Raw genomic sequence first — 72,089 nt, 5'->3', positions numbered from 1 at the left:
TCTGGATTTTTAAAGGCGACACATGCGGAGAGTTTCTATCTTTATATGTTCATGGGACCAATACAAAGAAAAATAAAGCGTGTTGTCGCTGCAATAGCCCGGTCAATTCGTAAAGAGCATATGTCATTTTCCTAGGCACATGGTATGCGTTCAATGAGCAGAAGTGGACAAGAAACACCATTTCTGCCCGCTTTGTTGTTTTATTATGATATGACCTTTTCTGCATCGTTTAGATTTGCTACGACGTTCTGCAGTAGGTTTACTTTAATGGGATTTATAGGTTTTTTGCTATGACACCACAATTGGCAAAATATAAGAACGTCATCCTTTACGGTTTGGAGACATGCGAGCAAACATGACATGACGTGCGACTGATCCACTATCCCAGGATTTCTTTTTTTTTCGCTGTGGCTATAAGCATGTCCTACGTACCCCTACAAATTTTGCACAGGTAGAATGAATGAATCTGGCAGTGCTTTTATATAGTTATTCTAAGTATTTCCGCAGTTTTGCTATGTTTACGTTAAGATACGTCGGATATGAACACACCGTAAATACGAGTTTAACTCACGTCAACTTTGATGCTGTGTGTGCGGCAGTGCAGCGCGCCTGAGTAAGCGGAGATGCTTAGGAGCGGCGTTCTTATCACTTGTACAACCAGATTCTGTTCCCATATCAACGTGCAAGCTTACCTCAAGGCAACGGACAACATGGGCAAGGGCGTAATCCGGCTGGCCAACACATTTACAACGGATTACATCCTGGAGAACACCACCTCGCCGCATAACCAAATCATCGGGGCCCGGAGGCTTGGCTCCACAAACGTAGTGGCGCTCACATTTGAGCACAGCAATCTCCCAAGGTGCGTCTTCTGAAGCCACCCTGGTGCAAAAATACAGGAAAACCAACGCAATTTGTGCTACGTGCGGGAAGCCTGGACACCGTACGGACGTGTGCCCCGCGCCCGTGCCAGAGAACGAACGGTGCGCGCTATGCGGCAAAACTGGAGTGGACGCGTCGCAACCACACGAGTGCCACCCGAGATGTGTGCTCTGTGGCGGCCCGCACGTTGCCGGCTCTCGCGACTGCCCGCGCAGATAACGCCAAATAGCCCCCTCCAAGTCCGCAAACCCACCGGCCGGCCAAACACGCGGACGAAGCCGGACCCCGACTCGCCACCACAACGGACAGAGAGACATCACCAGCGTGGCCGGCAAAGAAACCCACGAGAGATCGACTTCCCGGTCCCGCTCCGGGAATCGGGTGGGCTCCCCATCCAGATCAAGGTCACGGTCCAAGGTACGCCGGTCACGGTCACAGTCCAAGGGGCGCCGGTCACGCTCACGGTCCAGTGGGCGCCGAACAGCTCAGCAGCACACCCGGCAGGGCCAGACTACATCCACGCCACCGGTCCTCAAGTTAACGGGACCTCAGGTGAGCTGGGCATCAGTGGTCGCCTCCCCTCGCACTCAAAATAGCTCTCGCAATACCGAATCGCCGATAATCGCACAGCTTCAAAGCACTATTGAGCAGCAAAATCGAACGCTAGCCCAATTGCAACAGCTAGTCGCACAACAGTAGCAGGAAATTTCCCGCCTTCGACAGGAAATACAAGGAAATAAGTGTCCCCAGACAACCCCTACAGCAGCTACTTCAGCAGACTGCGAGATGTCGCCGGCATCTTCCGAGAACTGCACGAGCTTGCAATGCCGTGTATCACTCAGATGCAATCAATCATAGCCAAACACAACAGGCAAGTAACTCAACTCAACGAAGGCAAGCATTGCAAGGGTGTCAAGCTCCTGTCTGGACGACGTGATATGCCAGCTGCAGCTCTATCCATCAATCCAGACAGCGACGACGCCTCCACTACGCCACATGATGGCTAGTCGCGATCCGCAATTTACAGTAATTCAGTGGAACTGTCGCAGTTTTCGCCGTAAAGCAGCATCACTGCATCAATATATTCAAACGCTAGAATCGATACCAGAAATTATAGCTCTACAAGATGTCGGGCAACAGGCAGCAAAACTATCCTCGTACACGGCTTACGCTAGTGCCGATAGCATATCGGCAGTCACGTTTGTCAATAATCAATATGCAGCTTTACAGCATGACCTCGACCTCAGGGCCGCTGCCTTACAATATGTATTCGTCCAATTTCTGCCACGCAAAAAATGCCATCAATCAATATACGTCCTAAATATATACAGCCGGCCTGCGGACCGACACCATACGTTTACGGAGGTCATTCGCAAGGCCAAATCCATGGCAGCACGGGCTCCTTTGATAGTGGTAGGCGACTTCAACGCCAAACATGCGGATTGGGGCTACGTCATTGAAGACGTTAAAGGGCGGAAATTACATACCCTAATGACGCTCGAAGGGCTCACGCTACTCACTGACGCGGACCATCCCACGCGGCTTGGCAACAGCGTATCGCGAGACACATGCCCGGATCTCACCATGACTCTAATTGCTCCGCAACCAAAATGGCTAAACTCCGAGGAAGCGCTGGGCAGCGATCATTACATCATCCATACCACCATAACATATGGTCGGCATAAAGTCCGCAATAAATCAACACAACTGGTTGACTGGCAAGCCTTTCGCAAAACGGAAAACTTTCCGTTTCACCAGCCGCCCAATTCTTATGACGAATGGGCACGAACCCTTATAAAACAAAAGCAGGAAGTGACCAAGACAATCTCAACTACCCCGGAAACACCAGCAGTTGATCAGCATCTGCTCCATGTCTGGGACGCAAGACATCAACTGACCAGACGATGGAAGCGCCAGAAGCTAAACCGCAAGCTCAGACAGCGCATCGCGGAGGTCACGGCACAGGCAGAGGAATACGCCACGAAACTCGCAAAAGAAAATTGGTTCGCCAAGTGTGACGCACTTACGGGCGCATTACACACTAAATCAGCCTGGCACCTACTCAGGTATCTAATAGACCCGGAACAATCACGTGGAGCCGCCCGTCGAAATCTTCAGCGGGCAATCCATGCTAATGCAGGGGACACAGCTCAACTCTTTCGAGATGTGGAGGACAAATACATCAATACCTCCGTGAGCGCTGACCACATTTCCGCATACAACGGAACCGCAAACCCGGAAATGGACCGTGACTTCACGACTGCAGAGATCAGAGTGGCAATTGACAGGATGCGTCGAGGAACGGCTCCAGGTCCAGACCAAATTACTACCACCCTTATGGCCAACTCAAGTGACGACATGCTCGAGCTCTTTGCCGACCAAATTAATAAGTATTGGCAAGAAGGTATGCTTCAGCGGGAATGGAAATCGGCTGAAGTTGTCTTTATTCCCAAACCCGGAAACTGCATCAATATTGACAACCTTCGTCCCATCTCACTCACCTCCTGTGCAGGGAAGGTCATGGAGAAAGCACTTCAAATCAGGATCACTGAATACATGGAAGCTAACGACCTCTTCCCACATACAATGTTTGGCTTTAGAGCGCATTTATCGGCACAGGATGTTCTATTCCAACTCAAGTACGACATAATCGATCGCCCCAGCGGAGTCACGCAACAGGAGCGCGCCATTCTGGCGATTGACTTTCAGGGAGCCTTTGATAATGTCCGGCACTCAGCCATCCTGAACAACTTGGCTAGAATCGGAATCGGACAGCGTACATACGACTACGTGCGCGACTTCCTGCACAACCGTCACGTGACCATACGAGCTGGCGACACAAAATCTGCCCCCATCACAATGGGGGACTCTGGCACACCGCAAGGGGCAGTAATCTCGCCACTGCTGTTTAATATAGCACTACTGGACCTGCCTAGGGCACTCAACGAGATACCCGGAATCAAGCACGCTCTATACGCAGATGATATCACTATATGGACCAACACCGGCAGCATGGGACAGATGGAAGAAGCACTCCAACGGGCAGCAGAAACTGTAGAGCGCATCGGTCTCGCTTGCGGACTTCGATGCTCCCCTACTAAAGCAGAACTCCTGGTATTTAGGAAGCGTGGCAACCAAATTCAGTTGAATATCCAACTCCATCAAGCCCCGGTCAAGGAAGTGGACACTATCCGCGTCCTGGGAGCATACATTAATTATCAGGGCAACAACAACGCAGCAATTCAAAAGCTCCGCACTACCTGCACCAATATCTCCCGAATGATATCCAGGATTGCCAATCGACACCGTGGCATTAAAGAAGCGGACATACTGCGTCTCGTACAGGCCTTTGTGATCAGTCGTGTCACTTACAGCTTCCCGTACCTGCGCGTTCTCAAAAAGGACGAACTCAAACTGGACCGTCTACTCCGACTTACATATAGGAAAGCCCTCACTCTACCACCATGGGCCGTGAATGACAGGCTCCTTGAAATGGGCATCTACAATACAGCGTCAGAACTCTTCCAAGCTCATTACATGAACCAAGTCATTCGGCTCGCACGCACCAAAGCAGGTCGCAAACACTAGAAGCACTGGGCATCAATCCACCCACTCAGGTCGCCAGCAAGCGATCACTACCACCAGAATGGCAGCAGGATATCATCACTCGCCCGTTGCCACGTAATATGCACCCCGTCCACCATGAAAACAGGAGAACTGCCAGAGCCAAAGCCTACGACAAGTATTCGGATCACGCAGGTGCCTTCTTTGTAGATGCCGCCGGACCCCTGCACAACCGCTCCACGGCAACCGTTGTACACAGGGGACAGGTGGTAGACTGCATCTCGGCCACCGGAATGGACATCACAGCCATGGAAGAGGCCGGTATAGCCTTAGCCATGCGTAATCCAAGAGCCACCTTTGTTCTCACGGATTCTCAGGCGGCGTATCGCAATTTCGCAACAGGTCAAGTCGGCCACCTCGCACACTCAATACTGCAACAGGCTGCGGCCAATAGTCAAGAGGGTCAGTGGAAACAGCTGCTGTGGGTACCAGGGCACACGGGAGTTTGAGGCAATGAGATTGCTCATGCCTCCGCCCGAGAACTTCTACACCGGGGCTCCACCGATTCCTCCACAGCACAACTTCGCGCTGACCAGGACGATCCTCAGCCCCTTCTTTCATATTCTGAGATCATACAACACCTCCGGCTGAGTAGACGCACTTTACCCCCGCCTGATCCCAAATTAGATAAGGCAACGCAGGTAGCATGGAGACGCTTACAAACATTGTCCTTTCCAAATCCTTACGTATTATCAAAGATAGATTCCATGACATACAATCCGCAATGCAAATTCTGTACCCAGACGGCCACGTTATACCACATGGTCTGGGCGTGCCAACAGAATCCGCAAATATCGGCCAAACATAATCCGACGGCAGTCGAGTGGGAGGCGACCCTGTCCAGCTCGGACCCGAACAGCAACAACAACAACAACAGGTCAACCGAGCCCGGACGGCGGCAAAAGCCAATGGTCTTCCGGACTAGGAGGTCCGACCACAAAACGGCTATTAATTTTCAATAATAAATGTTTTATTCTCTCTCTCTTGTACAACCAGGGGCAGATCCAGGTTTTCTCCGAGGGGGGGGGGGGGGAGGGGGGTCAGCTTCTGTCAATGATGATGATGATGATAGTAGCCTTTCTTATTTACCGATATTTACCGTTTTTGCTCACGATAAACCCGCGTTTTATACGGCTAGAGCAACACCTGTAGACTCGGCCTCAGGGGGAGGGGGGGGGGGTTACGACCCCCGAATCCCCCCCCCCCCCCCGTCGGTGCGCCACTGCCCCATAATCAGAACTCGTTTTGGCACGTAAAACCCCAGAAAGAGAAAGAAGACCTGTAGCGAAGCCAGGTATCGGTTTCTCCGAGCTTATAGGAAAAGGGCGTTACCCAATACAGCCATGTGCTTGGCGGCTGTGCCTGATAATACAGGGTGTTCAAAACTAAGCTTTATGGTTTTCTTAAAATTAGGCACACGCGAAGACCACCTGTGCAAATAAGTTATGTGGCTAGGGGGGCACAAAGTGAGATAATAATTATCGCTGTGAGCAGCCCAATTAACTAAAATTGAACAACTATTTTTTTGTTGACTGCAGTAAGTGGGTATGTTTGTATTGAAAACTTAGAGACAGTCGTGTTTATACACAGTATCAGTCGGAAGAATTATTCTAGCGTGTCCGTGCTCCGAGATATCCGACTCCAAATTTCAATTGTCGTACTGCGCAGAATAATCGAGTCGACGCGAGAGCGGTTTATGCTTTGCGTTGCTGTGGAAGGGAGGCATTTTGAACATTTTTAGGGCATTGACATCTTGATGGGTGAAGTGTTGTCATGAGATTTGTACTTCACAACACCAAACTTAAAGCGGCAGCATGAAATATTCGTTAGCATAGCTAAAAAGGTTTCTGCTGTTGATGGTGCCGTTGTTACTCTTGATTTCAATAAAACTTACAATACTTGGAAATCAGCAGTCACTTTATTTGCGTAGCCCAGGCTAGGACCATGCCCGGTCGTCTAGTCATCATTACGCACGCGTACTGCCCTCCGGCTTTTCCGCTCGCGCCATTATCTCGGCATGGCAGCTGCCGCAATCTTTACAGGCTGCGCGGTCGCGTGTTACGACAGCGGTTACGGGTTCTTCGATTTTTTTTTTCATTTCACCAGCCGTGAGGGGAAGGGGGACAGTTATTATCTTTGCCAATTCCTCCGCCCCGTTGTCAGACTAAATGCCGCACGCAACAGCGGTGTCACATCAGGGAGGAGCTTTGCGCCGATCCTCACTCTCTTGCAAGTTGCATGCGTATCATGCGAACGACAATTAAAATTTGGAGTTGGATATCTCGGAGCACAGACGTGCTAGAAGAATTCTTCCAAGTGAAAGTGTGTAGAAACATGACTGCCTTTAACTTTTGAATACAAACATGCACACTTACTGAAGTCAATAAAAAGTTAATTATTCAATTTTAGTTAATTCGGCTGCTAAAAGCGATAATTATCATCTCACTTTGTGTCCCGCTGGCCACATAACTTATTTGCGCAGATGGCCTTCACGTGCCAGCCAGTGTCTAATTTTAAGAAATCCATAAAACTTAACTTTGAACACCCGGTATATCTAAGCCTGTATTGTTTCTTAAAATAAAATTTGGGATGATCTTTTGCAGGTTCGTTATAAATTCGTAAGCACGGGTCCGTCTTTGGAGTTCTGTTGGGACACCTTGATTTCCTTAAGAAGATTCTTTGTTTTCGGCTGATACACCTTCGTTTGATTTGGAGGACTAACTCCCCTATTCTCAAACAGCATTCGACTCGAAGCTCTTCCTCCACTCCACCTTCTCGAGCACAGCGCCTCCTCTAGGCTGATAAAGACGCGACAATTTAAAAGAATTCCCATGAATGATCATGAAGCTCAGTGACCACTTCTTCGGAGGGATGGCGGTGCTATATTTCCTCTTGAGTCGAGGTGTTGCGTTGACTACAGGAACGTTCTTGAATACGGGCGTAACGCTACGTTCCAACGCGGCAACCACTACGCTGGTTGTTTACGATTTGCGAATCACCACGTATGAAGACTCACGACGCCACCTACAAGAATAACGATGTGGCGTAGTAGCCGAGAGCGCGAGCCAGCGTCTTCATGTTTTGTTTCTCACGCGACGTCATCCTTTACACAAGGTGCGCATCTGCTCCCGTTTCTCTAACCACGCGACGCCATCCTAGGCCCGCGCGCTGGCGTTCGCCGCTGACGTCACGCTCCCCCACTTCGCAGCCGTGGCTCGAGACTTCGCCCCGCTCCGCGAGAACGCCCACTCAGATGAACGGATCCGGCGGGTTTGAGCCTCCTATGCTTAATGTACGACAATAAAACTGCGAAGTCACAATGAAAAACTTGTAGCGTACGAACGGTACTGTGCTCGTACTGGATATTGTCAACGTGCAACTGTGATCACAATGAGTGCTACAGCTAAAAAAAGTTGCCTATGCGTAGTTCTTAGTTTAGCTGTTAGTTGTATTTATTTATATATGAACACTTCAGCGAGAGATCTCTTTGATTAAGCAGGTTGGTCGCGGAAGCGATGACAGCGAATGAGGTAACCGTTGACACCCCAAGGGGAAACTAAGTTAATCAGGCGCGCTCGAGCGGACCTCGGCGTGCTTGGCAAAAGGGATGTCCCCTCGTTCATTCGACGCCACCGACGGGGCGAGTAAGGCACGGCCGGCGTCAGGAGGTCCAAGATGTTTATGAGAAAAACTACGGCAACTTCACGACACCACACTCCTACGGAATACAACTAAGCTTGTGAGCGAGCTCGCCTTACTTCTACAGGGCTGATACCAACGGTACACGCGAAAAATATTTCAGCTTACTTAATTAACAAGCACCAGGGTATGACGGTAGAAAGTATCACATGGCTCATACAATCATTCGTAATCAGTAACATCACATACATAGCAGCCTTCCACAATTGGTTTGCCACTGAGAATACAAAAATTAACAACCTCATAAAAAATAGTTGTTCAATTTTAGTTAATTGGGCTGCTCATAGCGATAATTATCATCTCACTTAGCTTAGGGCACCCTGCCGCACATCTTGGCCGAGTGCACAGAACTCAAGACACCCCTCCTCCCCTTCCCGCCAGCACCGCCAATCCCCAACCCCTTGAGCGATGGGAGACCTTGTTATCCAGCCCCGCCCTACCGATTCAGCTCGCACTGACGGAGAGGGGCGAGGAGCGGCTGGGAACATATGGGTCCCGTAACTAGGGAACCACCCCGTCTGGTACCTGTGGGCACCACCAATATATTTTGGGCCTAATAAATGTTTATTCATCATCATCGCAAAAAATAGTTTTGAAGAATGCTGGTGGCCATATATATATATATATATATATATATATATATATATATATAATTGCGACAGGGCCATCGCTCTGTCAGCGAGGGGGCGATGCAGAAATTTGAGGGGGGGGGGGGGGGGTTCAGGACATCCGGACACCCCCCCTGGATCCGCGCCTGTGTACAAATGCCGCATTTGCTTTTACTGGATCGATGCAGCCTTTCACAGAATGAAAGGGAAACAAAAACATTGTTTTCGCTGCCATTTCGATACTTTCGCTACTTTGAGAACTCGTGCGTCTCGTAAATGGGACAATGAGGTCATTACGCTGCGCTGCGCTACGCTTGAGTGATTGAAGAGAAGGCGTCCGGTGTTGCGGGCTTCGTTTGTATACTTAAAGTTTACCAAGCTGTCGAAGTCGAAACAGTGCTGGACAAATTGAAGGAAATATCATTTATGCCGAAGTAGCCAAGCACAACCCTTGCTCGAACAGTTAGCTCCGCTGGCCGATCTACAAGTGGCCTTCATTTTTCGTGTGCGAACAGGCGCGAGTCATCCTTGTAGTACCGTTTACTTTGTAAGTCGCAAGTTGGTCCTTCTTGACGTTTCCGCGGAAGTCTGTGCTTTAAGCATACCGCTATGCAGACCAATTATAATACATTGAAAATCAGCAACGCGTCCATACGGTGGCCTATGAGGGGACGTAAGGTGCATACGTATAGCACCATAGTCGGTCGTGTCCGTCCACACTTGTAGTTTGATGCTGCTTCGTTTTGTTATAGTATTCATAGCTGTTGGTGTGGTGCTATGAAAACATGAAGGGACATCTACGTGCAGTAGCTCATTTCGATATCAATCAGCGAACAGCGGCTGAAGGCTCGTTTTCTTAAGCCGGCGTTTAGAAGTTGCTCTAGGCTTTCGATACACTATGGACGAAAATTTGAAGTAATATATATGTAAAGTGGTCAATAATTGGCCTCAGAAAACTCTGAGTGAGTGAGTGACATAACCTTATTTGAAATCTGGCGATTGGGAGGCCCGGGCCTGGGGACGCCTAGATGGCCACTGGGAGCTGCTGCTCGCGCACGGTTTCCATAGCTCGCTGGAGAGCCCAAAGTTGATTTGGGAGTTCTGAGCTTAGCAGCGCCGTCGACCACCGCGCCCGCAGATTTCCTGGGGAGACGGCCATTTTATCTTGATATATTTTACATCCCCACAACATGTTTTGAAAGGTGTCTCTAGCAGACTTGCATAGCTTGCCTATATCGCTCACGTATGCTCGGGGTAGAAAGTCTTTATTGCGCGGGACTCGTATAGGTTTCTGTTTGTAATCGCCTCCATGCAACGGACTCAGCTCTGTTCAGTTTATTGTGAGGCGGTGGTAATGTTCACCTCCGATTTTGATCGAATTTGGTAATATCGCTAAATTTTGTTAATCTGTCTTTTTCTCTCCAGATCTCCTCCTCCGCGTTCCCCTGAGTGATAGAAGTCCCTTCTTGCTCAGCTCGGCGAGTAAGACCTCGAACTTCGTGGTGTGCTACCTCTCTGGGTATGACTGCGCAAATTCTGGAGTCATATGCACTGCGGACCAGAGCAATTGCCTGCCGTTCTTCTCTGCATGGATAATTTTGCTTCGTTGACTCTGATGATGTGCCACGCCTCAGGAGAGATCGTACTCTTAGCATAGTTTCTAATGACCACCTGAGAATCGCTAATGATGTATTGAGCATTCATGGAGACCAATGCTAGTGCAATGGCTACCTCCTCTGCTGTCTCGGAATGTTTGGTATTAACTGACACGCTTGTAAGGGGTTTTTGGGTGTGATTTACGACTACTGCCACGCAGATATTTCTGTGTGGGTATTCAGCCGCGTCTACGAAGGTTGCTCTGTTGTCTGACCCATAGCTTTGGATCATTTTCTCTGCTCTACTCGTACGTGCGTTTGCCCTTGTCGTAAACTAGATTCATATTCTTGGGTATATTTGGTACTAGGAGTTTGTCACGAATTTATCTCGTTATCGTCCTCTTCCCATATTGATTGTGGTAATGCATTCCTAGCTTGCGTAGCATACGCCGTCATGTATTGGTTTTGGTTAGCAGTTCCGCCTGAGATGTTTGTTGTACTTCTATGAGTTCGTCCAGTTGCTGTGGAGTCCTAACTTTAGGAAGAGATCCGTGCTCGTACTGATGGGAATTCCTGGTGCTAGTTTGTATGCCTTTTATGAGGTTGTTAATTTTGGTCTTCTCAGTGGCAAACCAATTGTGGAAGGCTGCTATGTATGTGATGTTACTGATTACGTATGATTGTATGAGCCATGTGATACTTTCTAACGTCATACCCTGGTGCTTGTTAGTAATTCGTTTGATTGTGTTTGTTACCTTTGTGTCTAACTTCCTTATGCTTTCCTCGTTTGTACTGTTGTTCTCGATTACTGGACCCAGCACCTTCAGCTGGTTGACTATTGGGATATTCCTCCCGGTCTTGGTGTGTCGCTTGATTTCCTCATGAGCCTCGTTTCTGTTGTATCCTTTTGGAGGCCTGCCCCTAAGTGCGGGGCGGTATAAGAGATGTTCGGATTGTCCTGCAGAGCATGTGAGGCCTGTTTATATGAGGTGTTCCTCCACTGTGTTTATTGCGGTCTGGAGTCTTTGTTCTATTGATCCGTCGCTACCATCACAGACCCAGATAGTAATATCGTCCGCGTAAATTGTGTGATTGAGGGACTCTATGTGATTTAGTTTTGCGGGGAGTCCCATCAAGGCGAGTTTAAACAGAGCCTGGCGGCGTGCCGCCCCCCCCCCCCCCGCGTTGTTGATCTCAGGCGACGTGAGTCCTCCGACGGAGCTGACTGTTTTCCTATCTGAGAGGAAGCTCTTGAAGTAGTTATACGTTCGTTGGCCTAGTCCTATTCGTTCTACGTTTTCCAATATGATTGCGTGGTTGGCATTATCAAAAGCCTTTTTAAGATCAAGGCCCAAGATTATGCTTGCAGTGCTTGTAGTTTGATGCTGCTTCATTTTGTTATAGTATTCATTGCTGCCGGTGTGGTTCCATGCAAACATGAGGGGAAATCTACCTGCAGTAGCTCATTTCAATGGCAATCAGCGCAACAGCGGCTGCAGGCTCGTTTTCCTAAGCCGACGTTTAGAACTTGCTCTAGGTTTTCATATGTTATGGATAAAAATTTGAAGTGTTATATACGTAAAGTGGTCAATAATTGGCCTCCGGAAACTCTAAAACCAACAAAGATATTGCGGCACATGCCTAGACAGTTTGCCGTGAGTCGTTAGTATTCCGAGTAGAGATATGGTTCGAAATTCCTGTTCTCAGCGTTTCAATATAACTTCCGGTTTTTACGCTAGGGTACACGAGTGCGTCGCCAGCAAAATACATTTTTTTTTATTTTGTATTTGTTGCGGCGCTATGTCTGACTGGGCATAATCCAGTTTCGCCCCTCACATCGTACAAGGGTAAGATAACGGTAAGCAGTGCGCTGTGATTACTGCCAAACAGCCACATCCCTCGGACCATCGGTTCATGTGTTTGTGTTTTTTTTTTGCGCTGCTCTTAAACGTGGCAGTAAGCACATGCGAATACAGTGCAGTACACTTACTGTAACAGTTTAAGAAACGTACTGAAACACATTATCCGAGGGTCTTGATAAATGTGGCTTTCGAGGGATAGTGAGGACGCACTGCTTGCTGTCATCCTGTCATTGGCGGTCATGATTTAGCCACGTTAGACAAAGGGTCAAAAATAATTTGAAATAAAGCTAACAAAAAGGGTGTGACGTTGTATCGAATCTGGGCATCCAAGCGTAGAAACTCGAAATTCTACCTCAACGCCAGCAGCGAGCGGCACTCAGGCTCTTCGGTACTTGCAATATTGGTTGCATGATTTTAGAGCGAAGCTGTTCATGGCTAGGGCTCTGTGCATTTTTGTTGCGCCTGTGCGAAAAATCGGTTCCCGCGCGAACGTGCTCGAGCCGCTGCTCGCGCGTTCGCGAAATGGTGCTTACTGATAACTAATCTCCTAAACCGGAGTTTAGGAGATTAGTTATCAGTAAGCACCATTTTAAAGCTCAGTAGACTCCCAGGTAGATCAAAAAATGTCGCCGACAGTCTGAAGGCTGAAAATTGCAGGCCGTAAATGGTGGGCCAGACTGACGGCAGAGCCCGACCCGAGCCTGAAGCTCATAGGCCTGGCCAAGGCCCATGCCAAAAGTTGCTTAGGCGGCCCGACCTTGTCTTTCCTCTCACGTGCTTACGCGGACCGCTTTTTGGGCAAGCCTGAGTCATTTTGCACGCAGTGTGGTTATCTGACTTGCCGAGCGTAGCTGTTGGGCGTCATGCTCCCTTCTAGTTGTTAAGCATGAAATGCTTTTCGCTGACGTTGTCGGCGACCATCAAGTGACCTTGAGGCAAAAGCCACAGACGTTATACGGGGTACTCGAACGAGAACGTCCGGGCATCGAGTCAAAATTTAAGAAAATGCGGTCTGTGGCCACCAACCCTTTGTACAGGACCGCATTATATACGCTAGTTACTGCCCAAACAAGTTATAAAAATATTTCTTCCGAGCTCTTCCTAATGTTTGCTCACACGATCACTCAAGCTGTAAAGTATAGTACGCTGAAGGTTTATTTGTCATTTCCAATAGCGATGTTCAAAAGGCAGATACAGGGCACCATACACTTGATTGTCATATTTTGGCGCTGGGACAAGGATATCTGTGCTCTTTTGAACGCCAGCGGTCTGCGAGTTCCGCGGCGCGGGTTTTGAGAGATGGCGCCACGTTGTGTGGCGCTTCATTCAGACGCTTTTCTTATAGCTGGGCAGTGCGCACTGTCTCCCAAGCGTCTTTCGCTGTTATCGAGCCGCCTTCAGCTGGTTTTCTTAGCCTAGCTGGGCAGCGTCCATATGGACCGTTGAACAGTATGACGTGCTGCGGTGCGGTGTGGTGGGGTGTGCCGTAGCCAACATGCACTACACCCGTTTAAGACTGTAGCTAGTATCATCTCATTTCGCGCTTATCCATTTCATGCTTACATCTACTCTAGATTACAGGAGAGCCAGCAATTCTTCAAGTGTCGCACAAAAACGCCCCCGCACATATCCTACATCGCTACATTGCCGATGTTCAATCGAACCACAATTCGCGAGAGCACTGCTTTAAGTACGGCTCACGTCATTCTCGAAGGTCACGCAGGAAACTGCGAATTTGGAAGGTACGGTCAATCCGCAGAAGTAACAGTAGTAAAAACGATATAGAAATTAACCAAAGTGTTGATGTCAACCACGAACAGCAGATGTCCACTGCCGTGACGTCAGTTGTCAGTCGCACTGAACGCCACCCAGCACCGCTTTCACACCGAAGTTAAAGCGCCGATGATGAGCGGAGACAAAAGAGGGTAAGAGTCGAGCGAGCACTGAGCGTGAACGTGAAATTATTGCCACTGTGTTAGTCACAACTTGCAATGCTTCACAAAATGCTCCTCAAAACTACATAATTATTTTTTTCGCCTGGAGATAAGCCTCTCAACAACTCGAGACCAGTTTGCTATGACTCAGAGAATATCGAAATCGTAACCAAGTTAAGACATTTACTTTTTGATTACTTTTCTTTCTTTGTCTTGTTAAACCAAATATTTTGCATTCCGCCTGATTGTGGCAAATCACCGCAATGCGGCGGGTGGCAAATCGCCGCAATGGCCTCAAAGAGCACGACACCTTGCGAATGGTACAAGCCCTCCTGTACAGCCGCATTACATACGGAACTCCTTACCTCAACCTGAAGACAGCCGAGAAACAAAAGCTAAACCTCCTAATACGAAAGGCCACGAAGCTCGCCCTAGGACTGCCAACAACCGCCTCCACTGACCGATTGCTTCGCATGGGAGTTCACAACTCCTGGGAAGAACTTGCGGAAGCGCACCTCATCAACCAGATCGAGAGACTCAAGCTCACAACCACAGGCCAAGCAGCCCTCCAACGCACAGGATACGCAACCAACCTAGAACTTGATGGTGAACGTGACGAAAAGATCATGTCGAAGCTCCGAGATTGCCTACAAGTTCATCAGATCCCTCGGAACATGCATCCATAGCACCATCGAGGCAGACGGCTCGCCAGGGTAAACGCCATCAGACACAAGCACCGTAACGACCCGCAGGCGCGCTACGTGGACGCAGCCAAGTATCCGGGCCGAAACGCTTTCGCCATCAGCGTCACAGACTACAGGGGAACGACACTGGCGTTGGCTACAATTATCGCCAAACACGCGGACACAGCAGAGGAGGCCGCTATAGCACTCGCCACCCATACAAGCGACGATGCCATAGTGGTCTTCACCGACTCTCAAACAGCGGCACGCAACTACATGAAGGGCAGGATCTTCGTCAAAGCGATAAACATACTGAAACGTGGCGACACTCCTGCCCCCTACACCTGCATCATGTGGGTTCCGGGACATGAGGGACTCGAGGGGAATGAAGCGGCACATACCGCGGCGCGCGCAAGCGTCAACCGGGCCTCCCCGCACGAGATTTTCGACATGTCCCACCCACCCAAATCAGCGGAGGAAACGGAAACAATACCGCTAACTTAGCAAGCGCTACTGCAGCACTATCGGCTTGGACGCAGGGTATACCCTCCACCACATCCAAAACTAACGAGAAACGAAGGTACCGACTACAGGCGACTCCAGAGCAATACCTTCACCCACGGAAGCTTACTGCATCATTTCCACCCGACGATATACAGCTACACGAGTCCATACTGCAACGTGCCAGACACCTTGGCACACCTCCTACTGCAATGCAAGCACACCCGAGCACGCATTACAACGACACTACCAATAGCAGCAGACGCAGACCCAACCCGCAGAGACGTGGGGACGTGGGAGGCTGCGATCTGTGATGTAACGACGCAGTGTGTAGTCACGTGAGAGCAAAACATCGCAAAATTTTCAGAATATCCCCTCCTGGCTAGGTCGTCCACTACGCTGCTACATAGGCCCTAAAACAGAGTAGCAGCGTACGACGTTACCGCACGAGCTGGAGCGAGTGTTTAAACTCCCCGAGGTCCTGCTCCCGCGTGGCCAGTTACTGGTCTTATGTGGTGACATGATGCGAACTTATTGTAATTAAAATGCAAAGTTATCTTCCAATCAAAAATGTATACATTGTATTTACGATTATTATCATTTCTTTAAAATGTTTTTCGTGTTGAGACACATGGGTGTAATTTGTCAATCTCTTGCACAGGGATTGCTTTAACCAGTCGTCTTAGATAATTTTCGGCTAGGTTTAGAATCATTATATTGTACAATATTATTTGTATGAATAGTTCATAATTTCTGAATATATTTGTATAATTTCAGCTCTAATGTGAACTTTTTCCCCAGGTTTAGCCCTTTCCAATTTTATGTTCTCAATGAAAAATGTATTTTCATCCCGACTTTTCATATGCATTATCTCACATCCAACAATGAAAAATTATTCTATCTTTCTTCATGTGTTTCGCGTATTTAACCAAATTGTGCCTTAACGTGTGCACTTTGTTCATGCTCTTATGCCCTCGTGTACATCGTCAGTGCAGTGAATTTGCATAGACAGTATTTCTCACAATGCATAATGTTTTCGTTGACATGGGAAATGTAAAGCTATGTTAAAAAAATTTAGGGACAGCTTCAAACTAGTAGCAAGGTCGATCCACATAGGTCGCGAAGCTTCGGGCGAAAAGCGGTTCAGAACCAATTGTCACCGACATCAGCAAGGGTGGTTATGGGAGCAGCGATTGAAGAGTGACTATGTTTGGGGGGAATAAACACTGGGAAAGAAAAAAAAGCGTGTTTAAATTAAAGCGAGACGCAGTTATATTCATTCAACGAAAGTTAAATTCCTAATTCATTTTATATATCCATGGCGAGAAAAGATGCAACTGTATTTTACTACATCATTATCAATAAATACCTTTTTCAGGGCCCACCGTGAGAGCGCCCATCGATAGCGGCGGGCGTTGACGCCGCTATCACTTGCAATGCCATGCAACTCTTGGAGTGTGTGGAAAGGCGCGCTCGTAAAGTTCACCTGTTACAATACGCCCCCCTCACATTTGTTGTGTTGCATGTCGACGTTTGTCTGAATTAGGTAACGCGGGTAGTTTTATTGTTTCTTAACCTGTGCAGTCAAAAATAGTGAGTTGCGACCGTCAGATACTTGTTTACTGTAGTTGTTTTCGTGCAACAGCGCTGGCCGACGGGCTTGGCGTCCGACGAAAGGACGAGCACTCTACACAATCTACGCCCAAAGTGTTCGTCGGCCTCCTAAGAAAGTATGTTCCGTGCAGCGATGCGATTTCGACACCCGTACGGCTGATCTTTTCCGGCATCGCTTTTGTCGAGTTGTCGAGTGCAAACTAACGATGAATCGTGAGCTCCCTTTGCATAAGACAGTTGGTGAGGGCACGGAGAGCTATTAAAGTAATCCTGAAACAGAATTGCAGAAAGAAGCCATGGCTACCGACATGGCCGAAATTATGACAGGTAACTCCACTACGTAACATCTGCATGTGCAAATTTCACTGCCTATTACAGTTTTACGTCGTGTCAGCATTCATCACTTTTTCTTGGCTTCTTCTCAAATGATAAAACAAGGTGATGCCTTGCAGCAGGCCAAGCGTTTGCTTTGCAGGTTGAAGTGGCCACATTCCGACACAGGCGAAAGACGGAACTTCAATTGAAGTGAAAATTCAAGTGAAGTACGCTTGAATTTTAGAGACTGGTAACAAATCGTAGGTTGGTGACGTCAGGGCCTGGAGCCCCTAAGTACGCTGCCTGTACCACGTTCTACTCCATCTAACTGAAGGCTAATCAATCAGCATCCCCACAATGATCTTGGCTAACGTTTCCATAAATTTAGACACACTATAAGAACAGATGTTAAAGGGCACGTCAAAATAGTGCACAGCACCGTACAAGAACCTTATATCGGCTCAGTATTCTAGCTGGCTTCAGATCAAATCGGTTCAAGTCGTCATTCTTGCGACGCTGACGCACTTTGTTCAGAGCAGATTCCGCACATATAGCAAGAAGACAAGGTAGGAGTGGTGGTATCCAAGAGGCGTGACAGACACCGTTCTGTAAACATGCGCATGTGGCCTCACAATACGAAGCCAACGGTGGCTCACAAGCAACAGCGCGTTCAAATTGTGGGCGAATTTCGGATGATGTAATTAATGTTATCAGCGCATATTAATTTTCACTGCTGGACGAACGCCTCTCCCAGCGGTCTCATTACCCCTGATCTACGCTAGCTTGTTCCAAGTTGTGCCTGCCCATTTTCTTATTTCATCTCCCACCTATTATTTTGCCGTCCTCTACAGCGCTTCCTTCATCCTAGCATCCACTCTCTATTTCTAGTATAGTACCAAATATCTGCCCCACAAATTATGTGGCCTGCACCGCTCCAATCTTTTCTCTTTGCCAACTACCGCTACACCGGTTTGTTCTCTGACCCACACCGCTCTCTTCCTGTCTCTTAATGTTATACCTCACATTTCTCGTCCCATCGCCTGTTGGAGGGGTCCTTAACTTGTTTTCAAGCTTTTTTTGTTAACCTCCAGGTTTCTACTGCATATGTTAGCCCTGGTAGAACCCAGTGATTGCACCCTTTTCTATTCAACAACAGCGCTGAGTTACCGTCATGATTTGGCAATGCCGGCCGTATGCGCTTCGAGTCATCTTCATTCTTCTGTAACTTTCCCTCGCATGACCACGGTTCCCTGTGAGTATCTGACCCGGATAAACTTACTCCTACACAAACTCTATAGGCTGACCGCCGATCATGAATTCTTGTTCGCTTGACCAGCTATTCAACATTACCTTCGTCCTCTGCATAATAATCTTTAACTTATTCTCGTACTTTCTTAATTCTGGTCCTCAATCATTGTTGCAATGTATCCTCAGCGTTACTGAACAGCACAACGTCATCGGCAAGCTGAACATGGCTTTGACATTCGACGTTGATCATCGCTCGTAACCCTTTCCAGTCGAACATCTTGAATATCTCTTCTAAGCATGCCGTCAATATCATTGGAGAGATTGGGTCTCCTTGGTGACCGCTTTCTTGATAAGTATTTTTTCCAATTTTCCGCAGATAAATAAAACATGTGAAGCTGTAACTACTTCTGAGACAGAGTCGAAGCGAGTCTAAGGAATTGCGGATACGTGCACTGTGGCTATGCATTTGCACATAAATTGGAAGTTCCACATAAATGAAAAAAAATGTTTGACTTGTCAGCCGTATGCTGCAAGCACCATGGCCTTGATGTCAAGTTCATTCAGTCGTTCAGTACAGTCCATACGAGATACACTGAAACCGCTAATTAAACACAAATGTCGTAGCTGCATCCAAACGCACTCAATTAAGTGATCGAACTGTGCTCCGCCGGGGGAGCACAAAACACATCATAATTCGAGAGACGCAAATGCTACTCTTGATGATACGAAGTGCTTTAGTGACCCCGCTTAGCGTCATGCACGCACCACATTGCTCACTTTGCGGTACCAGGCCACGGTTGCCGGCTTTTTTATGGCGTCGTGTTGACCTTACTCGAGCAAACTTTCGTCTGGGTGCTCTTTTGGCAAAACCAGCTCACGTTGGACTCAGGGTTCATATGTAGGTGGCAGGAACTCTTCTCTGAAGCGCGTCTCGAATTATTTACGCGTTGGAAAAGAGGACTGGATCTTCCAGCAACATCCTGCGCCTTCACGCAAGGCTGCTGGCAAGACTCGAGCCATGACATACACTTCCGAGGCGCTAGTAGCTTTGGCGTATACGAATCCAGCTGATCGACGACTTCAGCGTATCGAGGAAGTCGGACACTGATGCCGGTCGTGTCGTGTGTATTTCAGTAGCTCATCGTGTGGTTGAAGTTGCGGATCAGCTAAAGAACTGCGTGATTGTTCGGCGAGGTGACATAGGTGGTTAGCGACGGACATTTTTGCGGCTTCCTACATCAGGCTCTTCTGCACGCCAGGCAGCTGCTTTACGGCCTGCTTTGCGGCCACATGTTCTCTTGGGATCGACCATGCCGGAAGGAGCAGCATTGAAACAAAAAACCTAGAGATGCTAGAAACGTTTCGAGTGGCAAAACACAAACAGCAACGGCTTTCTGTCTGCCATGCATGGTATACGCATGATATACGAAAACGGATTGGGCGCCAGAATGGGGTCATAGAGGTTGCTGTATCCCGTCTGCAGTGTGAAGCAGGACAGATCGAACACACAAATACCATAACACGCTTTACTCATATCCGATCAGATGCCGCATCGCCAGCCACACAACAACAGAAGCCCTCGGAGGCGTGCAGACCTCCCACTTATATGCGCTTGTGCCAGCTGTACGCATGTACCGACAAAGATACGAATGGACAACCGAGAACGCGTAGCATGCACGAGGTGGCGCCCTACAGCCTGTCATACTGAGTTGCTTATATTGTCATCGAACTCGCCACGTCTGACCCAGTTTTACATATGTGCATTGTAAGTGTACCAATTTATTGTTTTGAAGAGCAAGGTCTTTTTTAGCTACTTCACACGCGTTTGGTGTACGTGGGTTGCTGGGTATCTATCTGATCGCTTGGGCAAACAACGGCCCTTTCGCGCATCCAGAGCGTCGTGGTGAATCCCAAAATGTATCAAATTTTAGGTCTCGATGAGGGAAAAAGCGATAATCAGTCGCGGGGAAAGTTAAATTAACGGTGTAAGCATACTTGCTCCCAATATTGTCAGAAAGTAACTACTTTTCACCATAAGCTGCACTATATCAGGGATTGGCCTAGCTGGCCTCTTGGTAACAATAAAAAGCGCGTTCATATGCCACATCACCTACGTTGCTGCGTACCTCAACTGGTACCGGGCTGAACAAAACAAGCTCGAAACCCTCATACGAGGGGTCCACAAGCAAGCACTTGGCCTCCCGCATTACACGAGTACTGAACTCTTCAACGAACTAGGAGTTCACAACACCCTTGCCGAACTCATTGAAGCACCAGAACGCTCTCAGCTTGAACGGCTCACCCTTACTGAAACGGGACGCTTTATTCTATCTACGCTTGGCTTCACTTACCATCAGCAACAGGGCCCCAAACAATCGATCCCGACTGACATCCGTAGCTGGATCCACACAGACCCTATTCCTAAAAATATGTACCCTGAATATAACAGGGCCCGGCGCCAAGCTCGGGCCGGAGCAATCATAAAAGCCCTTGCTCATGTACCTGGCGTTACACTTGTTGATGCAGCCCAATATTCCCATGGTACACGATTTGTGGCCGTCGCCACACGCGATGGAGTCCTACATCACGCCTCCAGGGTCACTACCCCCACTGCCCAAACGGCTGAAGAAGTGGCCATCGCCCTGGCCATTCTAGATCCTACCTGTCACACCATCGTGTGTGACTCTCGCTCAGCTGTCACTAACTTCAGCAAAGGCCGTATTTCTCCTCAAGCTCTTCGTATCCTCCGCCAGGCACCACACTCTAAAAAAAGCATGATCTTCCTGACATGGATCCCGGCCCACGCGGGCACTGTCCACCCACACCTCCCCAACCTCAACGAGGTCACCCACTCCATTGCGCGAGGACTAGTCAACCGCGCCGGAGACACTGGAGACGAGTGGGACACCAGGGACAATCTGACAACTTATAACGATCTCGTTAAGGCATTTTACCTTAGTCGCCGAACCTTCCCTCCACCTAACCCCAAGTTCAGCCGGGCGCAGGCTACCACCCTGCGTCTGCTACAAACAAATACGTACCCGTCACTCACCCGCCTCCACCTTATATTCCCTGAAGTTTACAATGCCCCCAACTGTCGGTGCTGTGGCACTCACCCGGCTACGCTTCCGCATATGCTGTTGGAGTGCCCAGCATAGTACACACACATTAACACCACGACCCTCTCGTCGAGGTTGCGTGAGGCGGCGGCGAGGCAAGCCCTCGACGTCCCCTCATGGGAGGCTTAGGCCCGACCATCTTAAAGTGCTGGTTCCGCAATAAAAGTTTATTCCTCCTCTTCCTCCAAAGTCGACGCAAAAGAAAATAACGTCGACGTATATGCATGTCAATAAAAAGAGAATGACAGTCGACATGAATAAAGGAAATACAGGGTTCTGAAAATAATGCATGGTTTGATAATGGAATAAAGAAAATAATGCAAATATATTGTGACAGACCGATGAAAAAAACGTTTTCAAGTGATTTCGAAGAAGAGGACGCCCACTGCTGCCCGATTCTTGGCCTATCCCCCTTAGTGGGTGCGGGCCATGACAGAGGTTCGTCATCATCATCATCATCAAGATGGCGCTCTGAACTTCGCGAGCTAACTGTGATCTTTTCAGCCGCTGCAGTGCTTGTAAATACCCTGTAAATATATTTCTTCCTTCTTGTCCCCCGTAACATTTTTGGTTGAGTTTTAGGGCTCAATTGCAAGACGGATTTACGCAGCGGGCGCTCCTTCGCTGCATCTACCATGCCTGCTCAAGGCGAGGATGCTTCGGCTCGTCGCCCCCCCGCCCTGCCCACCGTCAGTCCAAGGTAAATACATCTGGTAGCGAAGCTTCCATAGAAGCCCATACGTTCAAAACATGGTTGCTTACCGGCGGTTCATGGGGCTTAGCGCCATCTGTGTGAGGAGGGAACACTTCCGGCGGAAGAAAAAATAATTTGTCGTGATATCCGTCAAAAACAGAAGTGATGTCATTTTGTTCTCATAGGCGCGAAATTTGTTTTTGGAGGCCTGTCATTAGAGCTGTATATTCAATTGCTCCGCCATTCGACTTCATGGGCGTTCCGAGTTTTCAGCGCGCAAAGCGATGCCGGAAAAGATCAGCCGTACGGGTGCCGAAATCGCATCGCTGCACAGAACATACTTTCTTTGGAGGCCGACGAACGCTTTGGGCGTAGATTGCGTAGAGTGCTCGTCCTTTCGTCGGACGCCAAGCCTGTCGGCCAGCGCTGTTGCACGAAAACAACTAAAGTAAACAAGTATCTGACGGTCGCAACTCACTACTTTTGACTGCACAGGTTAAGAAACAATAAAACTACCCGCGTCACCTAATTCAGACAAACTTCGACATCCAAAACAACACAGCATGTGAGGGGGGCGTATTGTAACACGTGAACTTTACGAGCGCGCCTTTCCACGCACTCCAAGAGTTGCATGGCATTGCAAGTGATAGCGGCGTCAACGCCCGCCGCTATCTATGGGCGCTCTCATGGTGGGCCCTGAAATAAGGTATTTATTTATAATGATCTAGTAAAATACAGTTGTATCTTTTCTCGCCGTGGGTATATAAAATGAATTAGGAATTTTATTTTCGTTGAATGAATCGACCTGCGTCTCGCTTTAATTTAAAAACGCTTTTTTCTTTGCCAGTGTTTATTCCCTCCAAACATAGTCGCGCTTCAATCGCTGCTCCCATAACCACCCTTGCTGATGTCGGTGGCAATTGGTTCTGAACCGCTTTTCGCCCGAAGCTTCGCGACCTATGTGAATCGCCCTTCGTCAGTCTGGCACAACCGCGCGACCCCGGAACTTTTCCGGCACCAACGACACTGATGTTGAAGATTGACTGCAACTGTATGAGCGGGTGAATGCAAGCAACCACTGGGAGCAGACCAACATCACGCGTCTGGTTTCATACCCACGAGGAGGAACTTACCACCTGAGACATTTGTAAACAGAAGCTCAAGGATTAGTTTGGCTAGCCTGTTGGACGTCAGCGTGCCGCCCAAGAAGACCTCGCTTGGCGTGTCCGGACGTGAACTGAGTCCTACCTTACGTACATCTAGGACGTACTCACTCTGTGCCGCAAAATGGATCTGGAATGTCCGAAACTGATTAAGTCGCGCATATCATTAATTGCATAGTAGATGATGCCTTTCACCTCCTTGTGTTTACGAATTCTTCTACTGTACAAGCTAACATTACCAAATGCCGGCAGTTTGAGGAAGCCAAGAGCCGCCGCATTGCCCACCCATGGGCAATGCGTACACATCACCCGGCGTGAAATCAAATCCGCATTTCCTATCCCAACCCCAACCCTTGGCCCCGACAATTGCCAGGCCACCGTGTCCCTGATCCAGACCGCCGTACGCCAAGAATTGACCAACGTTGGCTTGACCAACGTCTGCTCCATTAATCGGCCTGATTACGCTCCGTCCACCTCTGCCATGCGCCACCGAAACCTGAATGCCCCTACGCGGTATCGACTCCCGGCCGAATGGCCCACTCCAGACGACAGGCCATTAGGCTTCACTTGTGGCTGTATCGGCCATATTTCACGTCACTGGTGCTCTTCGTGGAATTCGGCCCCTTGGCCCTTTCTCCCATCCGACCGTCCACCTCATGCTGCTTCTCGGTTCCCACCGCCCATGCAACCAGTAACAGCTGACGACACTTCTCGGCCCACCCGATCTAGCCGCTCTCCTTCGCCACATCGCCGCTTCTCCCGATCGCCTCCATCTCGTCGACCACCGTCCCCCAGCTCCTTCCGGCGCACGCTTTCAGAAAACTAACGGGGGCGGCACCTAGACGTGCGGCTGCTATACCGACCCGACGCCAAAATCCTCTCTGACCCTGCCCACACATCGGAACCTCATCAAAGTGAACGTGGATCGTGTACCTGTTACGGCTCTGATTGACACTGGTGCGCACATATCTGTGATGAATGCTCAGCTTCGCCATCGTCTCAAGAAAATGTCACAGTTTCGCCCTAAGGGCGAAGCAATGAATGCGATAGCAACACAGCAATGTCATACGAAGTAAGGTGAGCGGCTTTGGTAGCAACAACACGCAGAACTGTTGTCGACGCCATCGGCGTTTTGCCCGCGTTAGCTCAAAATGCGTGCGGCGTTGGTGACTGTTGCTGGAGCCTCTGATATAAATAGGCACTTGGTGCCGCAGCTAAACGTCGCCTCCCTTCCCTCCCCCTCCCCCACGGCCTCTCGCACGTCTGAAGAAGGCGCGTTTGCTCTACATATATGGTGATTGTAAAGGAGAAAAGAGACGCCTACTTCTGCAGCCCTTAAGCGAGCACGGCGCAGAACGCGCGTTTGTTCTCCGCCGCGCGTTCACTCCCCGTGAAAGACGCGCCCCTCGCGCCCTTTCACTCGCACATACAGCGTTCGGCGCGCGGCGACGATTTCATCTCCAAATGACGTCATACGGAACCTCACGGCGACGGCGATGGCGACGGCAGAAATCTGCTTTTGAGTGTCCATATAATTGCTATCGCAATAAAAGTACTCACTCCTGCCCCGTCGCCTGTGTTCCGAGTTGCCGACGGGGGAACACCGGCCGTTATTGGCATACCGCTCGTGTCCAGCACGTGTTAGTGTCGCCGGTCATCATACTGCTGCTTTATTCTATGTTCTAGAACACTGCCCTCACGACCTAATCCTGAACTTGACTTTCTCAGCCCATTCCGCCTTGATGGAATCTTCTGCTGGTGTTGTGCAACTCGCTCTATCTGTTGCTATTGATCCTCCGATAGTGCTCCGATCCAGCTATGTTCCGCAGAGCATATTCGCCTCCCTCACTTTGCTGTTACCTACATAGGTGTTTCCTCTGTTCCGCCTACACCAGACGGTAACTACATCGTGTCCCCTAATCCGGATCCGTCGCATAACGTCGCGCTTGCTCACACCGTCATTACCATTACGGACAACACGGCCTGTCTTCCGCTAGTGAACTTCGGACTTCGTGCACAAGTTCTCCCACGCGGCATATCACTTGCGCAAATCACGCCGGCCTGAGACTACCACATTTCGGCTTTAACTTCTGCCAACTCCTCATGTGCAACTTTTACTGCGCCTCCTGCCCCTTCAGACTTGAATGCCTTATTACCCAGAAACGGCAAGATGATGATAAGTGGTTCTTGAGGGAAAGGGAAAGGTTGGCGCTATCTTCTGCAGCCCTTGAGGGAGCACGGCTCAGCGCCAACGGGGAGGGGTAAGTGGGAGCGAAAGAAGGGATAGAGTGGAGTCGACAAGAGCAAGAACGTGTTACTGCTTTCGCTAGCCGCCTTCTTTCACTTGCTGAGCGCAAATGTTCCATCACTGAGCGCGAGTGTCTCGCTCTCGTTTGGGCAGTGGGTAGATTCCGCGCCTGTTTGTACGGCCGGCAATTCACAGTCATCACTGATCACCACACTCTGTGTTGGCTTTCTTCCCTGAAAGATCCTTCTGGGTGCCTTGGCCGGTGGGCTCTGCGCCTTCAAGATTATAACTACTCAGTTGTATACTTGACCGGCCGGTTACACCAAGATGCGGACTGCATGTCGCGCAACTTCTCGACCCACCTGACGTTTCTACGGCCGGCATACCTGTCACCGTTCTCTCTTTAAGTGCTTTTCGCGATATCGGAGCGGAACAACGCCGGGATGACTTCTTAAAGGACCTTATTCAACGGCTGACTTCAACGACTATCAACCCTTCTCTTCGCATGTTTGAACTTCCCGATGGTATATTGTACCGATCTAACATCCGCCCTGACGATGCTGACATACTCTTAGTTATCCCTGCGCAACTGTGCCAGACTGTCCTCGGCCAGCTTCATGATGTGCCGACTGCCGGTAACCTTGGCGTGTCACAGACTTATGACCGCGTTCATCAGCCCTTCTTTGGCCTGGCCTTTACCGTGAACTCTGCCGTTATATCGCTGCGTGTGACCTTTGTCAACGACGTAAAAAGCCGACCACACTCTCTGATGGCTGCCTTCAACCACTTGACGTACCATCAGAACCATTCTTCCGTGTATTGATCCTTTAGGCCCTTTTCCTACGTCTGCTTCGGGAAGTAAGTGGATTGCTGCAGCCACAGACTACGCCACCCGATACGCAATCACACGGGTTTTTCCGACAAGCTGTGCAACCGATGTCGCCGACTTCCTACTAGAAAACGGCATCCTTCACAACGGTGCCCCTCGACAGCTCCTCACCGACCGCGGCCGCTACTTTCTTTCTAAATTTGTTAATGACATTCTACACTCGTGCGCCACTAAACACAAACTTGCTACTGCTTACCATTCAGAAACGAATGGTGTAACCAAGCGTCTCAACCGAACCCTTACTGACATGATGTCCATCGCTGACCATCGCGACTGAGACGTTGCATTACCGTTCGTTACCTTTGCCTATAATTCTTCTCGCCACGATAGCGCAGGCTTGTCTCCATTCTTCCTCTTGTTAGGCCCCAACCCCACGCTACCTTTCGACACCCTTCTGCCTGATAGTCTGAATTTCACATCGGAGTACGCCCGGGAAGTCATACTCAAGGCACAAGAGGCGCGCCATATTGCCCGACGTCGACTTATGTACTCGCAAGAAAATCAGCGGCGCTGACACCCAATCACGATGACACCCGCCATCGTGACGCCCACTGCACACCGGGCGCCCTCGTTCTCCTTTGGTCTTCGTCGCGGCGCGTTGGCCTCTCGGAGAAGTTGCTTTCACGCTACTCTGGCCCTTGCCACTTCTTGCGTCAAGTAACCGACGTCACCTACGAAATCGCCCCTCTTGAGCGATCCCACCTTGGCTCGGCCTCGCTCCGACGTAGAACACGTCGCGCGTCTTAAGCCGTATCATACGACCGCCTCCTAACCAGCACCGGGTCGGTGCTTAAGCCGCCGGAGGTCACGTGACAGACCGATGAAGATGTTTTCAGATGACTTCAAAGAAGACGACGCTCTGAACTTCGCGAGCTAACTATGATCTTGTCAGCGGCTGTAGTTCGTGTAAATACATTGTAAATATAATTCCTACTTCTTTTTCCCCGTAACAATATCGCGCAATTATGCAACATTGCATCATCTTTTATGGCCCAGTTTTACTATTTACACATTTAAAATGTTTGCACCCTTTTGGACTTATATTCTCCCACATGAATAATCGTCATCTGCCTTTCTTGCACCTCCTTTCTTGAAAACTCCACGCTCGCTACTTTCCTGTCGAGAATGCTACGTCGCGCTGATAACGCGCATGCCGCTCGTGACCTGGAAGTAGCGGGATTGCAGCATCAAAGAAAGGAACTGCGGGCAAGATAGATGACGTATAATGTTGTGTCACAATATAATCCCCGAAGGGTGCAAACATTTTAAGATTGTATAAACACATACACCTTGTACGTCGACATTGTCTTCTATCCCGTCGACTGGGGTTGACACGCCCTTCTCGTTTAGGTCTCATAACATCGCCTTCTCTAATTTACCTTCCCCACGTCACACGCCTGCAACGTGCCGATCCTGACCTTCACATATCTCGTATCCGTGACGCGACCGTTCTTAATTTCACGTCAAAAAGCAGAACATTGTCTCTTTGTTTGTGACGGTGGAGCATGGATACCGATAAGCTTACGGCAATCAGAAAGAACTAGGCTTGGTTGGATAAAAACTAAAGAATGAGTGAGCGAGCAGGAGAGCAGCAGGACAGAGCAGGAAGGGTACTGAGTCAGGCTTGGCAGACGGCAGCAGATTAAGCAAATTGCGTGGAATCTCCTCAGGAGGGTATATGAATCATGCGTAAGCATTTCGTAGTAACGACATCGTGTTGAGTGCTCACACTCAGCATTCCTGGTATTCCTTGCACTGCTCAGTAGATGCGTTTCTCTTGGCACCATTACGGTAAATGCGACAGCGCTGTGGAGACACGAACTGCTGTGGATGGTGGTGCAACGTACACTCGGGAGGCAAGCAAACGGCTGCAGGTGGCGGCGCCAGGTGCCCTGATGACGTTCCAATTCGAAGACACGGCTGCTCCACAGTTCTGGCTTACTAAAGATGTGCCTAGTGCGTGCCTGATTGAGTGCGCAACGTGGGTACCTGGACACGAGGGACTACAGGGGAACGAAGCGGCCCACAACGCTGCCCGCGAGCACGTCAGCCGGGCTCCGCTCGCTCCACACGCTCTCCTACCCGCGGCAGAAGAGGCGGAAGCCGCACCCAAAAACTATTCGGCGATATTGCAACACTACAGGATCGACCGCCGCGTGTACTCTCCGCCGCACCCAAACCTCGGCAAAGAAGAAAGCGTGGTTCTCAGACGTCTACAAAGCCACACTAACACTCAAGAAACTGTAATGCACCGCCTCTACCCGACGCTCCACAGCTACATCTGCACAATCTGCAACGTTCCCGACACCCTGGCACACTTGCTGCTGGAATGCCCGTGGGATGAAGACAGCGAAATGCAGCCCGAAATGGACGCTAACTGAGCACCACAAGCAACCGAAGACCACCTATTCGAAACGTGGGAGGCCAAGCTCGCCCTTGGGGGCCTGTAAGACCAACGACAACTCGTCGCCAGGGCCAAGAAGGCAGTCGAAGCCAGAGGGCTCCTGCACTAAGGAACCTTCCCACCTCAGGGTGATACCGGGCCTAGCTCGGGACACTGTTTCAACAATAAACGTTTCTTTCTTTCTCTCTCTTTCTGAGAAATGACATATTAATTGTAAAAACAATATATACATTTTTGATAAAGATAACCATGTATTATAATTCTTATAATTTTGCACCATGTCATCACGTACGACCAGTAAGTGGTCACGCGGGAGCAGGACCTCGGTTAGTTTAAACACTCACTCCAGCTCGCACGGTAACGTCGTACGCTTCTACTCGGTTTTAGGGCCCGTGTAGCAGTGTAGCGGACGACTGAGCGAGGAGGGGAGATTGTGAAAATTTACCTATGTCTTGCTCTCGCGGACTGCGTCATGACGTCACGACACCATGTCTTTTTGGCAAACAAATACGAAATTGACTGTCGAAAAGCTATATATTTATTTAAATTACTAGCATCGCTCTGAAGCTTGCGGCTAATCTTTATATGGTTTAGATGCCTTATAGTTGTATAATGGAAGACGTGAATAATGGCAAATAGCATGCCAATACACCTTTAACTGCCACTTATTCTTAAAATATTCTGGCACAAACTATGTCAGCATGTGTGTCGATGGTAACGCCATTCGTATTGATGCAGTGTGGCTACACAGCCTATTGCCACCGCCGAAACCCGCCTTGTATAAGGCGTGAAGTGCAGCCGGCTCTTTTCTCGCCCTTCTGTGTACATGCTGCGCCGCCTAGCGCAACCGCCACCTAGTCAGTATGCGACACGTGTATTTATGCAGAGTCTACAAAGTTGAACCAACAATGGTTTTAACAAAAAAAAAAATGTCATTCTAGCGAAGTAGAGCCTGCTTGCGCAGGGGGTTTGTTCGCTTTGGCGGAAACAATTTACATCAACTATTACGGTCAACAAACGCATAATTACCAAAAAAACGTTCTAATTAACTTTCTTGCTGTCATGATTATTCTGCATGATTATACTTGAAACGTGAAGCGAATCATATTTTCGGCTTCGTTGCTTGACTCTCTTAGTGCTTTTGTTCGGAATTTTTCATCATCAGATTTCATACCCAGCCAGGTAATCTCGGATTCAGGTGCATCGGCCTCGATAAAATGTCGAGCCGTGAGGGAACGTCCGTGTGATGGAACGGGCATAAGTCAGCCGCTGCTTGTTTTCGCCCGACGATAGCAAGAGCGCAGCTGTTATGACGCTTGTTCAGCTTGCAAACTATGTGAAACACGAACTACGTCACAATATAAGGGCTGGATGTGTCGAAAGCCAAGCGCGTGGATGCGAAATTAGCTGAAGGAGCGTCAGAGTTGATGATGAATAGCTCGGAACAAAAGCGCTACAGTAGAATTGAAAAAAAAAGAAGTTACTTCAAGTGCGATTGTCCGACAGTTTGAAAGAGCGCTTGTTGTTTGTTGTTTTTTTTTAGAAACATAGAGAATTTTGAAAAAGCCGCTGTGGTCGATAGCCAAGTGAAAGTCATGACATGCATCACTCCGAAAGAGGGACAATTCTTGCGAGGAAAATCCAAATGCGTAAACCACAAAATTACAAAAAAGCATACGAAGTACATTTTTATTTATGGCAGATATTGTAATTGACGAATTTCAGGCGGTCATTTCGCAAGGCGTAACCACTTCCAACAAATTTTCAAGATGACTTCATTTTCGAGATATTCATTCGGGAAGTGTGCGACCAAATACATAAGCGTTCCAGTTACTTTAGTGCTTTAACGCTTAAAGCGCAGTTTGCTAAAATAGTGCTTTTATTCTGATAGGCCGATCGCACGTATCTCGAAACCTATGCGATTCTTGGAATTTGTTCCAAGTGAATACGCCTTGTAATCTCGCCGCCTACAATTCGTAAATTGTAATATCTGCCGTAAAGTAAACAATAAGGAAGCTTTTTGTGAATTTTTGTTGTGAAACAAATACGTTTCGATTCTCGTGCGCATAGTGTCTATCGCTTCGAGAAATCTATTTCAAGGAATACAATCCGCAATATGCCACAGGTAATTTTTAAATGTTCTCTACGTCTAAAAAACGCGCCCTTTATCGTGAAGGCAAGAAAATAAATTCAGAAATTTTCAAATTATGTATTTGGTGACTGTTTTTCTATGAAAAATTGTGCCCACCAAATCACATAAACCACCTGTGCAAGCAGATTTTGCGTTTCTAGCGCGGCGTTTTCAATAAAATCTCTTTTAATTCCACTTTGAAGACCATGCATGTTTATACAAGATTGCATGAATATATATGACGAGAGTTTGGTACCGACCACACCGAAAAAAATATTAAAGGATTTTTTTGGGGGGAGGGGAGGGTGGTGAGCGAAAGAGCCATTGAAGAGCGGCCTACGCCCACTTGAAACTACCTAGCGACGCAAGTTGGCGCGCAATAGTTTAACTGAAGAACGGCGCGTACCAGGCCGATTCATTGCTATATGGACTCTGAACTACCCAGTGACACAAGCTCGACCGAAAGGGGTTAGATACTCATAAACATACTGAAAATGGCGTGAAGTTCCCAAATAACGCGAATACCACTATAACGGCGCCATAAATGGCTAAACGTTTTATGTTATCTGCTTGCATACCATAAATAAACACGAATAACTTTACTCCGAATAGTCTACAAAATCGAATACAATAAAAGCGTTGTTGACCGAGTTTTCAGCGCTATGTATATTGTGCAATAAAAGTAAAACACTATTTGGAAAGCGGCAAGATACACTCTTAGTCAAGTACCGTATAATGTCCGGCACATATGCGGTATATTCTCGTTCCAGCGTAAAGTACTGCATATAAACGGACTTTCAAGCAATATTATGCGTGACAATGGCTGCGGCGGCAGGCTAGGCCCGCTATATGCGGCCGCGAGCGGACGCAACGCTTATATGCAGCCTTGCAAATTTGGCGCGCACCGAAGCGTTGAGAGGGCGTTACAAAGTAAAAGCTGTAAGGAGCAGTGAGGGTAATGCTTTGAGGGAGAAAGTAAAGCGAAAGTCGAAAGGAGATAACGAAGAGAAACAAGTCGGCGCCTCCGCGCTGCTTTGATGGCGGAGGAGGAGGAAAGGCTGCGCCGACCGGACCGGGAAGGAGCGCGAGAACATGGCGCATGCCGGCGTACGAGGCGATTGTTTTCGGCGGTAATTATCGTCATATCTTTGTACCGGCGACGTTATGCGACTGTGTTCGTGTTGTGAAGTGATCTGGCCGCGTCGGCGAACGCTCTCGGTGATGTCAGTGATGTTCGCATCCACCGTTGTTACCGGAAATTGCAAAAAAGCAGTGCAACTTCGACAACTCGTGTGAGTACAACGGCCACACGGGCGATCAGCGGCGGCAGGCCGCCATGTGCGCTGGATCGGCGGGCCCAGGAGGGCGTGCTGTACAGCTGCGAACCTGTGCCTATTTGGTAGGTCGAATTTTGCTTCCTATACGCTACGCTTACTAAATGCTTAATTTCGACCATTGCATTATTATGAGCCAGCAGATAACGAATGTCGGTGATTTACATAGCTGCACGTGTAGTACTAATGCGAACACGCGCATTGGAAGTTTTGGTGTGTGAAGTAGTTATAACTGCAGACGTAGCTCCGTTTAGGTTTCCCCCAACTGTATGATTGCAGGCGATTTTTTTTCTTGCGCAGTCAGTTGTCCATTTGTTGAAACTTCATGCGAAAATTTTCGTTAAGGCTTGCGTTTTATAGCGGCGCTGGTAATCGCGTGTAGCGTTCTAACCATGAAATGTGCCTTTTTTTAAATTCCTTTCGTGGCCTTTGCGTGATTAATTCATTGCATTTCGTAGTTGCAGTTTGTCAAACGACGGTTATATTTTGAAAAAATTTTCTGGTGTGTTACGCACTTTCCTCTGTGTAGTGTGTCGATTTGCGTAGATTTCTGGCTTTCCTGTTTAATGCGTCGAGTTCACTAAAATTCAAAGCCCAATTTAGCTCGAAGCTTGCGGGACTAACTCCGACGACGCAGCAGCTCCGAAGTGACGGTTTGCACTAGCCGCAGGATTTGCCACATTATCTCTTCGAGATAAGCAGTACACTCGTTACTTGTAGAAGGGGCGAAGTTCTGTGCAACTGGCAAAATTTCAACAACGCGACATGTCACGTCGATTGTAGCAATTTCAAGTTTTATAGCAGACAAAAAAATCTGCTTTTCAGTACTTGGCGTCGTTTCATAATGTCACACATAATGTTGTGAGATAAAAGCGCTGCATGCATAGCTAAAAAAACTATGAAAGAAGCTAAAGAACATTAGAAGTTGGACATTTTGCTTTTGTGTGGTGATTGCTATGTTGTGTTGATTTGCGACCAGGAAGTGCCCACTAGCCCCAAAATAGGCCTTAATAAGACCTTTCTTATGAGCTTATGCTTCTCGAGTTATCAAATTTCTGCATTTTCTTTTTATTCTCGCTTAACTGAATTTTTTTATTGCGATAGCAATTATATGGACACTCCAAAGCAGATTTCTGCCGTCGGCGTCGCCGTCGCCGTCGCCGTCGCCGTCGCCGTGAGGTTCCGTATGACGTCAATGGAGATGAAATCGTCGCCGCGCGCCGCCGAACGCTGTATGTGCGAGTGAAAGGGCGCGAGGGACGCGCTCTTTCACGGGGAGTGAACGCACGGCGGAGAACAAACGCGCGTTCTGTGCCGTGCTCCCTTAAAGGCTGCAGAAGTAGGCGTCTCTTTCCTCCTTTACAATCGCCATATATGTAGAGCAAACGCGCCTTCTTCTGACGCACGAAAGGCCGTGGGGGGGGGGGGAAGGGAGGGGACGTTTAGCTGCGGCACCAAGTACCTATTTATATCAGAGGCTCCGGCAACAGTCACCAACGCCGCACGCATTTTGTGCGAACGTGGGCAAAACGCCGACGGCGTCGGCAACAGTTCTGCGTGTTGCTGGTGCTGCTGCATGTCCAAGTTTATACAGCTGATAAAGCTACTATCATTACTCCGTATAGCTCTCTACAAATTTGCTATCGCAATTGATGCTTCGCCTTTCAGGTGAAACTGCGACAACTTTTCTATACAGGAATAAAGTAGGACATCAGCACTAATAAGAACGCCACCCATGAAAGCAGAACCCCGGGCTCTCCATTGGAACTTTGGAGTGGACCACCGCACCGGTAAGCCATAATCAGGCCAGAAATGGCTGTTCATTGCAGTGCAGAAATATATGCTTATTATGAAGCACACGAAGCAAAAGCTCATATTTTGCCAGCTCAAAAGTGGTGTGGGGCTCAGAAAGATACAAGATACATTGAAGCACTTACACGAGCTGTAATATCACTAGAGATAGACACACATTCGAGAGCCTCTCACTAATTTCTTCTGATTTCAGAACAGTGGGAAGTCACTGAGTTTAGGCCAGTGTAAATGCAAGTACAACTGAATGCCAGTAAGTGTAAGGGACAAAATGACTGCCCCGGAGAGCCAGCTGACAATGTGGGCCAAGTAATAATTACCTGCAAGTGTGAGGAAATATGACTGTGAGATAAACCATAAGCCCAAGCACATTGAGTTGATTTAGAAGAGGCCAAGTATATGTGAAATGTGTTTGCACATAATGTGAAGAATGCAACTGAATGTATGTTTCTCTCTTTAGTTGCTTGCCAGAGCATTATGTGTTTGTGTCTATTGTCATGGCTTGATTACTTTGTTTACACTGTGTATGCACTCATTATATTCAGATTAATTAGGGATGGACTTTAAGTGCTAATAATGCCAGTGAAATTTCAAATACAATGCTGTAATTTCAAAGGTCGGACACATTCGCATGTCGTTCACAATCTCTTATGAGTTATTCACATGTGAAGTGTGTGATATGGAATGTTCAGCTTTCTGTAGTAAATCATGGACACCTAGTTTTATAATGCTGGCACATGCTCTTGGAGAAAGGAGGTAGAAAGATAGGAAGACAGGCAGGTTCACCAGCGTAAATACAAGTGACTGTGCTGAGGAAGGGGTATAAGGGGAATTAAAGGCAACAGGAGAGCCTAGATTTAAAATAGAAAGGAAGAGAATGTGTGCACATCAATGCAATGCCGTGCACTACAGCAACAACCCACATGTCAAGTAGCAGGGCAATGCAAGGGTGTTGAACACCAGTCTGAACAATTATTCTCTCCCCCAACAAGGTGCAATTAAGCGCAGTCAAGTGTGGTTTTTTACCCACACCAAAATGAGGGCAGTCAAATAAAAGACCTCGGATAATTATCTCGCAGTCTCAAGAAGTTTATGGTTAACATTGAGATCTGTTTCTTGCAAGATCACTACTATATTGGCCTCGAACAATTATTGAACAAACATAGCCCTAAGAGGGCCAAGGTGAAGTAGTTTTTGGAATCGTCTAACATTGAGTGGCATTTCTTTTTCCTTCCAGGTACGACGGTCACCTGGAGGCCCAGGAGTCATCAGGACAAATAACTCTGATAATATGTGAATGATATATAATGTGTTTGTGATGACGGAGCAAGTATGTCAAAATGAAACACATATTTAAAAATGCTTTTTTTTTCTCTTGTTAGCAATGTATACATACAAAACTTGACTTGTATCTCTCTGCATTCACCCAACCACTGCGGCATGTACACAGAGTGTGCTCCTCAATACAAAAGATTTTTCATGTTGCTTGGCTCCCAAAAGAGCTCTTCAATTCAAATACGTACAAGGTGTGTTCGAAAAGAAACCAACCTTTTGCTTTAACATCTTTATTGCTTATTGTACAACATTTTATGCATGTCCCCTTCAATGTAGTCCCCTCTTCTGGCAATACATTGTTCCTATCATCTCATCTATTTTTGGAAAGCCTCCTGGAACGCTTTTTCTGGGATGGCGCGTAGGTCTCGTGTCGCATTGTCTTGAAATTTCTTTTATGGGTTGGAAACGACGTCGTTTCAACGTGATTTTAAGTTCGGGAAACAGGAAAAAGGCTTCTTGGGCTAGGTCTGGAAAGTACGGTGGATGGGGCACCAGAGTGTGATGTTTTGCTAGATAGCCGCAGACAAGGAGCGACGCATGAACTAGCTCATTGTCATGTTGAAACAATTAAATCTGGGTTTCCCACAATTCAGGCTTCCTACTGCACACAGTATCCCGCAAACACGCTAGAATTCCTTGGTAAACTGCCTTGTTTACCATCTGACCCTGTGGTACAAATTCCTGATGGACTATGTCTTTCCAGTCAGAAACCACCACCATTACCTTGATTTTTTTGCTGACTCATGGGTGCTTTCTTGAAGGAGAAGACTGTTCGCCCACCCATTGTGACGACTGCACTTTTGTTTCCATATCAGGAGCCATAAACCCACGTCTCATTGCCTGTTGTGATGTTACAGAAGCTTTCATTATTATTGCCAGTGGCATGCAGTTCCTGGCTTATTTCAACACAGGTGTTTCTGATCGACAGTCAACAAACGCAGCACGAATTTTGCACTGCCACGACACATCTCAAGTTTGTAATTCACAATAGGATGCTATGATCCTATGCTGATGCCCACTTCGTCAGCTAGTTCTCGTACAGTTAAACGACAATTTCCACGAATCACAGCACGCCCTCTCTCGACATGGTCATCATCTGTTGATGTGGAAGGTCGTACAGACTTGGGATCGTCACCAACCGACATTCTGCCTTGTTCAAATTGCTTAAACTACTCATAGCACTGAGTGCGACTCATACAGTTTTTCCCGTATGCCTGGTTAAGCAATTGAAATGTCTCTGTGAAAGTTTTGCCAAGCTTGTAGCAAAATTTCACACGCACACGTTGTTCTTCAACCTCTTTCGTTGTTACTTTGGCACTAATCCAACAAACAGCTTGTACACGTGCGCACTTCGGCGGCTGTAGCTCACCAACCAATGGTCAGAGCGAAATGCGGCAAATGGCAGTTTGTTGTCTAAACCCGTTGCTACATGCGTTAGTAGCCGTAGCGTGCTCTCTGCCGGTTTGCGTGCTATTTCAAAAGTTTGTTTTCTTTTTGAACAAACCTCGTACATTTTCATGCAGCGCTTTCATTCTTTTTTTCATGCTAGTCATAGATAGCTATTTTTCATTAAAGCTGCGAGCACTTAGCTGTCTAAATTCCTCATTAGATAACATACTATAGAAAATGTGACCTTACAGTAACTAGTACATATGTGTGTTCTGTTCGTCATGTTGTAGTTATCTGCTATTTTATGTAGTTTTGGTTATAAAGAAAGCTTTCTTTAATGAACGAGAAAACGGTGAACTGAGAGGCCCAACTCTTGTTGGTCGCAACTGCATGAAGTACATGCAAGTTAATGCGTTATGCTTGTTTCAGATTTTAAAAGCTCCAGGCACTAACACTGCCTATCTGCTTTTTGTATTTCCTGTAGCAGTGTGGTTTTATTTGTTACTGTCAGAGCTTGGTATATAAGTCCTTATTCGGTGTTGAAAACCTACAGTGAAACTATGCTGGGCACGTATTGTAAATAAATCATTCTCCTTTGAAAAATATGTTCTTTGTCTGTATCTGCATGAATGTACGTGTCTGCAATAATGTACAGCATGCTTTCAGATGGCTTACACAGATGAAGTGGGCATTCCGCAAAAAGCATACTTAACGTTGTAGGAGGAAAACATGTGCTTTTAATAACTGTGCATATAGGGCACAGTTGATATAACGAGGCAGAGGCACTCAACTAATGTACGCGACACCCAAATCCGAATTCGATCTCTCCGAGATAATTAGGTATGCTATCGGGCAGTCCATCTCACCTGCTTGCAACCACTTCATGGCACACCTTCCTTTGCCGGACACAGCACAATAGTGCGTGCCCACTTAATACAGCGCGTGCACTTTAGTGCAGTCTGCACGGTGCTTTCTTTTTCTTTTTTTGAGATAAGTAAAAGTAGTTTGTGCATGAATGCGGCTCGTCTTGCGCATGGAGATTCACTTGCATTCCAGATAGCAGAGAGTGCTCATTGCGATGGGGCTGATAGCATAAATGCAGCGCAAGATACAATGGGCAAATTGTGGTTATTCCACGTTCATTTTGCGTCGAAGCCATCGACTTGCAAGGGTAAGAATGGAGCCATTATTAGCTTCGACAAGCTGGCACGCCTTGTTATGCGAAATATCAAACAGCTGATTCGTTCACTTTCAACGAAAGTCGCCGCAGTAACAAAATGACCTTAGCGTTTCGGCCGCACCTGTCGCATTCCGACGGAAATGCAAAAACGCCTGTGTCGTTCTTTCGGTGCGCGTTAAATAACTCCAGGTGGCCACGATGAATCCGTAGCTGTCTATTATTGCGTCCCTCGTAATCCACGGCAGTTTCGGTACGCTAAGCCCCATAATATAAATTCTTTAACGACGCCTCGATTTTTTACCTCCCGTCGTTCCTTTAAGCTCGACGGCACTGCAGGTATGGCCACGGTAGCTCTTTACAACGTCGCGTGCATGCGCCTGGCAGGTGAAGAGGTGAAAACAAGCTAGCGTGTGCAAAGCAGTCAAGGTAGTTACGGTAGGCACACGGGCGGAGATACCGACGCGTCTTGCTGCTTCAGAATAAACGCTGAATCATTAACTGCAACGGAACAGCATAATAAGATCGGTTCGAGAGCATTCTTCTCGATACTCACAAAAGCTATAATGTCAGTCTTTCGGACAGGGCATCCCTGTTGAGGCCAGCGGAGGTGAATGGAAATATTTGTCGGTTCAACAAACTTAGACGGGCCGGTAATATCGCGCCCGCTTGTTCGACGTCTCAGAATATCGGAGCCGTATTGCCGTTAGAATGATGCTTGCGCACTATGGAGTGTACCTCTGCCGGAAATGGCTCGGTGCACGACGATACAGCGCCATCTAGGGAATGGCAATTGTAGCTTGGTGAAACTTATTTTTTATATTTTTTATTCGGGTATTAATGTATTATCAAAATATTGGGTCTTTTTTCACCTGCCGAAGGAGTCGTAATTTTGTTTTAGAAGACGTCGGTGATAGCTAGCGCCATCTACGAAACCACGGTGAAAGCACGTTTTTGTCAGTCGTAGGCGTCAGCTGGCGCCATCTACGGAACCGCGGTGAGAGCACGTGTTTGTCAGTCCAGCGCTTTGGTCAGTCTCTCCGCTCACGTGCGCTCCGCGGATCGGCTGTTTACGCACGTGTTATCATGGAGATTAAGGTTGGTGCAAGGTTTGCGTCGTACGACGAATTTGATAGGGCTTTGCGCAAGTTGCAGCTGCAGACAAACGCACTGTTCGTCAAAAAGAATACAAAATCAGTAGAGGTTGTCAACGCACACCTGGCATCCGGAGCTGTTGAGTTGGACAGAAAATTGAAGTTCGCCAACGCAACATTCACATGCAAGCACGGCGGTAACCATAGAACAAGGGGCACGGGGATACGCCCAAACCAGAGGTAAGTCAGTCCCTTAATCGAAGCTGGCTCGTGTATTGTAATTTTTGACGTGTGCACAGGAGAACGAAGCCATCTTTTTTTTTTCTTTTCTTTTCTTCTTCTAGAACAATGAAGCATGACTGCCCGGCTAGAATTGTGATTGCTGCCAGGCGTGCAAGCCAAGAGCTGGAACTCACCTGTGTTATGCTAGAACACAATCATGACACCACATCTGATATGTTTGCCTCCTATCCGGAGTGCAGGAAGCTGAATGAAAATGAGGCGAAGCTTGTGCATCCACTCCTTGAGATGAACGTGCGACTCAGCCTCATCGTACAGAAGCTCAAGGAAGACACAGGTAACACTACTGTCACATCATTGCTGTAATTATGAGTAAGCCTTGTACCTTCTGTCTCAATTGTTTTACAGGAAAAGTAATTGTGAGTAAGCCTTGTACTTTCTGTCTCAATTGTTTTACAGGAAAATAATCATTGCAAAGGACACACAGAACATAAAAACTAGCAAGAGCAGAGGAAATGATGTAGAAAAGCTCATGCAAGTAATCTGCGACCTTCGTGAAAAAGAAAAGGCAACAGTTATTTCAATTACAGATGAAAACAAAGAGCTCCAGGTTCTCTACGTGCAAACAAAACAAATGCACAGGATGTTTAAGGGATATCCCGAGGTTTTAATCCTAGACGCCACGTACCGAACTAACAAGCACAGAATGCCTTTGTTTGTGTTCATGGTTGAAGATGGCGCAGGTGCCAGCCATGTCGTCGCATATGCCTTCGTTGCATCCGAACAACAACATGTTGTCACTAAGCTGCTTGAAACTTTTGTTCATGCAAATTCAGCTGCAGCTCGCACTAATGTTGTCATTGTGGACAAAGACTTCACAGAAATAGCTGCAATACGAGAAACGTTTCACTCAAGACCTGCTGTGCAGCTCTGCCAATTTCATGTGATGAAGGCTTTCCGGGCAGCTGCCGGACAGTTGGCACATTCGGCAGAAGAAAGGGAGAGATTAGTCGCCAGCTTCAGTGAAATGGTGAATGCCCCAAATCCAGAAAAATTTGAAGAGGCACAGACAGACTACTTACGACACGCCAATGCTCAAGCATGTACTTACTTTGAGAAAAATTGGAGAAACATTCCCAACATGTGGGCAAGACACCTCTGTGACAAGGAGTTCACTGCAGGTAATAACACCACCAACAGAGTTGAATCTCACAACGCCAAGATCAAGCAAATTTTGTCATCATCTGACAAATTACACGAGGCACTGAGGGGCGTTGTCAAGCTGTCAAGTGTACTCACGCAAGAAGCTAGACATCGTGCATGTGTCATGAAAACATCAACATTTTACTCGTATGACGCATCAAGTAATATTGAAGCCATATGTGCCAAGAAGTTGACTCCTTATGCTTGTTCTACAATTTACAAAGAAGCTGCCAAAGCTAGAAAAGCACCTCCGGAAATACAGCAACTAGAGCCAGCTGTTTATACTGTATCAAGTGCTTGTGGCACCTGGCATGTAGTTTCAGAGAAAACTTGCACGTGCACGTGCACCACCTTTTCTAGGATGGGGCTACTGTGTCGGCACATTGTGGCTGTGTATGAAAGAACTGGTGCTGTGCCTGAACTGTCCAAATTTGTCAAACCACGATGGTTCAAGTTTTATCACCTCAGAGTCATGGCTGCTGACAACAATGCTGAAGAGAATTGTGATGCATCACAAGAAAGCACGGAACCACTAACTATGCCAGGGCCAGCATTTCATAAAATGAACAGAAACCAACTATTCAATCATGCGATGAGGACACTGAAGACAATAGCAGATTTCCTTGCCGACTCTCCGCATGAGGTCTTTGCGGCCCGACTTGAAATTCTCGAGAATGTTTATGCAGAATGGCTTACAGAAAAGTCCTCAGGTTCTGCTAGACACGTTGAGCAAACTAAAGCTAACCAGCAAACCAGCACAGCTGACTCCTCTGTGCTGCCACAAGCCCCTTCCACTCTGCCACAAGCAACTTCAATACAACAAGCCCCTTCTACGCTACCACATGAACCTTCCATTCTGTCACAAGCAACTCCTGTGCTACCACAAGCCCCTTCCACTCTGCCACATGAACCTTCCATTCTGTCACAAGCAACTTCAGTGCTACCACAAGCCCCTTCTACGTTGCCACAAGAACCTTCCATTCCGTCACAAGCAGCTTCAATGCTGCCACAAGCCCCCTCCAGCCCCTCACAGCTCAGACTTCCACTTGCGAAGCCGAGAGGGCGCCCGAAGTGCAAGTCTGTGCAAAGAAGCAAAATGCCAAGGCAACTCTCCGAAATTGCTGCAACACCATTTGTGCAGCTGGCTGAGATTGCTCAACATAAGCGTGAGTTTTTACTTGGCATAAAATGGTTCATGGTGCATACTTATGTGGTGCTTCTTTCAATTCTCCTGACGGAAATTGTGGGGGAGGCTACTGCCAGCAAGGTGCTAGACCATGGCTACATCATTGATGAGGCCGATGTTGAAGTACGGCCAGAGTTGCTCCCAAGTGGACTTTTGGATTATCGAGTTCAGATGCGGCAACTGCTGCCGTACTTTTCGGGCGATGCCTGGCTGCTACTTACATCTGCAGGTAATTTTGAGAACGCAAGTGAAGCGTGCTGCCTCTCCTAGCAAACATATTGTAATACCATTTCGATTACGGTCTAGCTAAAATGTGTCCCATTGTCATTTCAGTTTCTACCAAGAAGAAAAACGAACTGTGGTTGTGCCATGCCTGCAAAGAAAAGGACAGTGGCGAGATCAAAATGATTTGCTGTGACCACTGCCTGCAATGGTTTCACTGGTATGAATTAGATATGCTGTTGCCTAAATGGCATGGATTTAACATTCCCACTCCTTCTGTGCAGGACTTGTGCTGCAGTCAAGCAAGCAGATGCAAAGAAGAAGTTGTGGTTCTGCAGGCCCTGCAGCGACAACGGCAGAATTTAGTGTAAAGGCATAATAAAATTTGTAATGCTGAAAGCTACCAAATTTGGCAGCTTTGTTATGAACCAGTGTGTCTTATTTGAGTGGTTGCTTATGTGCAGTGCACCCGAAAAAGTTCATCAAATCTTTCCCACAAGTTTGTTAGTTTCAAATGCAATCCAACCAAACACATCAAATTATTTGGCGCGGTAAATGTTATACCATATCAAATAACTTTCGCAAGGGAAGGTTGAATGTGGTTCATTCTGGATTTCCTGCATACCAAGGTCGCTAGCCAAAAACAACTTGGGGTTAGAACGAAATATTGCTGATGCTTCCGGATTATCTCGGAATTTCCGGCGAGTTACGTTTCAATTGGCGAACTACTGTACCGATTTGCGGGCCGCCGTTCGACGGCGGTTTTGCTCGCGAACGGCGAGATATCCTTGCCGTAGAGAGGATCGGACTGGGACCCATTTGGCCGGCAGCCGTACTATAAATAGGTGTTCTGTGGCCGTACAGCGAAATGGCCAAACAGCGACCGCAGAGTGACCACACTCTGGCACCGACGGCAGCCTCGCAGCCGCTGATCGCTCGGCGGCGCCGATATCGTCGCTCCTTCTCCAGTTCACATCAAAGCTAAAGCTGACGGCGCTTCGGAATGAATCACCGACGCTCACAAACTGCTATATTTTCTAGCCGTTGTTGTCACTTTTCACAATAATTATACACATAGAAGAAAGCACGCTGACATTAGCGGCGCCGTCGGCTGCGATGCGAGCACAACCGAACCGGTCGTGTGCCATCGGATGCCGTGCATAGCTGTGCTCGGCTAGTATCGGAGCTCGCGTTCGTGCTTAACGTTTGACAGTAGTTATAGTTCTTCCTAAAATGTACAATTTACGCATCACTTTATCTAGCAGAAAATTATTTTGCTTGAACAGAAGCTGCAGCCGATGCCGTAGGCGCGCGCGCAGCTTCGCGGGCGGTGTGCCGACCGAAGTCTACTTCGGACAACTTTCGCGCGGCACGCGCTCCAGTACGCCGTTACGGCATGTTTGCCGCTAGCGTGAACGTGCCTTTACACGGGCTGTGGCAGCATCGCCGTGCGGCACAGCTAGAGCGAAACGAACGTAAACCCAGAAGTCAACATCGGGCACGGCCACAGCCTGTCAACTGTTGAATATCGGGCCTTACGATGCTCTTGAGTGGAGCAGCGTTCATTTAGGCTGCCGTTTTCGGTAGTGTTTTTGATTGGCTAGCACCAGCGCTTGAACGGCGTCGCCTGATAGTACCCCGTGGTACCCCGACTTCGCGTGATCAAGTGGTCGAAACAGCTGAACCAGCACATTCCCTAGGTCTAGGGAGCCGCCGCGCCGCTATTCCCTAGATGGCGCTGCATCGTCGTGCACCGAGCCATTTCCGGCAGGGGCGCACTCCGTAGTGCGCATAGCATCATTCTTGTCGTTATACCGTAGAGGCAGCGCAACAGCGCGGATCAGTTATAACTGAACCTTCTGAACGAGGTTGAAAGTTTCTCATAGAAAGCCGAGTTCCCGGTTAAACAGTGACTGCAGCCGCGTCATAGCGAATAAAGAGAAAGTATTAAATAACTACATCTGCCTGGCGAAGTAGGTTTTCTTTTCGTGCAGCCCCCATGCTCCGTAATCCTACCCCATTTAGCCTTTTCCGCCCCACATGACAGCTGTTGAAAGTGCTATTCGTATACTGATACTCATTTATATACATCTACTGTCACCAACCACCTAAGCATCGGTAACAGCTACACAAACTATGTGTATATCACGCACGATCGCCGACGGTGAACGATCGACATAAAACGACAGCCTCGGAAACACAAATGTATCTACAAGTAGCTGTGCGAGTCCTCCGCATCAGCGTAGTGATGTGGAGTAGTGGTTAGCGTGTTTGGTTCTCACGCGGTGTACCCGGGTGCGATTCCCACTGTTCGCATGTTTGTGGAATGTGCGTTACCATGCTTGTGTTGTGTGTTATCAATGTCGTATAATGTGGCTCTATGCAATGTCTAAGAAACAACGTGCAAAACCACTGTGGACGGCGCCTGTCTTTAAATAACGGATTTTTTTTCGTGAAAAAATACCCAATGGGCCGCATAATTTTGAGCCGCATAAGATTTGAGCCGCTTAGTAAGCCGGACAGATTTGATCTGAAATACCGCATAAATATTTGGGCTTAAGCGTGACGTCCACCAAGCGGCCCTACTATGGGCCGTTTAAATGCAGGCCGCATAAGCAAGAGCCGCATACGCAGTAGGCCGCTTACAGTGAGCCATTTATAAGCGTCGAAATTTTGATCTACTTTCCGCCCTATATGCGTTGTTTTAAGCCGGTATTTGCTAAGAGTGTACCCACAACTGAGTGGGCTCAGCATTACCTAAAAAGCAATGCTTTCTCATGACAAGGTCACGTCGGTACTTTAACATAAGGGGCTAACAATGGTGGAAGCACTGTCAACTTTGTCACAAGGAACACATGTAGTTGTTCAAGTAGTAAACTAACAAAAGAATTTGTGCGCTTTCTTATGTGACACTAGCCCTTTAAACCGCACTGAACAGTCAACTGTTAGGTGGTTTGTGATCTTTGTTTAGCGGCAAAACCAACCTGATGGCACGTTTACCTTACCGAAGACCTGTCCCTCACAAACGATCAAGCGTCGCTCCTACTTCTCTTCTTTGTTGTGGAAAGCCTAGCTAATAATTTAAAGGGCGAAGTTCATGTTCAACAAGTTGCTCGGTCGATCATAGTTCGGAAAGCTTTTCTGAATTTGGTACCGCAGTTATCCGGAGACCACGTCCCTCTGTTTACCACCAACTCAATAGCCTCTAACACCGGCTGTGTTAAAGATTCTTTTTTCATGGGCGACGGCACATTGCTTAGGCAGTGGCGCCGTCTATGAGCTGTGCGCTGGTTGGAACACATGTGTTGGCTTGGGAGAACGCTCCGTGCCGCGCCTAACTGCCGCCAAGCGTGCGCTCGGCAGCAGCTGCTGTTCGTTGTTTTCGGGATCGCACGGTCTGCTGAGTGTGAAGGGCATCTGCTTCGCTCGAAATAATTCTGTGTGACGTGCTGAATTGATTAAAGTGGGCGTAGACGTAGATTCTGCTGTCGGTGAGGCGGACCCACCGCTATGTTTGCGCGCGAGTTCTAGTCTACAATCAGCCTCGGGGACCAATCGTGTATTTCTAAAAATATTCTTTCGCGGATGTGCATTTCTTGTTACATTTTCCTTGTAGTTCCGAGCGGAGTTTTGACAGTGGAGGGTAGTTACGTAACCTACGCGATGACTAGGGCAGCCTGGGTACCCGTTATATTACGGAATAAGTTCTGATGTTGACATGACAAGCGTTCATATCGTTATATAAAATACATTGCCCGACAACCTCGCTAGGTGGACGTGGTTTTTGCTCGCAAAATAAGACAATTTTGTGTAGTAATAATAGCAGACAATAAAAGTCTGAATCACACTTGTCGAGTGGTCGAATCGCTGTGGACTGCATGAGTGTCCGAAGCAGTGGTAGCTGCTGGGTTGTAGATGTGCTTGTTGATCGGAGCATGCACCTTGCATGCGGCGTAACCATGCGTGGTTTTGGTTCGGCTATAACTTATGTCTTTTTTATTTGTTTTCATTCGCGATAGATGGTGATTAAATCGTCTAATTTAGCCTTCCAGACAAGCGTTATTCTAGTTATACAATTTGCAAGCGCATGAAAGCCGACTTTCTTTTTATCTGCCTTCTTCGGCCTGTTCTCTACGACGCACTCACCCGTTTTACGGAACTTGTGTCCTCCCAAATATCCATCGTATTGGTTTTACGTAATCTCATTTAGATATTATTCTTTGACAAGGCACCGAGGCAATGCTGAATTTCAATGCGTAAGTATCATATTGGTTTATCAGTAACAGCGATCCTGGTGTTCAGGTATGTAATCGGTCTCCCACAGGAATGTGACCTAGTAGTGGCGTATTTGAGTTCAAATGCGTGAGATTCATGCCGGTGGCTGGTGAAAATATTCCGGAATGATTGGTGCTTACGTGTTTCGGGGTTGCATTTGGTCGGCCGTGCACTAGCACTATTAATGTTTCAGTTCCCAAGCCTACAACGATGATATAGGAAGAAGACTTTCCACTTCACGCTGGCAATACACAGACGCCGATTTTCTTCTTCAAGTTGAAAATGATGCAACGAAAATAAACAACAGCGCGTATACACACCGCTTCTGGTTAAGCACATGGCATGTTAGCGCAGTTAAGATAAGTTTCCGCATACTATGGACTGCTGTAGCCAAAGGCCACACAGTGGCTTCTCGACAACTTTGCATGAACTGGCCTCATGTAAATTGTTCGCACAATGCGCTAAAATATGCGCCATTTGTTACGCAGCACGTGCTCGCAACACATTCAAACAGGTCCACGCCGGCTGACACAAGCCAGAGAAGAGCAAACGCTTGACGCGACCTGGATGCCAGACCTTTCTTCCTCGCTCGATGAATAGGTATAAATCGAAACCCCGAATCTTCCTCCTTGTGATCAAAACAGCATAAAAAAATCACGCAGCTCCCGCAAAGAATTTAAAATCCATGTCAAGCTAGCCTTTCGTGACGCAGTTATTGATGTGCTTTGCATTTCGTCATTTCGTGCCTATGTCTCAGGCGTAAAATAAATTGGCGTCCGTACGTGATCTCCCGCGTGAAACGCAATGTGAGAAATGATATAATGGCTGCTATTTCTTCATTTCTTCTTATTTATTTTATATGTGCCTACCACTGACGTCCATTAAACTTCCCTCTAGTGGAGATCAGTGATGCCGACTGCGTCTTGGCTAATCCGCCGTTGTGGGTGCGTGCCATAGTATAGAAAACATAATCATCAAGACGCGGTAAACCTGTCTAGGAGATAGTTGGCGTTGACCCGATACGCCCTGCCCGCCTCCTGGCCAATTCGCCTTTGTGGATATGTGCTGTAGGATAGATGTCATCATCATAAATATCAACCCGCGGAAACGCTTTTTGACCTATCCCTCGATTGGTAGTTTAAAACCGATTCCATCTTCTTAAATCTAGAGCCTTAATCTATGCAAACTCGTCTGTCAGTGAAATTTAGGTTTACTGCCATTGCGCCTTGTTTTCGCTGCGAGAATTGTACTATCCGTGTTGATTACCTTGACATTACTTTTACCCTTGATCATTATTTCTTTCACAGTCGGCTTAGCACACCAGGTCACGAACCATGCGTGGAATTCACTAAGATGCGCAGTTTATACGCTAGTATAAGTGTGCAACCGAAGTGGCGTCGCATATAAGTTACGGCGCCGTAGGAGAGCAAGGTGGAAGCAAAGCAGTGGAAGTACGTGTCACGAATTTGTATAACATTTCTATGGGACACAGGACTGATGGACACAATGTAGCCATACTTGGCGCAGAAATAGGCGCTGAGGCGGAGCAGTTGCCGGCCAGGTCTGCTAGGCTGACCCCACCTGCAGCAACATCGGCACCTCTACTACAACCATAGTGCGAAGCGGATAAATATTTTTATTTCGACACTAATTCCGGAAAGGCAAAAAAGAAAAGCTGCATAATAAATAGTTCATGTGGTCTCAAGGTAAGGTGACCAGCACCAATATGTTCATCGGCATGGCATTTTATCGCATTGCAAACAGTTGAAGGTGCGAGAGAGAGAGAGCAAGCGAGAGAGGAAAGGCAGGGAGGTTAACCAGAAGTCAGTTTCCGGTTTGCTACCCTCCACTGGGGTGGGGGGTAAAGGGGTTGGAGAGAGTGCAAAGAGAGAGAGAGCGCGCGCGAAAAAAAAACAGAAAAAAAAACACAGGCATAGGTAACAAAGGAGGCGTTCCAATCACAGACGTTCACACAGGCCAGTGGACTTCAGGAACCGCAGGAGTGCTTGCACGGCCTTCTGAGGCGATGTTGAGTCGCGTCGATGTTGCAGAATTCTTTCTTCCGATAACGGCTGGTCATCCAACAACTGGGTTAGCACGACGGAGAGCGATTGTCTCCGCACACTGTATTGTGGGCACTCACAAAGAACATGACGAATCGTTTCCGCATCTCCACAATTGTCACATGCTGCACTGTCGGCCATCCCTATGTGGAACGCGTAGGCATTAGTGAACGCGACGCCCAAACATAGCCTGCACAGAAGGGTCGCATCTCTTCGCTGAAGTCTTCTTGGAAGTCAAAAGGCTTAAGGTTGGATCCAAGGTGTATAATCCGGCGTGCAGAAAATATGGTTTATTCCAGTCTGATAAAGTGCATTGGCGTGCAAGTAGGCGGAGCATCCTTGCAGCATCTGTCCTAGAGAGCGGGATCGATAGGCGGTTGTCTTGTTCATCAGCTGAACGAGCAGCTTGATCGGCACGTTCATTTCCAATAATTCCACAGTGACTTGGCAGCCACTGAAAGATTATTTTGTGTCCTTTCTCAGTCAGGTGGTGTATGGCCTCTATGATTTCTAAAACCAGTTGTTCCTGTGGACCGCGCCGTAAGGCTGACAGTAAACTCTGCAGTATCGTTTTCGAGTTGCATAAAACGGGCCATTTGTGTGCTGGTTCATCATTAATAAAATGTAGTGCGACTCGAAGCGCTGCCAGTTCTGCTGCCGTCGACGTTGTCAAGTGAGATGTTTCATCTTGATAGTGGTGGCTTTTTCTGGAATAACGACAGCGGCGGTAGAGCTGTTCTGCAAGACGGAACCGTCGGTGTATATGTGGGTGTAATTCGGGTACATTTCATATAATATGAGTAAGGTAAGCTGTTTAAGAGCCGGCTATGACATATCTACTTGTTTCCGGACGCAAGGTACTGTCAGGATGATCGTTGGCTGAATGAGGCACCAAGGAGGAGTGGAAGGTCTCGCGGCAGGTGTGAAGCAAGATGGTATAGCCTCACGATGTGCGGATACCATTCGGCAGAACGGCAGAGAGGCTAGATGGTGGCAAGGAGTCCGTGCAAGGTGCCTTACGTGCATTCTTATTGCTTAAACTGCGATGTGGGTCGTTATGAGGTGGTCTCTGGCGATTGCAATAGTTGCCGCCATTGACGCACTTCGAGGAAGACCTAGACAAATCCGGAACGCCTGGGCCTGCACACTTTGTATAGTACGTAGGCTGGTTGTACTTGCGTCAGTCAATGCTGGCAAGCTGTACCGCAAGAAGCCGAGAAAAAGTACTCTATATAATCGAAGCATAGCGCTTGTCGACATTCCCCAGGTCTTTCCAGCGAAGAATTTCAAAAGGTGACAGATGCCTGTCAACCGTTTTATTGCGATAGCAATTATATGGACACTCAAAAGCAGATTTCTGCCGTCGGCGTCGCCGTCGCCGTCGCCGTCGCCGTCGCCGTCGCCGTGAGGTTCCGTATGACGTCATTTGGAGATGAAATCGTCGCCGCGCGCCGAACGCTGTATGTGCGAGTGAAAGGGCGCGAGGGGCGCGTCTTTCACGGGGAGTGAACGCACGGCGGAGAACAAACGCGCGTTCTGCGCCGTGCTCGCTTAAGGCTGCAGAAGTAGGCGTCTCTTTTCTCCTTTACAATCACCATATATGTAGAGCAAACGCGCCTTCTTCGGACGCGCGAGAGGTTTTCATGTACAATACATGGGGGCTCCATGAAACGCCTCTGTCAATTATGAAACCCAGGAATATATATGACCGTACAAATGGTATCATCTGACCATTGATTAACACACTGTAATCCGTCATAGGCTTACGCGTAAATGCCACAAGTGCACATTGGTCAGACGAAATCTCCAGGCCTTGATTTCGGAGATAGTGTGCAGTCTGAGTGGCAGCTTTTTGGAGCCTGGCGCGCAGCTGTAGGCGTGTGACTTCAGACGCCCAAACGTATATGTCGTCCGCGTACGTTGATAATTTAACTGTGTTTGGAATCTGATGAAGGAGACAAATCAGCGTAAGTTTAAACAACGTAGGGCTCAGTACGCCACCTTGGGGGACGCCACAGTAGGTGTAATGCAAAGAAGTGCGGCCGTCCTCGGTGCTCACAAAGCAAGATTGCATAGAGAGATAGCTATGAATCCATCGGAACATCCGACCACCGAGGCCTATCTCTTCGAGAGCGGCGAGGGTGGATTCATGTGTAACGTTGTTGTACGCCCCTTTGGCGTCGAGGAACAAAGAAGTGCTCAGAGGTTTACACCCTTTTTGGTGCTGAACATAGGTAACCAGGTCGACGGCATTATCAATCGACGAGCGGCCGCGTCGGAATCCTGCCATCGCATCTGGGTAGACGCTGTGGTATTACAAGTACCACTCCAAGCGTCCGAGGATCATCCGCTCCATCACTTTTCCCACGCAGCTCGCCAATGAAATCAGGCGATACGATGAAAGCTCCAACGGAGACTTTCCAGCCTTCAGCAGCGGAACTATGCGACTAGTCTTCCAGCTTGTGGGAAGTGTGCCAGCTCGCCAGGATTCATTATAGATTTCAAGAATAACACTCCTCGCCCGCTCACCCAGATGACACAGAGCTATGTAAGAAATTCCGTCAGGTCCGGGTGACGACGTGTGTTTACACAAAGCTAGCGCCGCCTTGAGTTCATGGATTGAAAATGGAAGATCTATGCGGGGGTCACGTGGTGGCGGGAAGCTGATGAAACGTGATAAGTTGTTGGAAGCTGTGTGCTGCCCGGATAATCTGGCACAGAAGTCTTCTGCGACATCAATATCTCGTCGTTGTTGGAAGAGGGCCAGAGTCCTTGAATGGAGACCGTTCTACGAGTGGCGTCCTGAGCCCTCACACCGTCCTCCATAAGTGCGATAGGGGCTTGCGAGGGTCCAACGATTCACAGAAAGCAGTCCAGCGTTGTGACTCTAGCTTATCTAACCGGCGCTGGATCTTTTTGGTAGGCGTCTAGCGGTCCGTAGATCGTCCATTCACTGCGTGCGTCGGTATATACGTTCGGCACGTCGCCGTATAGCTCGAAGTCGCTCTAATTCTACGTCAAATTCAGTGAATTTCGAAGAGCGCATTAGAGTACGTGTACTGTCTTGCACTGTGGTTTTGATTATTTCTTCCAAATTATGTAATAAATTACCTTGACATTGGTGTTTCAATAACAGCCTGGAATTTGGGCCAGTCCACTCTCCGGATGGTATCACTTGATTTCGACGAGGACAGTCCTCTGATCTTGACATATGTGGGAATATGGTCACTCCCGTGCGTTTCAATGTCCCTAAACAATCCTGTACGCCTGACGAGACTTCGTGATATGAAGGCCAAGTCAAGACAGCTGCTGTATGTGGAGCCGCGTAAAAAAGTAGGACTGCCGTCATTTAAAACCCAGAGCTCGCTGTCGGAGGCGAATGATACCAAGGCTCTGCCTTTCGCGTTGATTTTCGTACTTCCCCAGATTGTATGATGTGCGTTGAAGTCCCCGATGATAATCCGTGGATCAGGCGTTGTTGACAGGATATCCCGTAATCTTTTGGAGTTAAATCTACTTGATGGTTATAGGTACGCCCCAATAACAGTGACGGTAAGTCTTTTCTTCTTTACTCTTAAGCATACGTATTGGTTATCGTCATGAGGTGGCACAGGTTGAAGAATGTAAGTGAGGTTACGGTGAATAAACACCGTAACCTTGCTTTTTTCACCATTAGTTGATGACATAAATGATTCGTAGCCGGATAGCCTGATTGAGTTCGATAAGTTCGGCTCACAGATGATGATGATGGGAAACCTGTTGGCGTACACGAACCGTCCGAAATCGGCGATGCGCGATCGGAGTCCCCGGGCATTCCATTGGAAGATTGCTGCTTTTCGGACCTCCTCTCGAAAAGAAAGCTGCTGGTGAGCCATGATTCAATCAAGGGCTGCCAGCACCGGACTTAGTGTGTCCAGTACTTGCAGTGCGGTTCTCATACCGCGCATAGGCCCAATATCAGCTCCCTTGGCAGCCGGTACTGTCTATTAGGTGCTGGTCGACGATGTTGTCGAGTGTCCACCGACGATGAAACGTGAGCTCCCTTTGCATAAGATCCTTCGCAAGGGCATGGATAGCTATTGAAGTAAGCCAGAAAGAGAAATGCAGAAAGAAGCTGTGGCTATCGAAATTGCCGAAATTATAACAGAAAACTCCACTACGTAACATCCGCACGTGTAAGTTTCGCGGCCTATCACACTTTCACGTCGGGTCAGCATTCATCCCTTCTTCCTGGCTTCTTCTCAGATGATAAAACACGCCGATGACTTGCTGCAGGCCAAGAGTTTGCTTTACAGGTTCAAGCGGCCACACTCCGACTGAGGCGAAAGACAGAAAGGCATGTACACTTCAATTTTAGAGACCGGCAACAAATCATAGGTTGGTGACGTCAGAGCCTCGAGCCCCTAACTACGCTGCCTGTACCAAGTTCTACTCCACCTAACTCAAGGCTAATCAATCAAGATCCCCACAATGATATTGTCGCGGTTCAACGCGAACAAGAGACAACAACGGCGGAGCAAGACGGCAGCGGAACAGCGTGTTCAAAAATACCACCAGAACAACAGACGTCTTCTTCGTCTTCAAGTTCCCCCTGTCCCACTACACGGAGCACGTTAAAGCACATATCGTCATCGTAGTCTATATTTATACATAGAGCACGCGTCAATATTCGCTAACGTTTCCTTAAAGTTAGACGCATTATAAGAGCAGATGTTAAAGGGCACGTCAGAATAGTGCAAAGCACCGTACAAGAACCTTATATCGGTTCAATATTCTAGCTGGTTTCAGATCAAATCGGTTCAAGTCATTAATCTTGCGACGCTGACGTTTTTTGTTGAGAGCAGTTTCCGCACATATAGCAGGAAGACAAGGTAGGGGTGGTGGTATCCAAGAGGCGTGACACATCGTTCTGTAAACATGCGAACGTGGCCTCACAGTACGAAGTGAACAGTGGCTCAAAAGCAACAGTACGTTCCAACTGCGCGCAAATTTTGGTTGATGTAAAACGTTATCAGCGGATAGATATTTTCACTGCAGGACGAACGCCTCTCCAACGAACGCCTTATCCCTGGTTTGTGCTAGCTTATTCCAAGTTGTGCCTGCAAATATCCTTATTTCATCACCGCACTTAATTTTCTGCCTTCTCCTGCAGCACTTCCTTCCCCTAGCACCCACGCTGCATTCCTAGTATACCACCGATTATCTGCCCCACGAATTAGGGGGCCTGCAGAGCTCCAATATTTCCTCTTTACCACCTACCACTACACCCTCTGGCTCTCTGACCCACAGCGCTATCTTCCTGTCTCTTAACGTTATTCTTAACAATTCTCGTTCCATCGCTTGTTTGAGTGCTCCTAAACTTGTTTTCAAGCATCTTTGATAACCTAGAAGTTTCTGCTCCGCCCTGGAAGAACGCAGTGACTGCACCCTTTTCTATTCAACAACAGCGCTGAGTTACCGTCATGATTTGGTACTGCCGGCAGCATGCGCTAAGGCACATCTTCATTGTTGTGTAGCTTTCCTTCTCATGATCAGGGTTCCCTGTGAGTAACTGACCTAGGTAAATTTAATCCTACACAAACTCTATAGGCTGACTGCCGATCATTAATTCTTGTTAGCTTTACAGGCTATTCAACATTACCTTCGTCATCTGCATAATAATCTTTAACTTATTCTCATACTTTCTCGGTTATGGTCCTCAATCAATTGCTGCAATGCATCCTCAGCGTTGCTGAACAGGACAACCTCATCGGGAAGCTGAACATTGCTGAGATATTCGACGTTCATCGTCGCTCGTAACCCTTCCCAGTCGAGCACCTTGAATATATCTTCTAAGCATGCAGTCAATATCATTAGAGAGATTCTGTCCTCTTGCCTGCCCGCTTTCTTGATAAGTAGTTTTCCACTTTTCTTGCAGATAAATAAAATATATGAAGCCATAACTGCCACATGAGACTGAGTCGAAGCGAGTCTGAGGAGTTGCGTTTACGTGCGCTGTGGCTGTGGAAGTTACACATACATATGGAATTTCGACATAATGTTTGAGTTGTCAGCGGTATGCTGTAAGCACCACGGCCTTGATGTCAAGTTCATTCAGTCGTTCAGTGCAACCCATACTAGGTACACTGATACCGCTTATTAAATACAAATCGCGCAGCTGCGTCCAAACGCACTCAATAGACCAATCTCACCAACCAATCTGCGCCTGCGCCGGTTTTCCGGAAGTCGCACTGCCACCATCTTGGTTGTAGTCAACTGGTAAACGAAACCACTGCAGACCCCGCTCGTCGAATACTGCGCACGAACTTCTCTGCGACTCCACCACTGAGAAAAGTGTGTCATGTGAGTATTTTAAGAAATTACTTCTGCTGTTCATTGCAGCATGCCAGGGGAACGTTCAAAAGTGCCTGCTGTTCTTTTATTTCGGTTGTTATCCGCTCATTACGCGTTGGGTACCGTATTTCTTGAGCTATGTATGTAGCACATGCTGATTTACATGGTAGTTTTGCGTTGCTATCTTTGCACACGTGCATCTCAGCGACTATAACGTTACATTTGCCTGGCAACGGACATAATAGTGTAGGAAGAACGTGACGGCGGCGAACGAGCCGTGCCGTCGTTCCTACTAAGAAGTCGGCCAGCCGAGCGGAGGCCGCCACGACCAGCGTCTCAAGCTCCTGGAACAACACTGCGCGTGCCGAGCTTGGGCTTCGAGCACGCGCTGCGCTTCTTTATTGTTTACTTCCTTGACAGTCGGCGCGAAGGCACCGGTTGGGAGCGCCGACCAAAGCGCCCCGCGTTGCAGCGCCGGTGGGCGCTACAGGGCTCCCCGCCCAGACGGAACGTCGATGAAGGAAGTGAGAAAAGCTAAGTTGGATCTTTGTACTCCAGCCTGCATCTTAGGTGCACCTGTGGCTGGCGCACGCACAGACGTCCTTGAGGCAAGCGGCTCCGGCAGTGTGGCATTCGCTGTTGGCCTTGCAGGGCTGTCCAATACGCTTCCGGCGGTGGTCTGTAGCTTGTCGCAGGTCTTGCCGTCCAGCGAGCGGACAAACTCGAGAGCACAGTCGCCGATCAGATGGTCCGTGCAGACGCCGTTCAGCTGGGCGAAGACGCACTGCTCGGAGTAGTCGCAGGGCTAGCCGAGGCCGGTGGCGGTGCGGCAGGTCAGGTGCTTGGACTTAGGCTCACGGGCTCGGATAGCTTGTAGAGGTAGCGGCCCTCGCTGCACGAGGCCCCGCGAGGCTCGCGCTGGGCGTTGCTCGTGCACGTGTCCTCGAAGATGGAACCAAGCGAGATGGTTGCCGTGGTGACCGTGCAGGCCGCGTTGTAACCACCTTTGCAGGCTGCAGGGTTGTTCGAAAGTAATCCCCCGACGGGGACGGCGGGTTAAGTGGAGCTTCTCCCAAGCGAGCACCCCTGAAGAAAGCCGGGCGTCTGGCCGGGGGTCGCTTGTGCTCGATTTGTATTCCGGTGGGTAACCGGTGGCCGCCTGGTTTCGAACCCGCAACCTCCCGCAGCCGAGGCGGACACTCCACGACGAGGTCACGGCTGCGGTGACTTACGGCGCTGCAGCTTTCCAATATCGAACACGGCGCCGGATCATTGGTAGGACTAGTGAGGCTTAGCTGCTGCACGGGCGCCCGGTGGAACGTTCCCTCGAGCAGAGCCCGCTGACGGTCCGCACCGTGAGGGGCCGTGGGCCGTAGGGCTACCGGCGTCCCCGAGCCGGAACTGGTCCTCGTAAAAATCGCTTGAACCATCAGGGCCAGGGTCAGGCCAGTCAGCGCTAGGCGCAGGGACATGATCGAGGAGTGAGAGTAGCTGACGTGTCACCGCTCCGCGTGGCCGGCGTGCTGGTACCGTGACCGGCGTGCTCGCACCGTGGCCGGCGTGCTCGTACCGTGGCCGGCGTGCTCGTACCGTGGCCTGGTTAGCGCCGTGGCCGGTGAGCGCCGTTGCCGGTGAGCGCCGTGGCTTGGTGAGCGCCGTGGCCGGTGCGCGTCGTGGCCGATCACGTCCGGGTCACCATTGTAGGAAGAACGTGACGGCGGCGAACGAGCCGTGCCGTCGTTCCTACTAAGAAGTCGGCCAGCCGAGCGGAGGCCGCCACGACCAGCGTCTCAAGCTCCTGGAACAACACTGCGCGTGCCGAGCTTGGGCTTCGAGCACGCGCTGCGCTTCTTTATTGTTTACTTCCTTGACAGTCGGCGCGAAGGCACCGGTTGGGAGCGCCGACCAAAGCGCCCCGCGTTGCAGCGCCGGTGGGAGCTACAATAGGATTGGTATACCTGTTGGAGACAGGTTTCAAATGCGGCGCCGAAACTTTCGTTCTGTAATGATGCTTACCTGCATGGGTTTAGCGCACAGACTTGCAGACTTCGGTAATAGCGACATCTAGAAGTTATATAAGCTAGGCGGCGTTTTTATTTGCATTCAAGCGAATGGTACGGTTGCTGCTTCGAAAACTCAGACTGCGTGGCGTGAGGCGAGCATTCCATCTTTTGCGCACGTGAATACGTACCGCTCTCTATAATGAGCAGCCGCGATATACTTTCATCAGCGATTCGTACTGGTAGATTAAGCCGCATGCAAGGACCAAGAGCCAACAACTGCCGCGCTAGCGTTCGAGTCGCAAGCGCCCTGTTACCTCTGAGCTGCCTATTTTCCCATTCCATAGCAGGTGCTGTGGTTGCAGATCAGTTTTTAAAACTACCTTCTAAATCACTGCGTTATCGTTGCAGTGCACTCATGCAATTGCTACATTTCAAAATGGTTAATGTTTTCTCTGTGATTACTTTTAATTGCGTTGCATTGACTTTTCATTATAAGTTTTGTGCTGTTCCCGTCCTACTTCCTTGCAGGCATTTTTTGCACTGATTTTATATAATATCCTTATTTGGTATTTCTTTAACCTCACCTGTTCTTACGGTCTTTTGTAATTGCTACCTTACTAAGTTTTTTCCTTATTACAGTTTTCTCTGTGTTTTTATGTGCGCCGTCCCTCCCATTATAATACCCATCTTTGTGGCCTTTGTGGATGTTTGGACAATAAATAATAATGAAAATGGGAATGACTGTACAGTCAAGCTGATGTCAGCAGTAGTATAGTTATTGTCATCAGATTAGGAGTACAGCCTGACACCAGAAAGAATAAATACTGAAAGGGTGCAATCATAATGCAGTGAAGACATTTAAGATTTTCGTTACATGCAGCTGGTTCATTAGCTTAGCTCGTTTGGGGAGTATGGGCAGAGATTGACTGGTACTACCTGTGGTTCTTTAATAGGACTGCACAGCGTGTAAATGCTTGCATGTTCCACTATATTGGCATGGTCACGCCGTAGTCAGAATAAATGGTCTAAAAGTATCCATTTAGCAGAAAGTTGAGCCTGCTATTTTTTTAAATTACCCTGGAATATGGTATCATCCGGCTTTTTGTACCTTTGGCAGTTCCGTGTAGTGCTGTGCCATGGCACCTGAATTACATGAACACAACAGTCAATGATGGACCCGCAAAACAAGGTCACTGAACCCATTCATCGCAAAGGCGCACATTGTCAGGTATGTAAACTGTAGTCTGCAGTCATTCTTCTCTAAAAATGAAGTGCCTATTAAAAACAAAAGGGAGTATGCTCATATTCTAATGTTTGAGAAAGTGTAATGTTGCTTCTTGAACCACTATAGTGCCGTAAAGCGCTACCCATCTTCTAGTCTCCGTAGTGCGCATGTGGAGATTCTACTTTATTTAATAATGAAGGTTCCTGCAAAACTAAACATTGTCCTTTTGTATGATAATGATTTCAGGTCTACTGTGCGTAATGTTTTTTTTTGTTGTTTATACAATCTGCATCCTATCTGTATCTTGTCCTTTGAAATTAAGGAGTGCTTACAGGAGCTTTACCTTACTTTAATCTCTGCATTTTAGTGATCTTTGTTTTGTACATCTCAAGCGATTGTCAGATCTTGGGGTTGGCAAAAGGTGTGGTGGTTTGTGAAGCATTTATTTCACGTCCTTTTCACCTATCGCACGTGCTTGTACCTATCTGTATAGTCATACTTTCTTATTTAAAATAACGCTGACTGCGACGTACTGTGAAGAGTTGTGATCACTGATTCCCAATGCGTGCTTTGTGGCCCAGCAACCTGTTTTCTTCGTATCCGACAGCAATCGATAGAGTGCTTTTAAATTGAGTTTTAGCTTTGAACGTGCACACTACAACCCAGGCAATGTGATACTGGAATTTCTTTATTTTCGGAACTTGCACAATGCATACGACTGGAGGAGTATGCAAAGTTCTGTAAGGAATGGAAAGGTGTTTAATGTACAGGAATGCACGGTTGTATTAGTGAAATTATGCCAAATGTTCTAGCCAAGTGCAATCCCAAAATTTTCCTTTTGAGCTACTTCTGCGGGCATGTATGATGCATGTGCGACTCAAAAATCCATTAACAGTTCAGTAGCCAATGGAATGTGTAGATATGCATTCTTGAGGACTAAGTCCTGCAAAGCATATCATCATGACACTTTATCCTTCATGCAGGTACACTGAAAGCAAAGGTGCTCAAAATCATCGAGTTGCTGGCCTACGGCTCTTCCCATCAGGCCACCCACAGAAGTTGGTGTTTTCAACTGAAGACACAGCAGAGACCACAGTGAAGGCACAAGTGCTAGCATCTATGGCAACACGGACAGCATACAATGTTGGGGTGAAGTTGCTTAAGTGCGATAAAGAAGTTATCAGTGCAACTGCTCATGTGTGGCTGTGAAAGGTAGAGTATGGAAACACGTTTGCTGTGTTCTGTACGGGCTGATGCTCATTGCACAGCATGATCTCACTGAGGTCCCAGATGCCGTGGCAGGCACTGAAGACCAACGCGATTGGTAAAATCCACGGGATCCAAACAAACAGATCGTAATGACCAAACACACCGCTGAAAGGATTAGCGAGGCACCAGGGCATCACAAAAAACGAAAAGCATACTCGTCACGGAGAAGTGAAGACAAAGAACTGTCCACAATGAGCCTTATAAGGCTGCTTGGCAAGCTGAAAGAATCAAAGCTGGATTGCTTCGCAGATGTGCTTGAAGAAAATGACTTCTTGCCAGAAAAACAAAGAAAATTTGAGACCCCATATCCCGAAGATGTGTCTCGACTGCCTGTAAGGTGGCTGGAGCGAGCAAAGCAGGGGAATGCTTTGCTACCATACACAGAGGAAGAAGTTCCAGCCGTAGAGGCGGCTACACGAACGGCCTCAAAGTGCTTGCCTTCTTTGGCATCGATAGCACATAAAGTGTGAACATGGTTTAGTACATGCCAAACCAAAATGGAGCCACACGATGCCCGACTACTCACTGCAGCAGTGATGGGGGCAAAAAAAAAGGCAGGGCAACATTTGCCATGAAGAGGGGCCTATTGTGTGAGTCCGAAGCCAGACAAACGTTTCAAGACCAAAATGACTGCCACGTGGAACTGGAAGTAATCGAGACTGACCTCTTCCTCTCTCGTCATTACACTTTTCTAGGCGCAAGCCGAGATGGTCTTGTAAAGTGATAATGCTGTGCGCCGCGGCTACTTGAAATCCCAGTTTCCCTCAAAGTTCAAGATTTTGCCAAAACGCAGTTGCACGCTGGCGAACTCAAAAGCAGCAGCAGGTATTACACTCAGATGCAAGTGCAGGTGGGTGTGACTGGGCTGGGCGCTTGTGTGCTGTTTGTATATAGCAAGGAACAGCGTTTGCAAACTGTCGTGCCCTTTGAGAATACTTTTTTGTCGAGTTCATGAAACGTTGCGAATTTTTCACTATCATGTACTTGCTGCCCCACATTTCCAGCAGCTGTTGATGTAAATTTAGAAAATATTTTAAATAGTTGCCCATGCACTTATTTTATGATACCATAAATGCTGATAGGCAGTAATAGAGTTCTGGGAGGGTACGGTCAGCAATTTAAACCTCCTCTCTACTGAAGTAGCCCAGCACACTTTCGCAGATGTGCTGGTGTAGTATCTTATTTACCTGTCAGGGGCGTAGCCAGGGGGGGGGGGGGAAGAGGCTGATGGGGCTTCAGCCCCCCCCCCCCCCCCCCCCGAAATGTTTTTCGTGCTGGCATGCACCGCCGACCAAAACAACCACTGGCGCCGGGAATCATTCTGGATTTTGTCTACAATGTCTTTTTCACGCTTGGAAATACATTTTTGACACGAATATTGCAAACTCGGGCTGGATTTCATGGCAGCGCCCTTGCACCTGGAGTCAGCTAACGCAGGGAGCCACATCTGAGCACAAAGTTTCAAGGACTTTTCGATAGCGAGCGGGCGCGTGGCGGCCTCTCGCAGCGGCTGCAGAATCTGCGGAGCGCATGGATTTCAATTCCGAAACTTTATGGGTATACAGTTCTCATAAACTTTTGCCGCGAAAGGTGCAGTGACATTTCGAAAGGCGTGCTTTATATTTTGAATACTAGAACTTTATGGGTTTAATGGTTCTTATGAACTTGGGCCAACATGTGTGCACTGGAGCCCTCGTGTCCAAGCCGTTCCAGAAATGAAAGCACGCGCTCGCAATCTTACCCACAGGCGAAAGTACTAAATATCGCCGTGACTGTCTGCTGGCAGCTGACAATTTTCTCCAAACATTTCCAGGAAGCGCGCCCAATGTGATCAGTCAGCTGGACCAGGGCATGCAATAAGAGAAAACATAAGAAAGGGTAAAATGAAAGAAAACAGAGGAAAGTTAAGATCTATTATTGAGGCAGTTCTTTTTTGCGGGTGACAAGGTCTAGCTCTCCGTGGCCATAAGGACAGTGGTCCTATGAATTTAGACAAAGCCCCCGGTGAAAATACTGGTATTTTCAGAGCGCTTCTTTGGATGCGAGCTGATTGCGGAGATGCATATCTGAAGAATCATTTGAAAAGTTGCTCCAGTAATGCGTCGCATTTAAGCCCAGATGTACAAAACCATATTATAGAAATATGTTGTGAAACTATCAAAGAAAGCCTAGATGAAAAAGTAAACGCTACAGGCAGCTTCTCCATACTTGCTGATGAAATGACGGATGTTGCTGGAATTGAACAGTTCACTGTTTGTGCAAGGTACCTAAACAAGGATGTCAACGACATCGAGGGGGTGTTTTTAGGTTTTAGCACCGAAATAGATGCCCTCTCTCATTGCAACTGCAGGTTCTATGTAAATGTGTACAAATTGCTGCAGATTCCAGTCACCCTTCCAGTGACCACTGCCAGCGCAGAGATATTTTCAAACATGAGATTACTAAAAAACTACTTGCACTCTACAATGTATCAGGAAAGCATAGTTGATCTAGCGCTTCTATACACCCACAAAGACGTCGGCATCAACGTGTCCGAAGTGATAGACCGCTTCGCTAAACTTTCCCGTCGAATGAAGTTTGTTCTTTAGATAGAGAAGCAGCAAAAATCAATGCAACTAAAAAACTCTCTTCCTTCAGGTCCAGAAACTCGTAATTATGAAAACGTATGACTGTTCATTAGCTATTAAAACCACAGATATTTTAGCCGCTTATTCGAGCAGTGAGCATCATGATCAAAATTATCATGTGAATGCGAAAACTTCGAGGACATCAATAACCAATTTTGACCGACCTTGCTCATTGAAAGCCCGGCCCACGCGGCGTTTCCCAACAAACACACTCGGATGTTGGGTAGTTCAACTTGCCGCATAATCTGTCGCTTTCGTTTGGCCTTTTATTTCCTTTTTAGCTACCTGCTTTTACTTCTTTTGTGAACCGAAATGAACAAGTTGAGGACAAGTATTTTCATGAATTTTTGTCATTCAAGAACCTTGTTTACATTTTTGCAGATATGCAACGGCCAAGGAAAAACGTCGATGTCGATGCCCTGCGTTGCAAGAAATTGCGCAGAAGCAGCTGTTACCGGTTGTGCATTGTAATCGCAACAGTGAGTACAAATTAAAATGCGGAGTAAAAATCTGCAGGCTGTTAAATTACACATTTTCGTACAGATTTCTGCATTATTACTCTATTATTCTACCTATATGGTGCTGTCGCGACCGCCGCATGGCCCAATTACATATCACGATTTCTGCGATCATAGTTTTGTTCTTGCCTGGATCGCCTGTCTTTCTATGCGTAAAGTTTACCATCTGTGACTGCGCAACATGTTTATTTGTCTTGTTTGACGCATTATATACAGTGACGTTTGCTTAAATACGTAGATTTCTTGGAGACTTATACATATATTTAAATATCTTGATGCGATGTATTGTGTATACAAGCAGTGAACTTTGCTTCCAGCGGCACTTTTTTGCCCTTTATCAAATTGTATCTTCGCATTTGTATATTCAGTTCTATATGGGCATTTCCAATGTATATTTTGCAGAACTCCAGATTTTTATTTGTACTCACTGTTGCGACTAAAATATCGGTGTTATTACAATACACGACCGGTAACAGCTGCTTCTGCGCAATTGATTGCAACGGAGGACATCGACATTGAAGGTTTTCCCTGGCCGTTTCATATGTACAAAAATGTAAACAAGGTTCTTGAATGACAAAGATTCATCAGAAAATTTGTTCTCAACTTGTTCATTTCATGGCCTTTACGTTTTTCATATCAGCTGCATGCACTGCTTTGTTGGTTTCGCACTTTTAGAACTGATATAATTCTAAAGTTCGTGTGATATTTTCTTTGCTTATTAAAGAGACAAAAAATGCGAAGAATTAACATCAGTTATATCTGCCACAATTTTTGGGACATATGAATACATTCTTTTATGAAAATTTACATATTTTACTTGACAGTGAGTAGCATTCAAAAGTTCGTTTCCAGCAGCTAATATACAATGGCATTGGCAATGGCAAGTTATGATTCACGTGTGTGAATCATAACTTGCCAACAAATTCCTCGGCAAATTCTAGAAGGAGGAGGCCGCGCTGCAACGTGAGCCCCCCGCCCCCGAACAAAATTTCTGGCTACGGCACTGTTACCTGTGTACTGCAAAAGCCCACAAACAGCCTTCCTGCCTAGGCAGTGCACTATTACGCTGGCACTGCACTATTACGCTGCACAAAAAAAGGACGATGGGTATGCATGATCTACTAGGAACCATTGCCTAATCATTTAGCGACAATTACACAAGACCATGGATGTTGAAGCTATCAGGCATTATAATGTTTACAGCTTGATTGTGGGGCAAACGAGTAATAAACATGTGTCCAATGCATGATGGAGAAATTTGAGGCAATCATTATGAAGCCCTATGAATTCTTCCACTTTGGGCACTGTTAAATTCAATGCACTGGTGAGATAACAAATCATGATCTGTGCCACCACTTCGGCAGAAAAAATCATGTGATAGAATGGTGGACCAGGTTGAGCTTACATACGAGACATCTGCAGTAAAAATAAATGCCTAGATATCGCTTCTATAAGATGTAGATGAACTTCTTTTGGACACACGAACGCACTTATCGAAGCAGGAAACATTCTTTAGATTTCAACTAATTTGTTAACCATGTGACCATGGCCAGATTGAAAGACGAGCGTCTCTTGTGATTGACATGTTTCAAACAGCTTGAAGTCTGCACATACATCAAAATAAACTACTGCATTGGAGCACTATGTGAAAAATATCCGTAGACAACTGGTTCTTGTGAAACGAATGGCTGAAAGTTTTCTACGGTTTAATAGGGCACTGCATGAAATCAATTATTCACAGCTCCATTATCCTCTAGTAGCTGGTCACTGTGCAGTATAGAATCCACTGAAAAGAGTAGTTTCTGGTCATCCGCAAACTGAAGGATTTTCAACTGCTTTTCAAAACCATTTTACTAATATAAGTACATCAAGGTCTCTCTCTGCAGAGCAACCAGGTAGAAATGAGTATTGTTCATTGTTAACCTGCCCGTGAAAAAAGCAAACAGCTTTGCAGAACACTCTCAAACATCTTAGACAGAGATTATAGCTGTTACACAGCTGTTTTGTACAAGTCGGTCTTTATTATGCACTGGTACAACCAAACGTGCAGACCTATTGAAAGGCGGAGCTATTATGCTAGGGAAGCGTGCCACTTATACACAATGCATGACGGCCTTGAGTATGCTGGAATTTTGAAGGAGTGCTAACATTATTTTGCTTCATAAAAAGGGGGAGTGAAGTACTAAACCACCCTGGCACAGCCTATCATTACAAACATCGAGTTCATTTACACCTTCTCACAACAATGGTTCAACCAAAAAGTTAGGAGTGCACGAATGAGCCACACTTTGTTCAGTTGTCCAGATAGGCTGTTCGAGAACACCTGGGAGAGTATTCTGTAGGTCTTGATTTTCCGGATGACCCTTTACACTTGTATGCGCACACTTGCAATGAGCCTTGTCTCAGCCTCATCTGCTTCGGACAGTTGAGGCCGTCCTTCCAGGAAAGGTGGAACGTTCAAATGCAGTGAATGCTGCTTGCACTCTTCTTCGATAGTGGACCCCCTATCAGTCATCACATTTCGCCGTGGCGAGAACTTTTCCAGCACACCGCAAGCCTTTGTCGGGTCCTTGTCGAACAGTCTTCCAGGAGCAAGATCGACACAAACATGACAAAGCCATTTGTCACACCGTCGTATGGCATCACAGCTGACTGAGGTATATTAGAACTCTATGCGACTGAATCTACCCCTCAAGCCATCTACCGGGCGTTATGGTGGCTCCGTTACATACCTGCAAGTGCCCACAGTGCCACCTGATATTCACTCGCTACTAGAAAAGGGACCAAAGTTTAGCCTAAAACCCACCGTGCCCCCATCACGTCTCCTGGCAACGGTTCAGCGTATTGCCAGCAAGGCGTGGTCGGAAGAAAAGGAACAGTGCATTTCTGAAGGTGTGGATTCCCTTCTGCCTACTGATGAGAGGCCACGTAGAAGCGGCGAACGCTCACTACGCACCGTTGTTCGCTATTTTCGTGAGCAGAACCTCAGCTCACTACAGGCTGATAAAGAAGGCGGGTTTGTTGTCCTTCCCCGCAAACTTTTCACACAAAAAGTTATGCAAGTGGTTGCAAAGAACTTCAAAAAGGTAACCCACAAACCCGCGAAACTTAAGACAAAGGCTATCAAGCTACTCATGAGATAGTAAAGAAGGTACGGAAAACAAAGACGGACAAGCTGACTGTCTTCTTTGCAGCAAAGACCATAAGGTCGACTGCCCGTTTAGAGCCATTGTGACGGAGAAGGGAACCTGGCAGCAGTCGGTAGGCCTTTACTTGCAATGCTGGCTAAAAACACTCGTTGTAGCTGATCCGTTTTCTGCCACTTCTTCGGACTATGTGGTGAACTTTCTGCGTGAAAAGTAGCCCTTTGCCAACACGGCGTTCTCCTTAGACATAGAGGACCCGGTTCCATTCAGTGCCACATGCTGATTTGTTTGTAGCTGTGCGGGAGCTCATCGAAGAAAACGGGGCAGTTCCGTTCCAGAACACCTGCGGTGTTCCTATTGATTCCTTCCTGGAACTTCTAGCCATGTACCTATCGTCGACTATTGTTGAATTTCAGGATGAATTGTTTGTGCAAAAGAATGGTATAAGCATAGGGTCCACTGTGGCACCCTTCTTATGTCACATTTTTCTTTCAAAATTTGGCAATGCTTTGAGCAGCTCTTTAATTGACGATAGGGTAGTCAAGGTCTTCAGGTATGTTGATGATTTTTTTATCTTGTTAAACCTGAAGGACCCTTTGGAACTAGAGTCGGTTTCAAGTGATATTTTTAGCTCATTCAGAGCATGCACGAAGGCTCTGAATTTTACGAAGGCACTGGCATCAGACAATTCTATTAGGTTTTTAGACTTAAAACTAACCTTCTCTGACAATGGTCACGTCTGCTGGATGAATGCGCCTCGTACCCAGAAACAGCTTCTACCACGCGAGTCGTCGCACTCTAAACTAGTGAAGCAGGCATAGCTACCCTCTGCATCAACAATGCCCTCAATAGAAGCTGCCATCATTCCATGGAGCAAAGTTTTTATCAGCAGATTAAGCGTCTACAGGTAATCCTGACACTGTTCCTATCACTGCCGGCGTTCCTGACACTGTTCTCAAGGCACTAGCTGCGACAAAACTGAAAAAGTTGAAAAAAAAGAAACACAAGGCAGAGCACACAACACTGCCTGTGAGCACAGTAAGCGAATGGAAGTCATGCCGTACATCCACAGGGTTTACCAGAATGTGAAAAAAGTTGCCACAAGGCACGGTGTTCGTGTTATGTTTTCGGCGCCAGGCAAGATGTCAAGTCTATGTGCTATAATTGAAAATCGTAAACCTAGGAGTGTCTGCAGTACCAGCCATAACTTCACAACTTCCATCAAAAATGCCGTTTATCGCATACCGTTGAAGTATGGTCGCGTGTATATAGGCCAGACGGGGCGTTGTATTAATACCCGCTTAAAAGAACACGAAACGTCTGTCACGTCAGGAGGAGGAGCAAACCTGCCTTCTCATTGCCGAGTGTGCGGCTGCTCGCCTCTTTTGGAAGACACACAAATTATAGGCAAGGGAACCACACGTTACGAACGTGAACTGATTGAAGCGTATCATATCCGAAAACATCACAATCATTGTGTTAGTGTGCCCTCGTTATCGCTGTCAAAGAGATAGCTTATTTAGAAAAATGTGGCTACTAGGTGTCATTTATTGTTTTTCTTTGACTTGTCACGTGATATGTACGACGCATGCGCGCTCTGGCTTCCCTGCAAACTTCTGTGTCGTTGTTTTTCATTAAACTTGTGTGTACGTCTACTTCTCTCCTGTTTGCGTCCTGAAGGCTGGGTTCCATCGTTTCTACAAGTATGTACCAACTGGCCCAGCAACAGACTCTTCTTAGTGAGTCATCTACCGGTAGTTCATGCGTCAGGACAAGCGGCGACAAACACTCGTTGAATTGGCAAAGTACATTTGAAACAGCACGCTCAAAACCTTGACCTTCACAAGCAAGAAGTAACAAGAAGTCATCCACAAAACGGAAAGCTTTTACAACCACTTTGATATCAAGGTGGCTAGCAAGAAGTCAGTCATGGTAAGCGAGAAAAAAGTCGCTTGAGATTGCTGCGATACATGAACCAATGCACACACCACTTTTTTTAATGTAAACGTGTTTATTCCATGAAGCAAACGTTGATCTTAAGTGTAATCCAATCAACTAAAGGAAGCCGCTTGCCGAAACAGCAGAAGCATTCTGGAGCGCAACTGAGCCGCAGTTGTCAATACAGTCCTCTACGCACTGTAGCAGCGTATCATGCGGTAAAGAGTAGTACAGGTCTTTGATGTCATCGGAGCGAGCGTTGAGGCCCTTGTCATTAATTCACAATTCATCATCACAATTGGGACACCAATTGTTAGCAGGAAGTTTCTCCTGTAAAAACAAGGCAAATAAAGCAAGTCTTGCTTCTACTCTTTAACGCGCAGTCTCCTTGCGCAGGCCTCCCGCTTAACATGTGCTGGGCACCCCGAGCTTTTATTAGTTTCAGTAGCAGAAAAGTTATTAAATAAAATCAAGCAGGGAGACAAAGCACCAGCAGACTGCGCTGCCAGAGACAACAAGCCAGTCACGGTGCTCCCTTACTTGCACAAGGTATCGCACAGCTTGAAGAAGATAGGCAATAAAGTAGATATAAGGGTTGTTTTTTCTGCCCCGGAAAAATTTTCAGTGTTCTGCAGCGATGTGAATACTTATGCCACACGCCGAAATACTTGTAGTACTAACCATGGGAAACGGTTTGGAGCATGCACACTGGGTGTGATTTTCATGATTCCCTTGCTTTGCGGAAAGAATACGTTGGCCAAACATGCAGTTGTTTAAGTGAACGATTGAACTAGCATTTTTAGCAGCGCCTTCGTTGTGTTCTTCCTTCAGTCATCGTCTTTTGCGCTGTGCAGACATGCCGATATTGAATCACAAACTTGCTCAAGCTTCCACTTTCTCTCTTCAAATTGAGAGAAATCCTAGACCTCACAAACTTATAGTCACTGCACTTTACCCTACCTAACACTTCTACATCCTCCACTATGCTGGGATGTGCAGAGAGTATGAAATCTATTTCATTTCTTGTTTCTCCATTAGGGCTTTTCCAGGTTCGCTTCCTGTTGCTACGCTTCCTGAAGAAGGTATTCATTATTCGGAGCCTATTCCTTTCCGCAAATTCTACCAACATCTCTCCTCTATAGTTCCTAGAATCGATGCCGTAGTTGCCAATTGCTTGTTCACCAGCCTGCTTTCCCCCCACTTTTGCATTGAAGTCGCCCATGACTACAGTATACTGAGTGTGCACTTTTCTCATCGCTAATTCAACATCTTCATAAAACTGTTCTTTTTCTTCATCATCGTGACTGGAGGTTGGGGCGTAGTAATGTACTACCTTATTCTATACCTCCTATTCAGCTTTTATACGAAGACTTCTACCCTCTCATTATTGCTGTAGAATTCATCAATGTTGCCCGTATGTCCTTATGGATTAGAAGTCCTACCCCGTATTCTCTCTTATCTGGAAGACCTCTGTAGCAGAAGCATTCACATGACGAAAATGCTAATTGTTGCAACGGTTTACCTATACTAGACAAAGTTACGCATAAAAGTATTCCCTTCTTTCGCATCAAATGCACAAGACCTTGTCACTGCTGGCACGCCACATGCCCCTAAAAGTGGAAACATTAAGCAGTCGCCATCATCAATAGGCACAAGCCCAATGACACCAGCTGCATAAAAATGACGAACACATCCACACTGCACAGTGGATGCAGACAGGTCATATCTACTTGTCTATATGAAAAACAGCGCAATTTTGATTTCACGTATGGCTTATATCATAGAAACGGCACTAGAGCAAATGAGTATAAGCCACCAATACGGCTGCAAACACATCGTACACCACCGCACATTTCTGCCACAGACCACATAGGACACATGCGCGCTACCGAGACATGTTTCTTTAGGAGCAATCTTCGCGAGCCGCCCGATAAACATAGAAGGCACGGACGACAGGAGCGCAACCCGCTCACATTGAAAACACCGACACGAAAGGAAATGCGGACGATACGGCTGTAACCTGCACCACACGAGCTATCAACCCTCGCGGATTTGATCCTTTCCGACAGAAACAGTCACAACGCGCACGAAAACATCGGACACAGCACATGTGTACCTCTGATATCGTGTCAACAATTCCTGAGGCTACAATTCATGTTGACTACATGAAAAAGGTATTCAAAACGAAGTGATGGCGTAGGAAAAGTAGGGAGCATCGCGAAACCTCATGGATTGGCTTCGAGACAGCTTCGAGACAGCCCAAACCGTTCAAATCGCACCACAGCAATGGCTTGATAAGGATAACGTTAGCTGATCTCGAAGGCCATGGTTTTGCTGGCTAGACGGCGGAAGCAATACAAAAGTAAAAATACGTGATATAATTTCTTTCTGCGCTAAACTATAGCTTAAGATATAAACTGTTGTATGGTTATTTTGTCTCGCAACATGTATACGTAGCTGGGTGCAACCGCACGCAAAAGTGTAGCCTGTGAGTGTACCGGTTAAAATTTTTGGCATCACAGAGGCCACAACAGTCTCCCAAGTATGCAGGCGGCGCTGTTGTTTTTCCTCCGTGTTCTGTGATGGCGATCGTATGTGCGGGGTGCCATGATGCGTTTGTTGATCGTGTGTTTTTGTGTTTGCTGCAATGAAGTGGGTCGCAGTAAGCGTGCACAGAAGTGCCTGAAGATACCTTGTGTCATGCTACAAACTCGCCGTATGCGTGGCGCGCAAGGCAAATGTGTACTGTGAGCGCCCGCATGTGCCGCCTATCTCATCACTAGTGCCACCTACAGCGCTGTTACGCCCACTCAACACCAAGCCCAAGCGAGGGAGGGGTCACTCTCGTCCGCTACGACCGCCGCAACGGACGGTCACGGTTTTTGGCGCGCTCCACTATGCTCTAATAAATAGTTCGTACCCTGTTATTCTCGCCTCAGCCTTCACGCCTCAGCCATCACGCCCAGCCCTCACATCTGGCGCAGTAGACCCCGAACCTCTGCCAAGCCACTTAGCCACGGCAGCGCAAGAACGCCTTTTGGTCAATGACGCATTCGTCATTGTACTCACGCACTCACGCCGCCGAAGACTCACGCCTGAAGATACTCCTGCCATTTTACCGCTCGTCTGTGTTCACTCCGCAGCAGAAGAAAAGCACGGCCGTCATATGAAGAGTGCCGTGAATGTTGACAACTAGCCCTAGTTGACAACTAGGCTTAGCGCTCACTCGCCTAGTCTCCCGTGCGCCCAGCCTTGTTTCGCGGTGCATCATGCCCGGAATTGTGTGGCAGAATCTCGCCCCGGTGACCATGCCGCGCCTCGGCGTCGACCTTATACGCGAACAATTGGCCCGTCGACAGCTGGACATCACAGGTTCGAAAGAGGAGCTCTTTCAGCGTTTGCAAGCCGACATTCAGCAGCAGCGTGAAGCTACCCCCTCGGTTGAAACGAATGAATCCGCCTCGACCACTGCGGCGCCTTTGACGCTGGACTCAGCCACTCTACAGAGCCTCGCCATGCTGTTCCAGCAGCTACTTCGCCCTGCAACAACGGTGACGACACTGCCAGACCTGTCATCGTCCATCCCGCAATTCGCTGGTTTGCACAGCCACAGTGTCAATACATGGCTTGACGACGTACGACGAGTACAGCAGCTCGCCTCGTGGGACGACGCCACCACACGCCCGATCGCAGCTAGCAAGCTGAAAGGCACGGCGCGAGACTGGCATCTCGCGTTCGGCAACCAGTACAGCACCTGGGCCACGTGGAGTGCCGCCCTGAAGGACACATTTTGTACAGAATTATCCCTCAATGAGTGGCAAGAGCAGGTCATGAGGGTAACCCAGGCCCCATCCCAAAGCTTGCACCAATATGCCTTTGCCAAGTTGAAGATCATTGAGCGTTGCCCCGTTAACCTCTCTGAGGCCCAAAAGATTGACTACCTGCTGCATGGTTTACGGGAACAACGCATCCTCGCCGCCATAGCAGCCAACCGGCCGCCCACGGTAGCTCAGTTTATTTCTACTTGCACCAGCCTCGACAAGAGTGCGCAACATCTGCACGCCAAAGCAAGCCCGTCACCATTTGCGGTTCTGTGTTTCCGCCGTCGCAACCCTTTCGTGCCGCTAAGCCCGCAGAGCGCCAGGAGCCTCGCTCAGAACAATCGACACCACAGTCATCCCGAGGGGCCACACCAAAAACGCGCATTTCAGAGCTGCCCGCCGAGCAACAAGAAGCTACTTATGCAGCTATTTCGGCACAGTATGGCGCTCCAGCTTTTCCTAGCGGTCAAGACCTGTCTCAAGCTGTCTGCTACCAATGTCATGCCTTGGGTCATCTGGCATCCAAGTGCCCTACACGCACCAGCCGCTTATCATCACCAGCGCCTCCAACCATGCCCAAGACACAGCAGCCCCCAGCACTGCACAGTGCACCCGTTCCGCTTGGCGGCTCACAACAGAAATGCCCCTTCTTCAATGCAACTCTCAGTG

The 72,089-nt window shown here is 47.8% G+C and overlaps 1 protein-coding gene and 1 long non-coding RNA gene across 2 annotated transcripts; both read left to right on the top strand.

Annotated features, from left to right (window-relative positions):
- The first annotated feature begins 32,316 nt into the window (after positions 1–32,316).
- On the top strand, positions 32,317–37,668 carry LOC125943978 (uncharacterized). Its single transcript, XR_007466038.1, has 3 exons — positions 32,317–32,612; positions 34,244–34,337; positions 35,594–37,668. It is a non-coding gene; the product is annotated as an uncharacterized LOC125943978 (long non-coding RNA).
- Positions 37,669–38,986: 1,318 nt separating this feature from the next.
- LOC125943976 (uncharacterized) lies at positions 38,987–42,798 on the top strand. Its single transcript, XM_049663605.1, has 5 exons — positions 38,987–39,591; positions 39,696–39,953; positions 40,051–42,209; positions 42,314–42,422; positions 42,487–42,798. Exons 1-5 carry the CDS (start codon positions 39,344–39,346, stop codon positions 42,566–42,568), a joined length of 2,856 nt encoding a protein of 951 aa, XP_049519562.1. The 5' UTR covers positions 38,987–39,343; the 3' UTR covers positions 42,569–42,798.
- The last annotated feature ends 29,291 nt before the right edge of the window (positions 42,799–72,089 follow it).

Source organism: Dermacentor silvarum, chromosome 3 (assembly GCF_013339745.2).
Source record: "Dermacentor silvarum isolate Dsil-2018 chromosome 3, BIME_Dsil_1.4, whole genome shotgun sequence".
Taxonomy (NCBI): domain Eukaryota; kingdom Metazoa; phylum Arthropoda; class Arachnida; order Ixodida; family Ixodidae; genus Dermacentor; species Dermacentor silvarum.
This window is presented reverse-complemented; position numbering and strand designations above follow the sequence as displayed.

Bases quoted from the DNA above. Each gene is read 5' to 3' on its own strand.
- LOC125943976 (XM_049663605.1), top strand. From the start codon at position 39,344: ATGGAGATTAAGGTTGGTGCAAGGTTTGCGTCGTACGACGAATTTGAT. The intron at 39,592-39,695 runs GTAAGTCAGTCC...TTCTTCTTCTAG, and splicing joins GGGATACGCCCAAACCAGAG to AACAATGAAGCATGACTGCC. The intron at 42,423-42,486 runs GTATGAATTAGA...CCTTCTGTGCAG, and splicing joins TGCCTGCAATGGTTTCACTG to GACTTGTGCTGCAGTCAAGC.